General features: G+C 36.6%; 2 protein-coding genes and 1 pseudogene across 2 annotated transcripts; 1 reads left to right on the top strand and 2 right to left on the bottom strand.

Annotated features, from left to right (window-relative positions):
- Window positions 1-21,517: 21,517 nt before the first annotated feature.
- LOC111917711 (phytochrome C-like) lies at window positions 21,518-22,002 on the top strand (annotated as a pseudogene).
- A 5,371-nt stretch (window positions 22,003-27,373) lies between these two features.
- On the bottom strand, window positions 27,374-28,420 carry LOC111917762 (uncharacterized). The gene has a single exon (XM_023913417.2). The coding sequence runs from the start codon at window positions 28,418-28,420 to the stop codon at window positions 27,374-27,376; it is 1,047 nt and encodes a 348-aa protein (XP_023769185.2).
- A 24,038-nt stretch (window positions 28,421-52,458) lies between these two features.
- Window positions 52,459-53,343, bottom strand: LOC111917763 (protein ALP1-like). The gene has a single exon (XM_023913418.2). The coding sequence runs from the start codon at window positions 53,341-53,343 to the stop codon at window positions 52,459-52,461; it is 885 nt and encodes a 294-aa protein (XP_023769186.2).
- Between the last annotated feature and the right edge of the window lie 18,746 nt (window positions 53,344-72,089).

The raw sequence follows: 72,089 nt of genomic DNA, 5'->3' as shown, positions 1-72,089 counted from the left end.
TTGAGATGAATTTGACCGGTGATATGATATTGATATTCTTCCTCCTATTACTTTTCAATATTTGTTGCATTGGATAGATCATGAGACCATATTGATTATTCAAATAAATGATTGCATGTGGTTCTTGTCACCAAGTATTCTCGAATTACCGAAATTCCCTTTTTTAGAGTTAGACCAAAGAAGGCGAATTTGTTCGATAAGATTGTCGTTCGATCTTTCTTTTAGTTATTTTTTTAATGGACGTGTTCGGCACGGAGCGTTTGAAAGCTTCTAGCTTCTATCGTTTGACAAAACGCTCCGTTTTGAACAAAAGCCTCGTTCGACACTACAAGCTTTTAGCGTTTAGTTTAAACAAAACGCTTTAAATCCAAATGGTACTTCATGTAGCGTTTAACAAAACGCTACAAGCTACAAGCTACCCGCTACAAGTTACCCGCTACCAGCTAGTTTTGTCGAACGCGCCCAATATTTTTTTTATGGGAGCACAAAGATAACAAAATAACTAGATTGATTGGCTTCGCGACTTGATTAATATTGTTGCTTTCTTTATAATTTTCTATTTTTTTCTAGCAAGTTGATATTTCTATATTTCCAAAAAAAATAATATATATATAAATAATATTCGATTAGATTCATGTAATGATGACCATGGTTTTTAATCTTATATTCAGTAATCTAGTGATTTTGAAGGGAAATTTCATAATTTACTAGGTGTGAGACTCATGTATTACATGAGTTTATTTAAAAAAAATTAAATATAAAATTTTAATAATTTGAGAAGTTTGAATTTATAAGATAAATGAAAAAAAATTTAAATTATTAAAATTAATGAGACTTTAATACATTTAATATATTACATATATAAATCATTTCTAATAAATATCTTACATATATATTACCTTACATATTAAATGTGAAATTTTAATTTAATAAAATGAAAATTACAATAAAATGACAAGTGGAAAATAGAAAATTCAAAAATTCTAGAAAATGTCATGTGTCCAAATGAAGGAGAAAATGACATGTGGCAAAAAAAAACCTTCATTTATTAAAGAGGATATGAGTAAGTGGCTATGTATAGTAATATTTATTTTAAAATTTCCTAAAGACAATAGTCATGGAATATATTAAAAGGGTAAATAAAATCTAAATGAATATAATGTCCCGATTTTATTTTTGACAATAGCAAAAGTTTGGGAGTATCAAACATCATTTTCACATATCTTTGAGACGATGACTTGGAGACAAGAAGGATTTTTATGATCACTTTGTATCATCCATGTTGGTAAATATATAGAACTTTATTTGTGTATTTTATATTTTTAAACTATTATTTACATATAATATGTATTAATCAAATATTTGCATTTTTAGTTTTCTCATATGATTATTATTGCATGTTAAAAAAAACAGTTGAGATAGACAATATTTCTTCACAGAGTTATCACTTCTCTTTTGACTATTTTTTAGTTCACTGGGTTAAAATAATTTGTGGTATTTTATATAATTATTGATAATATATGAATTTGACGGGAAAGGAAGATAGTGATGGATATGGTTTTTTATTCGATATCTGCTATTGGCTTTTTCTTTGGTCGGGTTGGATTGGATTAAATCCACATTTAGCTTGATGTATAACTTTTTGTTATTATCTTAATAAAATCCGGTTTTTGATAAAAGAAATTTCGATAGGTTTTTTCTGTAAGCGTGTAACTGAAAATTATAAATTTATAATAATAATTTATTTAGTTTGTATTTTAACAATAGGTTTTTTTTTGTAAGCATGTAATTGAGAATTATAAAATCATAAAAAAATTTATTTGGTTTGCATTTTAAATGCGGTCTCAGTTTAGTTTTTCATATTAAATGAGAAAACTAACAAAATTACACAAATGGTCCTTATATTTAACAGAAAATTACAAAATGATCTTTTTCCAACGATAATGACCGATAACTTGCATTTTAAATCTAAAAAATAAGACAAAACTGCAAATTTAGTCATTGTGGTTTGCAAAAATCTTTGGATGAGGTCAAAAAGGTTTCCAACTTACACAGAAGGTCCAAAATCAAGGTTTTTTTTTTTTTTTTTGGGTTTTTAGTCCAAAAAAACTTGAAAAGACGATTATACCCTTTTAATTTTTTTTACAGTTATTCTAATACTATTTTGTCTTAAAAATAAAAAGAAAAGAAATATATTATCCCCCACCCACCCATACGTTCTCTCTCTCTCTCTCTCTCTCTCTCTCTCTCTCTCTCTCCCTTCACCAGTTATGCATCTCTAGCGTGGGAGGAAACCGGTGGAACTAGGAGACCACCAATCGCCACCATGACAGTACTCCTCCTCTTCCTAATCTGCTCACCGGTCTCAGCCAAACACCCCCTTTCATCATTACTGCTATTGCTCAAATCCACAGCCTACAACGAGAAGGGAAGCAGTCAAGTGGAGCACCGAAACTACCCCTTCCTCCGTGGCGATTGGTCGAGGAACACCACCCAAACACCCCTGACTCCTTCACTACCGACGATGAGAAAGGAAGCCACGACGGGCCTGTTGGAGACGTCGACTGCAGCCCCTCCTATTGAAGAAAAATCACCCAAATGCTTCCCATGCCCACTGCTGTCGATGGATAGAAGACAACAACCCCCAATGAGGTTTTGTTGTTGGTTGGTTTATGTTTGTTGGGTTTGTTGGTTGATTTATGTTTGCTTCGATGAGATTGAATCAATGAATAAATGTGTCTTAAATGAATCTGATTTCTCTGAAAGGGTTCTTGATCCAAATATTGAAAAAGGAATCCCGATTCATTTCTCCAAGAACAACATAAGACCAACATATGTTTCCAATTTCTTCCCTATTAAATTCAAGAACTGGAAAACTTTCATCTTCCAATGGTTGTGAGATGTGTGAGTCATACAGTTGCGAATTGTGTTTTGGCTAAGAGATATGTGGAGAGGGATTATTTTGATTTTATTGACAGTGATTCATTTGGGAGTGATTACAGTTTCTTCAGGTGTGCATCTGATGTCGTATTCCAATCTCCTGATAATCGTTGAGCACCATCGACGACCATCAACAACTTCAGATCCAAGATTTGACGATTATGGTGGTGGAGGACGATTCATCGCTAATCAAGCTATCTTCAAAGCAGGTGAAGGGTGAAGAAGAAGAAGATGGGAGAGAGAGTGAAAGAGAAAGGGAAGGGTTGGGTGGAGTGAAAGAGAGAGGGGAGGGTCGGATAGAGTGATAGGGTGGGATATGTTATTTTTTTTAATTAAAAAAGGTATTAAATAAATATATAAAATGCAAAAAAGAAAATAAAAGGGCATAATCGTCTTTTCAAGTTTTTTTGGACTAAAATCGCTGAAAGGTTTTGATTTTGGACATGTCATGCAAGTTAAAAACTTTTTGGACCCTATCCAAAGATTTTTGTAAACCACAAGGACTAAATCTACAGTTTTGTCAAAAACTAACCAACTATGTTTGTATCCGAAAAGGATTTTATGTGACCATTAGGGATGTTAAAAAATCTTACGGAGACCGAACTCGTGGGATCCAAATCTTGTTTGGAAGATATTTGTTAAAAATGTCGGGATGAGGGAGGTGTGGGAACAGGTTTAACCTCCATTTAATTTTGGGGCGGGGACGTGGGTGGGCAATCTTGTCCCGAATCCCCAATGGGGGTTCCGTTAATTATATTTATATAACTAATATATATATATATATATATATATATATATATATATATATATATATATATATATATATATATATATATATATATATATATATGATATCGTGCTTCCAAAATTCAACAAAAAAATCATATTTTTACGTTGTAAGTATAACGATTTTTAAATGTTACAAGTTTTTTAGATATAAATATATGCTATAAATAACTATATTTTACCCAAAAAAATCTTTTAGCGCAAAAAAAACTTCATTTAACCCAATAAAAAGACAACCCAAAATTAAAAGAGGCCGTGGATAATCCACAAATTTGGGAGAGAGAGTGGGGAGACTAGAGATTTCGGGGGTAAGGTGAGGGAAGAAGATAATTTCAGAGGTGAAGATAGAGGATGTAACCCCGTCCCTTTTGGTCCTATTAACATATGTACCAATCATTCTAACAATTCTTCAAAATTATAATAAAAAGGTTATATTAACGTCTCTACCAATCATATTAATAATTCCTCAAAATTACAATGATATTTTTTTGCCTACCAAAACGACTATTTGTGTAATTTTGTCTCGAAAAAAAAAGAACAATTCACCAAATAAAGTTTAGCTTTCATATTTTGTGAAAGTGATATCCTGGTGTGAAATTTGTTTAATCAATATATGAATGTGAACTGTAATAGTCTTCATACTAAACATTTCATTTCATTTGAAAGTCAAACATTCACAATTTTTTCAAAGTTTCGTGATTGTTGAATTGCATAAAATCATCACAGAATATCTATAAGAAATCAAATCGACACCGACTTGCAATAAAATTTTGAACTCTACACTCTTCATCTTTATTATTGTTTATAATCAAGAAAAATAATTGTTTAACTCATTTACTGCTACGTAATAACTTTGTTGAGTCTATTTTCAATATATGGATTTTGCTTTAGTACGTTATCTTTTTATTTATTGCAATTGCTTTTTGACCAATAATTTACATGTGAAATAAATTTGTCCTTATGGAATAATAAATACTCACAAACAGTAATACTACATATACTACATGTTTTATTTGTTTTCTTTTTAATTAAGTTTGATAAGAGTTTGGATTTAACTCACTCAACCTCAACTATTTGTATCATAATTAAATTCTTTTATTTTGGCACAGAATCTCTCATATGTTTTTTATCGGATCAAATTCAATCATATTTTGACTCATTTAGATATTGACAACCATAACTATCTATAAAGAGCTTGCTAAATTTATTGGTGAAAATTCTTTAGTTTTGAGTTATAGTATATTTTAATTTTAATATTTTGTTTTATGATATGAGGATCTGTAAATTTATTATTATTATTATTATTATTATTATTATTATTATTATTATTATTATTATTGTACCACAATAAAGGCTTTTTGGTAAATACCATTTCTTGATCATGCAACAGTGGATATCTGGTTTGGTCAAGATATGAATATCTTTTGCAGAAGATTGCATGGGGCCATCTTAAATATACTCGGACTAAATAGCCAAAATGGTCCCTAATCTAAGGCTATTTGCCTATTTTATATATGTATATTCAATTCTATATTATTTAACCCTAGATAAAAATTTCTTTTAGGTTTTTGTTATAATTTAGATAAATCTTTAAAAATATTTCTTATGGTTTAAAAAAAACCGAGTTTAGTCCTTAAATTTTTAAGTCATCAACGTTGGTCTATATGGTTTCAAAACTTTTAAATGATTATCCTTAACCCTTAATTCTGTTAGTTTTTTTGTTAAGACTAATAAGGTAAGGGTATATTTGTCTTTTTCATACTACACGACCCATTTTTGAACACTTTTCGATTTTATTCCCGGCTACTTCTCCACCTACGAAACCTACCTTCGTCAAATACATAAAAAAAGATGTGATGGAGTTGAATCGGCGTTAGTTATTGGGATCAAATTACATGGAGATCCTGCTCCAAGACCCCCTTGAGTTTCTTCATGTTCATCACTCCATTCTCGACTCCATTAGCTTGAACCGCATTAATCTTCATCGGGTTTTCATTGTAACACCCAAAATTTTCAAATAATTTTTCACATTTTAAAAACACACTTTCATTCATAATTGTTATAAAAATGTCATTGTATCACATAACAATCCAAAAAAACACATCCCAAGATCATAATATATAAAAGCTCCTCATGTGTGTACTGATCATGTCGGCGCCTTCTCGCGATCCTCACTAGTACCTGAAACACATAACACAACATTGTAAGCATAAATGTTTAGTGAGTTCCCCAAAATACCACACACAACACATATTAGCCACTCGAGGCTATAATTCTGCTTGACCCTCTGGTCAATGTGTCTCAGTGGGATCCTCCAGTCCCATAACTCTGTGGGCCCTCTGGCCCTAACTCTGTGGACCTTCCTGTCCTAACTCTGTAAACTCTATAACATACATAGCATAAACCACATAGAAATCACATCATGCAAAAACATACAAATACTCTGTCACATAACTCTAATTACCACTCTAGGTAAGGTATAGTGAGAAGACTCACCTCGGTTAACTCGGTAATCTCGAACTCTGTAAAAATCTGGTCTAGCCTCCGCCTAATCATATGAAATAAACACTCTTAATCAATACATCTCTCAAGGATAAACTATTCCCTATCTTAGTACTCTCAGAAGGGTAAAAGACCATTTTACCCCTCTTATGGCTCAAAGACCTTAAAGTTGACCAAACCCTAAAAGCCAACAAAAGTCAACTCTTCGGGTTACGTTGTGCGTACAAAACATGTACGCTGAGCGTACCCGACGTCCTCACAGAAACGGGGTACGCGACCCCATACGCTGTGCGTACTGGGATTACGCCCCGCGTAACTCCCAGTTTCAGACTCTTAAGCTCTTGAGGTCTTAAACAGTTAAGACACACGTCCAACTTCTAGAACTGACCATTTCTAAGCCTCTTAATCCATAAAGTTGGTGACTTTAAGCCTTTGCATGGCTGGACAAGTCACTAACACCCATAACATTCCATTTCCAACCTTATAAAGCTCATAACTCAAGCATGATCCCATAATAACGACCAAGTTGGGATTTTTATGGATCTATAACACAAATATCACTGAAATGGGACATATCTAGGTCCATGGAGTCCATTACACTCATAAAGTCTCCACCTTTGGGACTTTTAACCCTAGGAATGGTCCATGCAACATCAAACTAAAATAAAGAGGAAAGTTTTGAACTTTATACCTCTAGATGAAGCTCCTTCCTCTGAGGATCTCATATCCAAACTTGCACTTCAAGCTCTAACCTCCACAAGCTCCTCTCCTTATTCTTCATTAACACACCAAGGCACTTTTAGCTCAAAACACTCACACACACTTTGGGACGAAGGAAGGCTCTCTTAGGGTTTCACTCTCTCATATGGAGGCTGAGAAATGAGCCTTAGCATCCCTTATATAGTGCACAAGCCAAATATTAGGGTTTGCATTTGGACCCTCTAAGCCCAACGTAACCCTGGGTACGCCCAACGTACCCAGGCAAGTCTGCGTCCAAATTAAGCACATGAGTACACGCAGCGTACTCCCCAGTACGCCCCGCATACTCATTTGCCACAAAATTTACTCAAGGGCCAAAATTGACAACTTTGACAAAGGAGAAGGGCTAAATAGCCTTACCTGAATTTTGGGATGTTACAATTCTCCCCCACTAGAATCAGACTTCGCCCTCGAAGTCTCATGCCGAAAACAACTCTGGATGCTGCTCTTGCATCTTTGACTCCGTCTCCCAAGTCAGCTCGGACCCCCTCTGATGCTGCCACTAGACCTGAACCAGAGGCACCTCCTTGTTTCTCAGAACCTTGACCTTCCGGTCCAAGATCGCGATCGGTCTCTCAACATAATTCAACCCCGCGTCCACCTGGATATCCTCCAACGGCACCACTGCCGACTCCTCGGCTATACAATTCCTCAGTTGAGACATGTGGAAGGTATCATGAATCTGGCTCAACTCTGCAGGTAGCTCCAATCGATATGCTACCTTGCCCACCCTTGCGATCACCCTAAACAGTCCAATGTACCGGGGTCCCAACTTGCCCCTTTTCCTAAATCGGATCACTCCTTTCCAAGGAGACACTTTCAGGAGTACAAAATCTCCAACCTGAAACTCGAGCTCGGATCGACGCCTATCCGCATAACTCTTATGGCGACTCTAGGCCGTCAACAACCTCTGTCTAACCTGTTGTATCTGCTCTATCGTCTGAAGCATTATCTCAGTGATGCCCATCACTCGCTGCCCTACCTTTCCCCAACAGATGGGAGTCCGACACCTCCTCCCATACAACAACTCAAAGGGAGGCATACCAATGCTCGAATGGTGGCTGTTGTTATAGGAAAACTCAACCAAAGGCAAATACGTGTCCCAACTCCCTCCGAAATCCAATACACATGCCCGAAGCATGTCCTCGGGCGTCTGAATCGCCCGCTCACTCTATTCGTCCGTCTGTGGGTGGTAAGCGGTACTGAAATGCAGCCTAGTACCCAATTCCTCATGGAACTTCTTCAAGAACCTGGAAGTGAAACGCACATCTCGAACTGACACAATCGAGATCGGTACACCATGCCGCGATACCACCTCCCTCACATACACCTCTGCCAACCTCTCTGCGGAAGAGCTCTCACTGATAGTAAGAAAATGAGCGCTCTTTGTCAGCCGGTCGATGATCACCCAAATTGCATCGACGCCTCTCGTAGTCCTCGGCAATTTGATGATAAAATCCATGGAAATTTGTTCCCACTTCCACTGGGGAACCTCAAGTGGTTGCAACTTGCCATGTGGACACTTATGCTTGGCCTTAACCCTGCGACAGGTCAAGCACCTGTCTACAAACCACGCCACATCCCTCTTCATACAAGGCCACCAATAGTCTCTTTTCAGGTCCAAATACATCTTAGTGGCCCGGGATGGATCGAAAACCTCGACCTGTGCGCAACCTCCATCAAAATGGGACGTGCCCCGCCCTCAAATGGCACCCAAATCCGGCCCTGGAAGGTCATAAGTGTAACGCCCGTAGATCCGGGCTAATCAATTTAGAGATAATATGGGTCAAAAACAAATTTTCAACAAAAGATTATTTAGAATAAGTAATCTTAACAAAGTTGTAGAATATGTCTCAAGGTTTCCATACAAATAAAGAACGCCGAAATCCGAGTTATAACGAATAAGTTATGGCCCGTCGAAGTTTTTCGGCAAAACCGACACAGCACCGGGAGACGTAAATAGTGAATTTACGATAGATGAATTTTTAGCCTTAGTGATCTAAACCAAAGTTGTAGTATACGTTAAACAGAGAACATCCATAAAAAGAACACCCAAATCTGACTTCGTATGAGGAAGTTATGATTTTTCTAAGATTCGGCTTAGCAGTGCACGACCCGAAACTCGAATTTTAGTTCGAGCGGTTTTTGGCTTACGCGACCTAAATGAGAGTTGAAGATCTCATTAATAGGAACTCAACGGTAAAAAGATAGACGAAAACAGAGTCTGTATGAAGGAGTTATGAATTCTTCGCGCTCATTTAACAGTCTAAACACCTCCTACTGTTAAATATCGGTCGAGAATTAGCCAATGGAGTCTAAATGAAAGTTGTAGATCTTGATTTTATCTATGCGTTGAAAAAAAGAACGTCGAAAACAGAGCTCGTATGCGAGAGTTATGATTTTTCTAAGTTTGAAGGCTGATACGCGATAGCGGGTGACGTGGCACCACCAGAATTAGACACGTGGCACCCCCCAGAAGGCTGCCACATGCCCCAACTCGGCGAGTAGGTCCTCCTACTCGGCGAGTCCATCAGGAATTCAGCCTATAAATAGAGGTGTCGGGTTCCTGCATTTCCCACACCTTTCCTCACTTCTTTCTCTCTCTAAACTCTCTCTTTAAGCCTCCCTAACCCCCCAAAGTCTAGGGTAACTCCCTAGCATGAGGCGGAAGCCCCGGAGCGCCCGAAGGCTCCGAGAAAAGAGCCTTTCGGCTCGGGAACGCTGATCCAGTGAAGCCCGGTTTTGCGAAAAACTCGCTGTAAGTGAGCTACACCTACGCTATTTTTAATATAGCTTCTAATTAATTATAGTAATATTATTAGGACCTTAAAATAATTATTTGGGCTATTATTATGAGTTATATTGAGTGTTATTTAACGCTTATATAATAATAATAATAATAGTTAGACTATTAATTAGTCGCAGTTAACGTTAGACTAAACCCTAGTCATATCGATATTAGGTTTTGTCGAGAAAATTGTTTTAAGAGTAACGAAGTGTTGTCCGAGTGCCGACTCACCACCTTACCAGGTGAGTGCATAGTTACTTTCCTCTTACACATAGATATGAAGTATTTTATATAAATTACGTGCTATGTGTGCATATTATCTAAGTACTTGTTGTCTATGCTATATGAACAATTGTATACATGTTTTAAATGATTTAAACTATATATGTATTTTATATCTACGATAATGTTGGGGTAAAACATGGGTAGATGTAATAGATGGAATATGAGTTGGATGATGAGTTGAGAGGTGTTATAGATCATGAGGTGAGGGTGAGAGGTGGATGATGTGAGAAGCCTTTTCCCAAACGATGGCCCCGTCATTCAACAGAGTATGGATGACAACCATGGACTATTCTAGACAGTCCAGTGGAACACTAGCAGGCTCGCAACCTGTAGGTGTTGTGAACGATGTGTTCACCCGGTGTACTTTAAACCTAGGTGATCATGAAGACTTGATGCCTAAACACCGGTGATCATGCAGACTTGATGCCTAAACCCTTGTGATCATGCAGACTTAATGCCTAAACCCTGGTGATCGTGCAGACTTGATGCCTAAACCTTGGTTATCATGCAGGCTTGATACCTAAACCTTGGTTATCATGCAGACTTGATGCCTAAACCCTAGCAACTATGCAGACTTAGTGCCTAAGCCCTGGCGACTATGTAGACTTAGTTCCCGTTGTGTAAACCGTGACAACGATGGACTTCGTGCCGATTCCTTAGGATGATCCTTAGGAATAAATGAACGAGGAATAGCTGGTTCTTAGGGTAGATCCTTAAGAATAAAGAAGATAATGGGGATGGGTAATTGGGTTGATTGTTTAATTGTTTGATGATTAAACATAATAATTATATTATTGTGGGTTGAAAACCCTATGTACTCACCAGGTTTCCCAACTTGACCCACTCAGTTTATTTATATCACAGGTGTTGATATGAAGTCATATTACACTGAGAGATTAAAGAGATGTAGATCACTAGTGTAAATGAAAGTAAGTTATGTTTTTGCTTATGTTTCTGTATTGACGATTACATCCCAAATGTTTTAAAATGAATAAAAAAATACATTTCCTCGGAAATGCCTTGATAACGTATTTATCATGTTTTACTGGGAACAAATTCCGCAACATTTTTATTAAAAGAATTACTCTGATTTTTATAAAGCATAAACAAAATCGGTATTTTATGGCCGTGAAAATGGGGATGTCATAATAAGCCCCCGGCTATCGGCAATGAACTCAGATATCTGTCCGATCACCCGCTCTCGCTTGCGGTTCTCTGGTCTTATGGCCCCTACCTGGGCCTCCCGAATGGTGTCCAACACCAAGGTCATCATTGTCAACCTCAAACAAACATCTTGCAATGGGGCACTCTCTTCCCTACGACTCAAGGCATCTGCTACCATGTCAGCCTTGCACGGGTGGTACATGATCTCACACTCATAATCCTTTACCACGTCCAACCATCTCCTCTGACGCATGTTCAGGTTGGGCTGATCCATCAGATACTTCAAGCTCATGTGATCCGTGTATATGGTACACCGAACCCCATACAAATAGTGACGCTATCTCTTGAGGGCGAACACCACAACCCCCAACTCCAGATCATGAGTAGGATACCTCGTATCATGAGGCTTCAGCTGCCTCGATGCGTATGCTATCACATGCCCTCTCTGCATCATCACCGCACCCAGTCCCGATATCGACACGTCACAATATACCATAAAGTCCTCCATTCCCTCCGGAAGGGCCAACACTGGGGCTTCGCACAATCTCTGGCGAAGTGTCTCGAATGAGGCCTGCTGCTCCGGGCCCCAACTAAAAGCCACACCCTTCCGGGTCAGTCTGGTGAGAGGAACAGCAATCCTGGAGAAATCCTGGATGAATCTCCGGTAATAACCGGCCAACCCCAGGAAGCTCCGGATCTTTGAAGGGGATCTCAGCACCTCCCAACTCATCACCGCCTCAATTTTGGCTGGATCGACCAGTATCCCATTCTGGTTAACGAGGTGTCCTAGAAACTGGACCTCTCGTAACCAGAAATCGCACTTGGAGAATTTGGCGTAAAGCCTCTCCAATCTCATAACTCCGAGGATCTCTCTCAAATGCTCCTCATGCTGATCTTTGGATCTCGAATACACCAATATATCATCAATGAACACGATCATCGAATGATCCAACATCGGCTTGCACACCCTGTTCATGAGATCCATGAACGCCGCCGGTGCATTGGTGAGCCCGAAAGGCATCACCACGAACTCGTAATGCCCATAACGAGTCCTGAACGCTGTCTTCTGAATATCCCCATCATGTACCCTCATCTGATGATATCCAGACCTCAAATCAATCTTGGAGAACCAAGACGCTCCCTGCAACTGATCGAACAAATCGTCGATCCTCGGTAAGGGGTAACGGTTCTTGACCGTCAGCTTGTTCAACTCCCGGTAATCAATGCACATCCAGTGTGAACCATCCTTTTTCTTGACAAAAAGGATCGACGCTCCCCACGGAAAACTACTTGACCGTATAAACCCCTTTCTCAACAGCTCCTGAAGCTGCGAGGATAACTCTTGCATCTCTGGAGGTGTAAGGCGATAGGGCGCCTTGGCGATAGGCACTGCCCCCGGAACCAAATCGATACAGAACTCCACCTGCCTCTCAGGAAGAACACCCGACAACTCCTCGGGAAAACATCCGGGAACTCACGCACTATCGGGACCTCATCGACCGACCTCGGTCTCGCTCCACCAACTCTCGTATCCACAACATAAGCCACAAACCCACTACAGTCCTGCTGCAGACTCTGCCTCGCTCTAGCGGCTAAACAAAATGCTGACCCCGAACGGGTACCCTCGCCATAAACCGTAAGAACTCCCCCGCTAGGGTCTCGTATGGTCACCAGCTGTCGCTCGCAGTCGATAACCGCTCCAAATCTACTCAACCAGTCCATGCCCATGATGACACATACATCTTCCATAGCAATCGGGACGAAATCAATCGGAAACTCAACGCCGAAGATCTCGAGTACACATCCTCGAATCACATCAGTGGCATACACCACTCTCTCGTCAGCTATGGAAACTCGCAAAGGTCGACTCAACGCCTCCCGACAGATACTGATGTGCTGACTAAAAGCCAATGACACAAAAGACCGACTCACACCCGAGTCAAATAACACCAAAGCAGGTACATAATTCACAAGAAATGTACCTACGCATATCATAATATAAGCATAACACCATAACTCAAAATAAATAGATGAAAGAATACATACCAGCCACAACATCAGGCGCTGCGCGGACCTCCTCCGCTGTCAACTGGAAGGCTCTCCCGCAAGCCTTCGGCGCCTCGGCCTTCACCGGCTAACTCTCCGTAGCTCGTACAGCAGCAGGGGCAGATCCCTGAGAAGCTCCCTGAGCTGATCCTCGTAACTGCGGACACTCGGCCTTCCGGTGTCCAGTTTGGTTGCAGTGAAAACAGACTTGAAACCCCTTGGGGAAATCCTTGGCCATATGCCCCTCCTTGCCACACTTGTAGCAAGACCCTGCCCTACACATGTGACAACCCGATATTTCAACTCTATGTAATGACCTAAAAAGTCAAGTATTGTAACCACTTTTGACATAATGAAATTAACTTCGAAAATAAAATGTCCAAAAGTCTCTAATTAATTACCTACTATGTTAGATGTCATTAAACCGTGATCGTACGTAAAAAGAACGCCCAAATCTGACTTCGTATAAGGAAGTTATGATTTTTCCAAGTTCGGTTTAGCGACAAATAGCTAAAAACTCGAAACGGAGATCGATTTTGGCCGGAATGACCTAAATGAGAATCGAAGGTCTCGACAATGGTTTTTCAATGGTAAAAAGTCTGGCAAAAACAGACGTCGGATAATGAAGTTATGAATTTGTAACGAAATTTTCTTACCGCGACCTTTTAAAAATAAATAATAAAAATAATTTCAAAATTTGCCGACAGAGTCTAAACGAAAGTTGTAGAGCGTAGTCTCACCTACGCGTGGATATAAAGAACGTCGAAAACGGAGTTCTTATGAAGAAGATATGAATTTTTGAAGTTTATTAAATAATAAAAATATAAATTCAAATCAAATTTCGGTATTATCCGAAGGAGGAGTCACCGGGCCAATCCGAGTTACGCCCAGCGTACTCGAGGACTAGGCCTCGGATCGTCCACATTGCCCCCTATGCGAGGCTATGCCCAGTCCCATCCGAAGCTCCGAGGCAGTCGAGGAGGCGGTCACGCATGATGCACGCGTACGCCCAGCGTACCGAGGCAGTTCCAACCCCTATAAAAGGGATGTGAGGGTTCCGAAGAAATGGCTCAATTCCTCTCATCTTTCTTGCGTTTTTGCCTTGTTTTCCGTGCACGTGTTATCCCAAAGCCCCGGTTTCCTCGCTCATGTCCCGAAGGTCGTTTGTGCTCTCGAGATTCCCGAGAATCCCGAGAAAATCCGCTTTCTCGAGTCGAAGTTCTGCGCAGTTTTCATCTCGCCTTCTTCGATCTTTCAAGTGAGTTCATACCCCTATAATCCACACTTTTAAATGTTTTATAAATGCTTTTATAGGCTTTTTAAGGGGGGGGGGGGGGAATACAAGTAAAACACACGATTATTATCGTGTGTTATATAAAGATTCATTATACACTTTTTATCAATGGAATCATATGTGATTTATAACTATTATAGGGAAACTTTCGTATGCAAAATGTATCACGATAACATCTTGTCTTGGAAATGAAAAATGTTGTTATATATATATATATATATATATATATATATATATATATATATATATATATAAATCAAACACTCTGCTTATACTGTATGTATATGTGTCCATTTTTGGCACTACAAAAGTTATAGTTTTCATAACAAGTGAGCATTTCACTAAGGTTTACTATACAGTCGAGACACACTTTTAGAAAACTGTAATAGGTATAGTTTTACGAGAACATCATGAACTTTTTCGTACTAGAAACACTATTTCAAAGAGATACATTCATATACAAGAACAAACGAACATTTTCATACGTAAATCTGTTTTATACTAAGTTTTGTGAGACATTAAACTTCACGTACGTTCGAGTACACATTTCAAGTCTTGTATTATATACCAGAATCCCTTGGAGGGGGAGCATGGTGTTTGTGTATAGATCTATACGGGATTGACAACCCCGCGCCCTGACTGTTAGCTACAGTACACCATTTGGGGTGACAAACGTCAGAACATTCCAACGCCTGAAGAACGTTGTGTATAGGCATTTCTAATCAATAGCATGGTTATAAAACTCACATGGAGTATTAAAAACACGTTGATTTACGGGGTTTTTCCAAACGTGTTGGCAATTTTATATGTTCATAAATTAACTACTTTTGGCATGAAAAACCTTATTGTGATACAATTTTGGAACTTCTAAACCACTACCCACATACGGAAAAACATTAATTTTCTAGAAACAAACATTGGTCTTGATAGAAGGCTACATTTGTATTAGTAGAAAATATGGGATTCTCTAGGAACAAACAAACAAAAACAAAACATTTCATTTTAGTTCATACAAACATTGTCAGTTAATACTTATGAAACTCACCAGCTTAAAATGCTGATCTACTCTTTCAAAACTACTTGTATGTCCCAGGGATTCAGTAATTACAGGTAACAAACAGCTTTTGAAGAAGGGACGCTGCGGCGCCAGTTTAAATTCATATTTTGGCATCATATTGTAATTGGTTTTGAACATGTACCTTTTAACAATGTAAACTTTCAATTATATATATGATGGTTATATTGCTTTCTTTACTATGTATTCAATTGTTACGGTACTACATGAAGTCATCCCCCCCCCCCCGAACGTTTCCGCCGTTCCGGTTTGGGGGTGTGACAACACACCCCCTCATGACTCTTACCGCACTTGCCACAAGTGCGGCCCTTCTGGTTCCCTGATCTCGAATCGGCGGGCGTAGCCCGATTGGCAGCCGGCTGGGATTGTGCCGGTCGCCGATCCCTTCCCTGAGACTCCGTCTCCTCCCTGGCCTGAGTCTCTAGCTCAATCTCCCTCTTCCGTGCATTTTCCTGGAGCTCAGAAAATGTACGGTATGTCGAGTTCGCCACGAACTCGCGGATGTCTCTCCTCAAAATGCTCAAATATCTGCTCATGCGTGCCTGCTCAAAAGACACGTGCTCAGGGCAGAACATCGCCCTCTCATGAAACATCCTGGTGATCACTGTAACAGACTTAGTACCTTGCTTGAGGGTCAATAAATCCTGGTCCAAACGCTCCCTTTCCACCGAGGGAACGTACTCATCACGAAACATAGCGGTGAACCTCTCCCAGATCACCGCAGCAAGCTCTGCAGAAGAATAGTGCGATGTCGCAAACTTCCACCAGTCCTTCGCTCCCAAGCGAAGCGGGTTCAGCGCGAACTGGACTCTCAGATGCTCCGGACAAGAACAGGTATAGAAGCATCCCTCAATATCAGAAATCCATCTCATAGCAGCGATTGGATCCTGCGTCCCATCAAACTCTGGTGGCTTCGTGTTGCTGAACTCTCGGTACAACAACGAGTCACCCCCTGTGGCCTCGCAGCAGCAACAGCTGCGGTGGCCGCAGCAACAGCAACATCAGTGAGAGCGGTGTAACGCTCATCAAAAGTCTCGATCAGGGTGGTCTTGATAGACCCAAACATCTCTGGTATCTCAGCTCGGATGGCAGCAACCACCTCCTCGTGAATCAATCTGCGGATCTCCTCATCGCTAACACCGCTACTCTCAGGTGTGTGGCGTGTCCCAACCATGATGTCTCTCTGAAATACAACACAAGATATTAGAGACTCGCTCGATTATACACACACTCGATATCCCATTCCTACTCGATCCCTGGTACCCTAAGGATTCTTACTTGGGTTACGCATTGATCCGATGCCTTCGGTAGTACGGGCCTAATACTACCGTCCACACCGCATCAATATTCACCCCAAGTCCTCCTCCTCGGATCCCGAGTCCCAAGTACTCTACTCTCTCTATGTATAGTCTACTCTCTAGCAGATCTCTCATAAGCTCCTCGCTGCTATCTATTCACTCTCAAGCATCTCCTAGCAACAAATCCCCTTGGCTAAGGCATCACAAATCAGGCCACTCTAGTCCTAATAAGAATACCTAGCCTACTCTAACATGCATAACATATCATAACATATCTCTTAACTCATAATGTAAGGGTATTTTGGGGAATCACCGTTCGGGCGCTGGCTGATCGTACACACTGCTCTGCTCTGCTCTTTCAAAAACTTTTTACTCTTGGGGAAATTTTGTGAATTTTATTTTGAAAATCTCTCAAATCCTCAGTTTGAGTTCAGATATGCCCGAAGGTGCATCCGAATCCCTCAAACCAAGGCTCTGATACCAACTTGTAACACCCAAAAATTTCAAATAATTTTTCACATTTTAAAAACACACTTTCATTCATAATTGTTATAAAAATGTCATTGTATCACATAACAATCCAAAAAAACACATCCCAAGATCATAATATATAAAAGCTCCTCATGTGTGTACTGATCATGTCGGCGCCTTCTCGCGATCCTCACTAGTACCTGAAACACATAACACAACATTGTAAGCATAAATGTTTAGTGAGTTCCCCAAAATACCACACACAACACATATTAGCCACTCGAGGCTATAATTCTGCTTGACCCTCTGGTCAATGTGTCTCAGTGGGATCCTCCAGTCCCATAACTCTGTGGGCCCTCTGGCCCTAACTCTGTGGACCTTCCTGTCCTAACTCTGTAAACTCTATAACATACATAGCATAAACCACATAGAAATCACATCATGCAAAAACATACAAATACTCTGTCACATAACTCTAATTACCACTCTAGGTAAGGTATAGTGAGAAGACTCACCTCGGTTAACTTGGTAATCTCGAACTCTGTAAAAATCTGGTCTAGCCTCCGCCTAATCATATGAAATAAACACTCTTAATCAATACATCTCTCAAGGATAGACTATTCCCTCTCTTAGTACTATGAGAAGGGTAAAAGACCATTTTACCCCTCTCACGGCTCAAAGACCTTATAGTTGAACAAACCCTAAAAGTCAACTCTCCGGGTTATGTTACGCGTACCAAACATGTACACTGGGCGTACCCGACGTCCTCATAGAAACGGGGTATATGACCCCTTACGCTGCGCGTACTGGGATTACGCCCTGCGTAACTCCCAATTTCAGACTCTTAAGGTCTTAAGGTCTTAAACAGTTAAGACACACGTCTAACTTCTAGATCTGACCATTTCTAAGCCTCTTAATCCATAAAGTTGGTGTATTTAAGCCTTTGCATGGCTGGACAAGTCACTAACACCCATAACATTCCATTTCCAACCCTAGAAAGCTCATAACTCAAGCATGATCCCATAATAACGACCAAGTTGGGATTTTTATGGATCTATAACACAAATATCACTGAAATGGGACAGATCTAGGTCCATGGAGTTCATTACACTCATAAAGTCTCCGCCTTTGGGACTTTTAACCCTAGAAATGGTCCATTCAACATCAAACTAAAATAAAGAGGAAAGTTTTGAACTTTATACCTTTAGATGAAGCTCCTTCCTCTAAGGATCTCAGATCCAAACTTGCACTTCAAGCTCTAACCTCCACAAGCTCCTCTCCTTATTCTTCATTAACACACCAAGGCACTTTTAGCTCAAAACACACTCACACACACACTTTGGGACGAATGAAGGCTCTCTTAGGGTTTCACTATCTCATATGGAGGCTGAGAAATGAGCCTTAGCATCCCTTATATAGTGCACAAGCCAAATATTAGGGTTTGCATCTGGACCTTCTACGCCCAGCGTAACCCTGGGTACGCCCATTGTACCCAGGCGAGTCCGCGTCCAAATTAAGCGCATGAGTACGCGCAACATACTCCCCAGTACGCCCCGTGTACTCATTTGCCACAAAATTCACTCAAGGGACAAAATTGACAACTTTGACAAAGGAGAAGGGCTAAATAGCCTTACCTGAATTTCTGGATGTTACATTCATATTTACCATTCAATGGCGCCGTGAAGTCCAACACCACTTGCTTCAGGAAAAGAGTATGTAGCTACGGTTGCAATTTTTGATTTGGATTTGGTTTTGGTTGTAGTTTTACTCCAATTTTACTCTCTGTGATTTTTGTTGGACTCTGTAACAACCCGATATTTCAGGTCAATATAATGAATTAAAGTTAAATATTGTAACCTACTTTTGATAATAAAAATAGCGTAAAAAAATGAGATGTTCAAAAATCTCAATTCGAATGTACTAAGTGGTAGATATCGTAACAAAGTTTTCAAAAATATAGAGAACACTAAAATCCGAGTTATAGCGAAGAAGTTATAACCAATGGGAGATCCGCAACAAAACTTGTAAAACACTATTAAGTATAAAACGTGAAATTTCAATAAAATACTTTTTAGCCCTAGGTATCTAAATGAAAGTCGTAGATGTCATTAAACCGTAAACGTACATAAAAAGAACGTCCAAATCTGACTTCGTGTGAGGAAATTATGATTTTTCTAAGTTACAGATTCAACACTAGACAGCTAAAAACTCGAAATAGAGATTGAGAGACTTTTAGCCGACACAACCTAAACGAGAATCAAAGACCTCAACAATAGTGATGCAATGGTAAAAAAACAGACAAAATCGGACGTCAGATGAAGAAGTTATGGATTTTTAACGGACTTTTCCAGTTCCGACCTGTTAAAAATATAATATTAAAAATAAAGTCAAAATTATCTGACGGAGTCTAAATGAAATTTGTAGAGCATAATCTCACCTACGCGTGGATATAAAGAACATCAAAATCAGAACTTGTATGCAAGAGATGCATTTCTGAAGTTCGGGACAAAACCCTACACTGCCAGACTCACATGTGAGCCAGAAGTTCACGACGTGAGTTAGTGACTGATGTGTGCCAGATTCGGGCTATTAGACGTCGAGTCTACGGGAGGGATTAGATCAAAACTCACGACGTGAACCTCCCCAAGTTCACGACGTGAATCCCAAAAATGAACCCTATAAATAGAAACCGAGGGCTTTGGTTTTGGCTGCTCATTTCTACCCTGTCTCCCACTTATACTCTATGTTAAGCATCCCGAGACTAGCCCGACACCCCGGTTACGTATCCAAGCCCTGACAGAAGCCCAAAGTTCTGAAGTTCCCGAGAAACTTGCTTCTTTCCAGTCGAAGTGCTGCCCGAGTTAATCATCATCTTCTTCAAACTGTGATTCTTACCAAGTGAGTTCATACCCCTATGACCACACTTTCAAATGCTTTTAAATGCTTTTAAGCACTTTTAGGGGGGGGGGATACAAGTAAACACACGGTTAAACTCGTGTGAAAAACATCAATCTTTTGCTATACTTTTCATATTGTTGTTATAACTATCATACGAAAACATTGGCATGCAAACACATCTTACGACACCCCTTTACCCTCTCGGGATGAAATGTGTTTATTAATAATAACATGCTTTATTTATCTGTTTGCATAACATATCATGACAAGGGTAATCATTTTGGACATAAACATATACATTTCAAAATACATGACTTAATTGAGAATATGTGAGTCATTCGTTTTCATCGTACCTATCAAGGTATACAAGAAAGCCCTGTTTTATAACCAGAGTCTCTGTCCGGAGAACGTGATAAATGTGTATAGATCTATACGGGACTGATGATCCCACACCCTGACTGTTAGCTACAACCGGACTGGCAGGTTAAGGGTGACAAGTGTCATAACATTTCGACGTCTGAAGAGCATCGCTACAGGCAAATCCATCATAGTACGGTTATGAAAACTCACAGGATATACAATTACTATGGTATTATGTTTTTACAGGAAAAGTAATATTACTGTTATTTTTACGTGAAAATACAAGCTTCCTATAGTTTTGGTTACTAATAAAACTATACATCATCATTTTAAGTATGACATATTTACTTAAAAGTTTCAGTCTTGGGCATTTATGACTGCTTCTCACTTTTAGGAAAATATAGGTTTTTCCTGGTTCAATACATTCATTTCATACAAACAACGATTCATAACTCATTTTATAAGAAAATATCAAATTTTCTGGAAAACAAACATGAACTTTTGAATGTCATACTTTTACACAAATATCTACTTATGAACTCACCAACTTAATTGTTGACACTTTTTCTTTGAAATAACTTGTATTCTCAGGGAATCGCTAAACACCAGGTTAACATCTACTTTTAGGGACTAATGCTCTGGCGTTAGTAACATCTTCTGGAGCATCATATTGTATTTGAATTTTGAAACATGTAATACAACAATCATGTAAACTTTTCAAATATATATTATGGTGGTGTGTACTTTCTTTACTATTCAATTGTTATGGTACTGTACATGACATCCTCCGCCCCCGAATGTTTCCGCCGTTCAGGTTTGGGGGTGTGACAGAATCCATTTTTACTCAATCTATGAAGGTAGTTCAAACCAAGATTTTACCTCTGCCTTTGAGTCTTTTAGGGTCTACTTTGAGAGCTCTTCTTGGATTACATTCACAATACATGGCAAACATGGGGCCAATTGCATCTCTTGTGATGTATGTCATCATCAATGTTGGTGATTATGATGATGAAGAAGACGATGAGAATGAATCCAAAAGTGGGATAAATCAACAAAAAGAAGAAAATGGAAAAAGATTATGGGGTTTCGTTGTTTGTCATCATTCAATTGCTCGATTCATCCCATTCCCTTTGAGGTACGCACATGATTATTTGATTCAAGTTTTCGGTCTTCAAATAAAAAAAGAAGTCGAATTAGTTGCTCAATTACAAGAAAACACATCTTGAAAACACAAACTGTATTTTGTGATATGCTTCGAGAAGTACCAACTGAAATCATGACACAATCACCTAATGTAAAGGAGGACTGCTCCTTGAACAATTGGTTATGCTATTAGAACAATGGGTTCTAATAGTAGATCTAGATATCATTTTTCACACTTGTTTTCACATTTTTTTTCTGGTAAAGTCCGGTGGTGGAGGTTGGTGGCAGTCGCTATAGGAATTTTGATTTACAGTCACACTTTTTAAAGGGGGAGTGATTCGTACACAATAATTTTTTGCCAGACACAAAAATTGATGCATTATATAGTTGTACAATACAACATTTTAAAGCACCAATTGTTGTGTACAGAGAAAAATTGTTGTGTACAGATCAACTCCCTTTTTAAAGCCTAAAAAATGACCGTATCCTATAGTCACATTTTTTTTCGTTAAAGTATGACCGTATGTCGTGACACCCTAGGTATTTTATCGCCAAATTGACATTCAACATTTAAAACTGTAACTGTAGCATAAAAATGTGTGGCTATTTTGTATGGATTTAATCAAAGATTTTATCAAATATGTGGCCGTAAATACTTTTTAGACACAAATTTTCGTTAATTAAGTAGCGTTAGGTGTCTCTATTGCGACAAGAATTTATTTATTAGTGTGTTTTTTGCTATTTTTTTGTGATGCATATAAAACAAATAAATATGACTATAACATACCTTTTAGTCACATATAAAGTAAGAAAAATTTATTTTTAACCTTGGCTAGTTTGTATTTGTTGTGACTATTGCTTACCCTTTAGTTACATTAATTTATGTTAAAGCATGACATATTATCTCATTTAGTCACATAAAGAAAACCCATAAACAAAAAAATGTGACTTTTGTTTACCTTATAGCCACATTCATTTATGTTAAAGTGCGACATATGATATCATTTAGTCACATATAGAAAAAATTTAAAGAAAAAAATACGACCATTATTTGCTTTTTGTGATACATAATTGTTAAAACCGTCGCTAAATAATACTTATAACATCTGTTTTTCTAATTGGTGTCACAAATCGTTACCTTTTAGCTACATTAATTTATTTTAAATCGTGACATATAATATCATATAGTCACTTAATAAAAATCATTAAAAAAAGTGACCACTATTAGCTTTTAGTGATACATAAAAAATTAAATCGCAAGCATAAAATACATATAGTCACACATTGGCTTATCATGACAATTGTTTGCTTTTAGTCACAAATTTGTTATAAAATATGATCAAATAACAATATAAATTATAAAGTAAAGAAAGAAATAAGAGTAGAGAGAACATTTATTCCAATACTTGTGATGAAATCATCAAGTTTCTAATACATATGGCTCACTATTTATACTATCCAAATAAGATGAAAGATGAGCTATAATATGAATGCACATTATGATAGTGTATTATTACATTCATAAAACACATTGAAATGGTTGTTACTAATGCTAAATAATGATGGGGAGTTATGGGAGAAATGGAGAATCCAATGGTCATTCACAAACTAATATTTCATAATACTCCCCCTTGAATGACGATTGTATCATGCCTCGTTAAAACCTTAATAGGTAAAACCTCATGGGAAAAACCATTTATTAAGGAAAAAGAGTACATGATTAATAATAGATATTTGGAACAATTGCCTCGTTAAAAACCTTGCTAAGAAAACCCAGTGGGAAAAACATAGCTAAGGAAAAGAGTACAATATGTTTCCAACTCCCCCTGATCATCACATCACTTGACTTCCTTAAAGCGTCGCATTCCAATATTTCATACCATGTTTTCAAATTTGGATGTAGGGAGCGCTTTAGTGAACAAATCTGCCAAGTTGTTACTTGATTGAATTTTCTGGATGTTGATGCCACGCTCTTTTTGAAGATCATGAGTAAAAAAAAAACTTTGGTGATATATGTTTGGTTCTGTCTCCTTTGATAAACCCTTCCTTGAATTGGGCTATACAAGCCACATTATCTTCATATAGTATGGTTGGAACGTTCCTGTTAAAAGTTAGACCACAACTCTCACGAATGTGATGAGTTAAATTTCTTAACCAAATACATTCACGGCTTGCCTCATGAATTGCTATAATCTCTGCATGGTTAGAAGAAGAAGCAACTAAAGTTTTTTTAACAGAACGCCAAGAAATTGCGGTACCTCTACAAGTGAATAAATAACCTGTTTGGGATCGAGCTTTGTGTGGATCAGACAAATATCCAGCATCTGCATAACCAATTAACTCCGCATTTGATGAATTAGAATAATATAATCCCATATCCATTGTACCTCGAAGATATCAAAGAATGTGTTTGACTCCATTCCAATGTCTTCTTGTTGGGCAAAAACTATATCTTACTAATAAGTTTACAGCAAAAGATATATCAGGTCTCGTATTATTAGCAAGATACATTCGTGCACCAATAGCACTAAGATACGGTACTTCGGGACCAAGAAGTTTATAGCAAAAGATATATATGCCTTACTACCATCGGGGTACTCAATGGATGTGAGTTATCCATATAAAACATTTTAAGCACCTTTTCTAGATAACTAGATTGATGTACAAAAACTCCATTTTTGGTGTGCTCAATTTGAAGACCCAAACAAAATTTCGTTTTACCAAGATCTTTCATTTCAAAATTTTCTTTCAAACAAGAAGTGGCATTTTCCAATTCTCCAGGAGTTCCAATTATGTTCAAATCATCTACGTAAACAGCAATTATCACAAATTCTGATCCGGATCTTTTTATGAATACACATGGGCTTAATGGATCATTTTTATAGCCCTCTTTTAAAAGAAATGTACTTAAACAATTGAACCACATACGAACAGATTGTTTCAATCCATACAAATATTTATTTAATTTTACCGAATATACTTCACGAGAATTAGGAGTTTGTGCTTCTGGCACCTTAAACCCTTCTGGGATTTTCATATAAATATCATTCTCAAGTGAACCATATAAATAGGCGGTAACTACATCCATCAGACACATCTCCAATTTTTCTTGTGTTTCCAGACTTATTAGATAACGGAATGTAATTGCATCAACCACAGGAGAGTATGTTTCTTCATAATCAATTCCGGGCCTTTGGGTAAAACCTTGTGCAACAAGTCTTGCTTTATATCTCACGACTTCATTCTTCTCGTTTCTTTTGCGCACAAATACCCATTTGTGTCCTACTGGTCTTACTCCATTTGGTGTACGGACTACAGGTCCAAAAAATTTTCGTTGAGTAAGAGAATTAAGCTCTTTGTTGATTGCATCTTTCCATTTTAGCCAATCTTTTCTATTTCTACATTCATCTATAGATTTAGGTTCAAGATCCTCATTTTCTTCCATAATCTCGCATGCAACATGATATGAAAAATTATCGTCGACTTCTATCTTATTTCGGTTCCATCTTATTCCCGTCATGACATAATTTATTTAGATCTCTTCATTTTCATAATTTTCAGGTATCCCAGTTTCTTTTGTTATGTCATTGGGCTCTTCTAGAGCTTCATTAATCTTTTCAAAAGATTATGTTTTCTCTTTTGGACCATCAATTATATTTGCTCCCTTTTGTTTTCGAGGATTTTTATTTTTGGAACCGGTTGGTCTTCCACGCTTCAGGCCTGCCTTTGATTCATTTGTAGTTGTATTTTTTCCTTCTGGGATATCAATTCTAACTGGAGCATTTACAGCTGGTAAATGAGACTTTGTTACTCTCTTAGGGTCAGTAAATGCATCTGGCAATTGATTTGCTATATTTTGTAAATGAATTATCTTTTTCACTTCAAGTTCACATTGACTTGAACGAGGATCTAAAACTGAAAGTGATAATTCATTCCAAGAGATTTTATTCTCCAACTTCTTTATTTCTCTCCCTAATGTTGGAAAAACTGATTCATCAAAATGACAATCATCAAATCTAGCTGTAAATAAATCTCCAGTTGATGGTTCTAAATATTTTACTATAGATGGAGATTCGTATCCAACATAAATTCTCATTCTTCTTTGAGGACCCATTTTTGTGCGGTGAGGTGGAGAAATGGGTACATAAATTGCACATCCAAACGTCCTTAGATGGGAAATATTTGGTACATGGCCGCAAACCAATTAAATAGGGGAGAACTTATGATAACTAGTTGGCCTGATTCGTATAAGTGATGCCGCATGTAAAATTGCATGCCCCCATGTCGATGTAGGAAGTTTAAAATGCATTAGTAATGGTCTTGCAATTAATTGAAGGCGTTTGATTAACGACTCAACTAAACCATTTTGTGTATGAACATATGCAACAGGATGTTAAATAGTTATCCCAATCGACATGCAATAGTCATTAAAAGCTTGTGATGTAAATTCTCCAGCATTGTCAAGTCGAATTTTCTTAATTGGGTAATCGGGAAAATGTGGATTATTTGTGCTAGTAATCTTGCGAAAGCGAGATTACGGCTAGATAACAAGCACACGTGTGACCATCTAGTTGACGCGTCAATTAAGACCATAAAATATCTAAATGGTCCACATGGTGGATGAATTGGTCCACATATATCCCCTTGAATTCTTTCTAAAAAACTAGGACTTTGATACCCAACTTTATTCAATGATGGACGGGAAATTAATTTTCCTTGAGAACATGCAACACAAGACAATTCATTAGCTTGAAAAATCTTTTGGCTTTTCAAGGAATGTCCACTTGAACTTTAAATTATTTTGCGCATCATAACTGATCCGGGATGGCCCAACCGGTCATGCCAAACTTTGTAGATGTTATCATACCTTTTATTTTCAATAGCATGAGATTCAATCATTCTAATATTTGTATAATACAATCCGGAGGACAATACGGGTAATTTTTCCAAAAAACTTTTCTTACCCGATATCATTTTTGTAATATTGAGATACTCTTTATCACCATCATTGGTTGTTTCAACATGATATCCGTTGGACCGAATATCCTTAAAACTTAATAAATTTCTTGGTGATTTTGATGAAAATAATGCATCTCCGATTGTAATTATTGTCCCTTGTGGTAATATGATATTCGCTCTTCCGGAGCCTTCAATCATTTTTGCACTACCCGTTATTGTATTAACATTTGCTTCTCCAATTGATAAGTAAGCAAAATATTTTTCATTATTAAAAATGCTATGTGTTGTTGCACTGTCTGCAAGACATATATCTTCCTCATTTCTTTTGCGAATGTCCATATTTCTCTTCAAAATAAAAATATATAATAAAAATAATAAGAAATAAGAAATATTCAACTTAGAGAAATAAATTCATATATTATTATTTTGAGAAGAATCATCGAGATCTCTTCTCATGAAACGACTATGACATAAAGATCATAAAAGACATTAAACAAAACTACATATTATTCTTGACCATGACAATGACTCTAAACAAACATAATGCAAAAATAAAATGATACTAGAAAACCGACAATTTCATGATATGGCATATCCATCTCCTTTTATGGGAAAAATTGGGTACTTCCATCGCCATCCATAGCACCGTTTGTCCCTTCCGTGTAGGCAAGATAATCGGCGACATCCAAATGTCCCATTTCTAGTTGATCTTCGGAAAAATAATTTTGAACAAAATTTGTTTCCGCATTTTTTCCTTCTTTATATTTTAGAGAAGCTTGATAAAGATCAACAAAATGCTTTGGAGTGCGACATGTACGCGACCAATGACCGGTCATTCCACATCGGTGACAAACATTTTCAACTTTCTTTTTGCCTTGACCACTTTTATCATTAGGATGTGGGTTTTTGTTACTTTCCCACTTCTGGTGGTTACTTATATTATTATTATTGTTGGGAAGATTATTATGACGGCCTCCACCACGTCCACGACCTCGACCACGACCACAGTTAGACCCACGGTCGTTATTGTTAAATGATGCCGCATTCACTTCACGGAATGGACTAGAACCAGTTGGACGTGATTGGTGATTTTTCATTAAGAGCTCATTATTTTGTTCAGCCACAAGAAGACATGAGATTAATTCACAATATTTTTTAAAACCTTTCTCACGATATTGCTGCTGCAGGAGCATGTTAGTGACATGAAAAGTAGAGAAGGTTTTCTCTAGCATGTCTTCATCAGTTATAGTCTCACCACATAGTTTTAGTTGGGAAGTAATTTTGAACATGGTTGAATTATACTCACTCACAGATTTAAAATCTTGCAGCCGAAGGTGTAACCAATCAAAATGAGCTCTAGGAAGTGTCACCGTTTTTTGATGATCATACCTCTCTTTCAGATTATTCCAAAGATCAGCTGGATCTTTGACAGTGAGGTATTCAACTTTTAATCCTTCATCGAGATGGTGGCGAAGGAAAATCATCGCCTTAGCCTTTTCTTGGCTTGATGCTTCATTTAAAGGATTTACATCCTTTATGGTGTTTCCAACCCCCATAGCATCAAGGTGGATTTCAGCATCAAGGATCCATGATAAATAATTTTTTCCACTAATGTCAAGAGCCATAAACTCAAGTTTGCTAAGGTTTGCCATAGTGAAAGTACTAATCAAAATAAAGAGTTGTATATTTGAGGATTGTTAGTTAAGAAGTATCATAAAATTACTTGTGAGCATTATATAACTTGTGAGCACTATACATATGAACTTTGAAAAAAAAATTATATATATACCTGACAACGACAAGAACGACAAGAAGTTGGAACTCTATGGTAGAGCCTTGTGCTGATAACGTGTTATAAAATATGATCAAATAACAATATAAATTATAAAGTAAAGAAAGAAATAAGAGTAGAGAGAACATTTATTCCAATACTTGTGATGAAATCATCAAGTTCCTACTACATATGGCTCACTATTTATACTATCCAAATAAGATGAAAGATGAGCTATAATATGAATGCACATTATGATGGTGTATTATTACATTTATAAAATACATTGAAATGGTTGTTACTAATGCTAAATAATGATGGGGAGTTATGGGAGAAATGGAGAATCCAATGGTTATTCACAAACTAATATTTCATAACAAAATTAATTTTTTTTTAATTGCAATTTTTATTAATTTAGCCACCTATTATTATTATTATTATTATTATTATTATTATTATTATTATCACATGCACAATAAATTTAATAAAATGTAAAAAAAATAAATTATTATTAATAATAAAATAAAAGTAAGACAAAACTGAAATTTTGGTCCATGTGGTTTGCAAAAATTGTGGATAGTATCCAAAAAGTTTCCGACTTGCATTGAGAGTCTACAATCAAAAATTTTCCATAGTCTTAGTCCCAAAATTAAAAAAATTACCGTGGTTTTGGTCCTAGGAAAATCTTAAAAGACGATTTTGTCCTTTTAATTAATATTTTGTATGTATTTCCTTTAATAATGTAAAGTCCCAAAAATACCGAGTAAAATTTTCATTTTCAAATAAGTCAAAACCATTCATTCATTATCCCAAAAGACGATCAAAGCAAAAGTATTATCAAAACATCAGAGTAAAATCATAAACAATTATTGTGGAATAAATCCACAGGGGATGCACTGCGTTCAAGCCGGGTTCTTTCTTTTGAAACTGGAAGTACTTGAAAACGTTTAAACCAAAAAACCGTAAACACAAAGCTTAGTAAATTACCCAAAATACCACATACCATACATATCATTGGGCCTAGCCCTGGGGTATATTCCAACCCAACATACAATCAGGGGCCCAGCCCTAGGGTTTCTTTCAACCCGACCATATAATAATGGGCCAAACCTTGGGGTTTCTTTCAACTTAAGCATACAATCATGGGCCCAACCTTAGGGTTTCTTTCTACCCAAACATAAAACTATGAACCCAACTCTGAGGCCCCAGTCTTAGGGTATATTTCAAGCCAATCGTACATGCAAGAGTCACAAAGACAACTAGCGTTCTACATAACTGTGACAACCGTCAATTTCTGGTCAAGTCAAAGTCAACGGGTCAAACCGGTCAGCTCAACTAGTACTTGTATGTTAGGGTTTACTCTATGTTTAATAATGTAAAACTCTCTATCTTAATACAAAGTGTCACTCAAAAGTTTCATATGCTTAGAAATTCTAAACCCTAAGCAGGGTGAGTGAGGTAACGTGTAACAACGCAAATTTTTCAAACAAAATTTTCTTTTAAAAAAATAAAGTATTCCAATTCAAAACAAGACATAAATAATTTAAGTGTCATATAAAATACAAATTGTATAAATCCCAAGATCATAGAAGCATTCTTCAGTGTGTATCGATCACGCCGGCGCCTTCCCACGGTTCTCGCTAGTACCTGAAACGCATACATAACAACTGTAAGCATAAATGCTTAGTGAGTTCCCCAATATACAACTTACGCACATACGCCTTTCCAGGCCCTGACCTTCCGGTCATCAACACAACGCCTTCCGGCCCATGACATAATCGCCTTCCGGCCCCTGACATAATCGCCTTCCGGCCCATGACATACATAGCACATATAACAAACAGCTTACCACATATAGCATGCATATCACATATCATACCTGACCTTCCGGTCACACAGTCAAACCCTTCCGGGTACAGTATAGTGAGAAGACTCACCTCGCGAATGCTGAAAGCTAGCAAATCCTGAAATCACTCGTGCACAATCCGACGAGCTACAACCTCCCTATCACATCACATATCTCATTAACACTTATATCTTCTAAGTGTGACTATCCCTAAGAAGTCAGACTTAGGTCAACTCTGGTCAACGGTCAACGGTCAACTCGACCGGACTCGGCGAGTACCATGGCGACTCGGCGAGTCTAGACGTCCTCCAACTCTCTGGGATTCCCTATCTACTCGTCGAGTATCTTCCTTGACCCGACGAGTTACTCCTGGAAGAATCGCGGGGCCACCCCGACTCAACTCGCCGAGTCTGAAGAACAACTCGACGAGTCCCAGTTAATCTTCAAGCTACTCGCCGAGTCTGCTCATCGAACTCGGCGAGTCCATTCCATGCAACCGCTCAAACTGCATCCTAAGGTCAGAACTGCTTCGACCATTCCTAGGTCTGGCCTTCCTAGGATGATCCACCACGTGAAGCCCTCATTTCAGTGCTCATGATACACCATGTGATTCATAATTTACATTTTGACCTAAGGCATAAGGATTCCAATCCAAAACCTTCATCAATTCCCGAAATGCATAGACGTGGGACATTCTGGACCTCCAAGGGTCTCAATACAGGATTACACTCGTTTAGGGGACTAGGGTAACAGTCAATCTAATCACACAAGGGTTCCATAAACCCTAAATCCATAAATACATCGATATAGCAGAGCATACACGAATTCTTACCTGGATGATGTATTCTCTGTGTCCCCAAATCCTCAGAATGTGACCCCCTTGCTACTCCTTTAGCCAATCTCTTCTCTTCCTTGCACAATCACTCTTCTATAATCAACAATGGCCTATGATCCTTGCTCCAGATGCACCCAATCGATTTAGGGTTCTTCTCAGAAGGCTAAAATGAATAATGACGGCCAATAAGTCTCCTTTATACGTCCCAAACCTGAACGGTTAGGGTTTTCGCTAAACAGCGTAGACTCGCCGAGTCCATATCTGGACTCGTCGAGTCCAGTCGCGAACCCGCGACCAAGTCTGCGATCCTACTCGGCGAGTCTAGGCTCCAACTCGCCGAGTCCCCTCTTAAATCACCCCAAAAACATAATTTAATAATACCTGAGATTTCGGGCTGTTACAACTCTCCCCAACTAGGATTAGACTTCGCCCTCGAAGTCTCACTCTGCAAATAGTTCCGGATGCTGCTCCCGCATCTCACGTTCCGGCTCCCAAGTCATTTCCGATCCCTTACGGTGTTGCCACTGAACCAACACCAGAGGTACCTCCTTGTTCCTCAGAACCTTGATCTTCCGATCCCTGATGGCCACTGGTCTCTCAGCATAATTCAGGCTCGCATCCACCTGAATATCCTCCAATGGGACTACTGCCGACTCATCGGCTATGCATTTCCTCAATTGCGACACATGAAAAGTGTCGTGGATCTGTCCCAACTCCGCTGGCAACTCCAACCGATAGGCTACCCGACCTATCTTTGCAATCACACGAAATGGCCCAATATACCGGGGCCCCAACTTGCCCCTCTTCCTGAATCGAATCACTCCTTTCCAAGGAGAGACCTTCAGGAGAACGAAGTCGCCGACTTGAAACTCAAGCTCGGATCGGCGTCTGTCCGCATAACTCTTCTGTCGGCTCTGGGCGGTCAATAACCTCTGTCTAACTTGCTGAATCTGCTCTGTCGTCTGAAGCACGATTTCTGTGTTACCCATCACTCTCTGTCCCACCTCTCCCCAACAAATGGGGGTCCGACACCTCCTACCATACAACAGCTCGAAAGGTGGCATACCCATGCTCGAATGATGGCTGTTGTTGTAGGAAAACTCTGCTAAGGGCAAGTATGCATCCCAGCTACCCCCGAAGTCTAACACACACGCTCGAAGCATGTCCTCCAACGTCTGAATCGTCCGCTCGCTCTGACCGTCTGTCTGGGGATGGTATGCGGTACTAAAATGCAATTTAGTACCCAGCTCCTCATGGAATTTCTTCCAGAATCTGGAAGTGAAGCGCACATCATGGTCTGAAACAATCGAGATCGGCACTCCATGCCGAGATACTACTTCTCTCACATACATCTCCGCCAACTTCTCCGCTGAAGAACTCTCGCTGATGGCAAGGAAGTGTGCACTCTTCGTCAACCTATCCACAATCACCCAAATTGCGTCAACTCCCCTAGCAGTCCTCGGCAATTTGGTGATGAAATCCATAGTGATCTGATCCCACTTCCACTCGGGGATCTCCAATGGCTGTAACTTGCCATGCGGTCTCTGGTGCTCGGCCTTAACCCTACGGCAGGTCAAGCACCTCTCCACGAACCATGCCACGTCCCTCTTCATACAGGGCCACCAATACTCTTTCCTCAAATCCAAATACATCTTTGTAGCACCGGGATGGATCGAGAATTTCGACCTATGAGCCTCTTCCATCAAGGTAATACGCGTACCGCCCACGAACGGTACCCAGATCCGACCCTGAAACGTCATAAGCCCTCGCCCATCCTTAACGAACTCTGAAATTAACCCCACAACCCGCTCTTTCTTCTGCATTTCTGGCCGCACAGCCTCGTCCTGTGCCCCACGAATAGCATCCAATACTAGAGTCATCACAGTCAGTCTCAAACATACCCCTCGCAATGGAGTGCTCTCCGCCCTGCGGCTCAATGCATCGGCTACCGCATTAGCCTTGCCCGGGTGGTACAGGATCTCACAATCATAATCCTTGACTACATCCAACCACCTCCTCTGACGCATATTTAGGTTGGGCTGATTCATCAAATACTTCAAGCTTTTATGGTCCGTGTATATCGTACATCGAACTCCATACAGGTAGTGACGCCAAATCTTGAGAGCGAACACTACTGCCCCCAACTCTAAATCATGCGTGGGATATCTCGCCTCATGAGGCTTCAGCTGCCTCGATGCATACGCTATCACATGACCCCTCTGCATCAACACTGCACCCAGTCCCGAAATCGATGCGTCACAATATACTACAAAATCTTCCATCCCTTCCGGGAGAGCTAATACCGGGGCTTCGCACAACCTTTGGCGAAGTGTCTCAAAGGAGGTTTGCTGTTCGGGCCCCCATGAGAATGCAACACCCTTCCGGGTCAATCTGGTGAGCGGCACTGCGATCTTGGAGAAATCCTTAATGAATCTCCGATAATACCCTGCCAACCCAAGGAAACTCCTGATCTCAGAGGGTGACTTCGGCACCTCCCAACTCATCACCGCCTCAATCTTGGCCGGATCGACCAATATCCCTTTCTGATTAACCACATGTCCTAGAAATTGGACCTCCCGCAACCAGAAGTCACATTTGGAGAACTTTTCATAAAGCTTCTCCGACCTCAATATCTCAAGGACCTCCCTCAAATGCTCCTCATGCTGCTCTCTAGACCTCGAATACACCAGAATGTCGTCGATAAATACAATCACTGACCGATCCAACATCGGTCTGCATACCCTGTTCATGAGATCCATGAACACAGCCGGGGCATTGGTGAGCCCGAAAGGCATCACCACAAACTCATAATGCCCATATCGTGTCCTGAACGCTGTCTTCTGAACGTCCTCATCCCGCACTCTCACCTGATGGTACCCTGACGTCAGATCGATCTTGGAAAACCAAGATGCTCCCTGCAACTGATCGAATAAGTCATCGATTCTCGGTAACGGATAACGGTTCTTGACCGTCAACTTGTTCAACTCCCGGTAATCAATACACATCCGGTGTGAACCATCCTTCTTCTTGACGAACAGAATAGGTGCTCCCCACGGTGAACTGCTCGGTCGAATGAATCCCTTCCCCAGCAACTCCTGGAGCTGCGAGGACAACTCTTGCATCTCTGGAGGTGCAAGACGATAAGGCACCTTAGCAATAGGCGCGGCCCCCGGAACCAGGTCAATACCAAACTCTACTTGTCTCACAGGAGGTACTCCCGGCAGCTCCTCGGGAAAAACATCTGGAAACTCACGCACCACTGGGACCTCCTCCACTGACCTCGGTCTCTCGGAAACCTCCCGCGTATCCATCACATACGCTACGAAACCCTTACAGCCCTGCTGTAGACACTGCCTCGCCCTAGCGGCCGAACAAAAAGCAGATCCCGAACGGGTACCCTCGCCGTATACCGAAAGAACTCCCCCACTATGGTCTCGTATAGTCACCAGCTGACGCTCACAGTCGATGACAGCGCCGAATCGGCTCAACCAGTCCATGCCCACAATGACACAGACATCACCCATCGCAATAGGAATCAGGTCAATCGGAAACTCAACCCCGAAAATCTCTAGCACACATCCTCGAAGAACCTCCGTGGCATAAATCGATTTCTCGTCAGCTATAGAAACTCTCAAAGGTCGACTCAATGACTCACGATTAACGCTGATATGCTGACTAAAGGCTAAAGATACAAAGGACCTACTCGCACCCGAGTCAAATAACACTAAGGCAGGCACAGAGTTCACAAGGAAAGTACCTACGCATATAATAACATAAGCATAACATCTCGACATTAAAAATAAATACATGAATTACAACATACCTGCCACAACATCGGGCGCAGCGCGGACCTCCTCCGCAGTCAGCTGAAAGGCTCTCCCACGAGCCCTCGGGGCCTCGACCTTCACCGGTCGAGTCTCAGTAGTCCTGGCAGTAGGCGCAGATCCCTGACGAAGCTGAGGGCATTCGGCCTTCCGATGGCCGGTCTGGTTGCAATGAAAGCAAACCATAAACCCCTTGGGGCACTCCCTAGCAATGTGCCCCTCCTTGCCGCACTTGTAGCAAGCACCGGCTCGACACGCCCCATCGTGACCCTTGCCGCACTTTCCGCAAGTGCGGTTCTTCGAACCTCCCGTCCTCGAATCGGCGGACTTGATCCGCTTGGCTGTCGGCTGAGACTGAGCCGGCCGCCGGTCTGTCTGCTGAGACTCGGCCTCCTCCCTGGCCTGAGTCTCCAACTCGATCTCACGCTTCCTGGCATTCGCCTGAAGCTCAGTAAAAGTGTGGTAAGTGGAGTTTGACACAAACTCCCGGATCTCCCTCCTCAGAACACCCAAGTACCGGCTCATCCGAGCCTGCTCTGTGGCCACCAGCTCGGGGCAAAACATCGCCCTCTCATGAAACTTCCGCGTGATCGCCGCCACCGAGTCAGTACCCTGCTTGAGGGTTAAGAACTCCTGAACCAATCGTTCCCGCTCCACCGGGGGAACGTACTCATCCCTGAACATGGCAGTGAACCCCTCCCATGTCACTGCCGCAGTTTCTGCCAAAGTGAAGTTCGCCGTCACGAACTTCGACCAGTCCTTCGCTCCCAGACGGAGCTGGTTCAAAGCGAACCGTACCCTCAGGTGCTCCGGGCATGAACAAGTGTAGAAGCACCCCTCTATATCCGCAATCCACCTCATCGCAGCAATCGGATCCTGCGTCCCATCGAACTCCGGTGGCTTCGTGTTGCTGAACTCTCGGAACAGCAACGAATCACCCCCTTGTGGCCTAGCAGCGGCCACAGCTGCGGTAGCTGCAGCGGTTGCAGCCTCAGTCAATGCGGCGTACCGCTCATCAAACGTCTCCATCAGGGTGGTCTTAATAGACCCAAACATCTCCGGGATTTCAGCCCGGATCGCCGCTGCTACCTCCACGTGAATCATCTGACGAATCTCCTCGTCACTCACACTGCTCGAACTCGCTCCGTGGCGTGGTCTAACAATAATGTCTCTGAAATACAACATAAAACTATCAGAGACTCCATCGAGTGTAATCGAACTCGATAACGCAACCCTACTCAGTCTCCGATATCCAGGGATTCTTACTTGGGTCTCCCACTGACCCGGTGTCTTCGGTAGTACGGGCCCAATACTACCGACCACACCGCATCAGCATTCATCCCAAGTCTTCCTCCCCGAACCCCGGATAGTGAGTACTCTACTTCGGCTATGCACTATCTACTCGCACACTAGCAAAGCATCTCATACCGGCAAACTTCCCTAGACTAAGGCATCATAAATCAGGCCATTCTAGTCCTATCATGAATACCTAGTCTTCTAGCATGCATAACAATTCATATCATATAATATTGTAAGGTATTTTGGGGATCGTTACCGTTTGGGCGCTGACTGATCGTACACACTGCTTCTTTCTTGTTCACCACTAAATCATTCATAAAAGTTTATGCCTTTATTTGTAAAAGTTTTTCCCAAATCCTCGGTTTGAGTTCAGTTACGCCCGAAGGTGCACCCGAATCCCTCAAACCAAGGCTCTGATACCAATTGTAACAACGCAAATTTTTCAAAAAAATTTTTCTTTTAAAAAAATAAAGTATTCCAATTCAAAACAAGACATAAATAATTTAAGTGTCATATAAAATACAAATTGTATAAATCCCAAGATCATAGAAGCATTCTTCAGTGTGTATCGATCACGCCGGCGCCTTCCCACGGTTCTCGCTAGTACCTGAAACGCATACATAACAACTGTAAGCATAAATGCTTAGTGAGTTCCCCAATATACAACTTACGCACATACGCCTTTCCAGGCCCTGACCTTCCGGTCATCAACACAACGCCTTCCGGCCCATGACATAATCGCCTTCCGGCCCCTGACATAATCGCCTTCCGGCCCATGACATACATAGCACATATAACAAACAGCTTACCACATATAGCATGCATATCACATATCATACCTGACCTTCCGGTCACACAGTCAAACCCTTCCGGGTACAGTATAGTGAGAAGACTCACCTCGCGAATGCTGAAAGCTAGCAAATCCTGAAATCACTCGTGCACAATCCGACGAGCTACAACCTCCCTATCACATCACATATCTCATTAACACTTATATCTTCTAAGTGTGACTATCCCTAAGAAGTCAGACTTAGGTCAACTCTGGTCAACGGTCAACGGTCAACTCGACCGGACTCGGCGAGTACCATGGCGACTCGGCGAGTCTAGACGTCCTCCGACTCTCTGGGATTCCCTATCTACTCGTCGAGTATCTTCCTTGACCCGACAAGTTACTCCTGGAAGAATCGCGGGGCCACCCCGACTCAACTCGCCGAGTCTGAAGAACAACTCGACGAGTCCCAGTTAATCTTCAAGCTACTCGCCGAGTCTGCTCATCGAACTCGGCGAGTCCATGCCATGCAACCGCTCAAACTGCATCCTAAGGTCAGAACTGCTTCGACCATTCCTAGGTCTGGCCTTCCTAGGATGATCCACCACGTGAAGCCCTCATTTCAGTGCTCATGATACACCATGTGATTCATAATTTACATTTTGACCTAAGGCATAAGGATTCCAATCCAAAACCTTCATCAATTCCCGAAATGCATAGACATGGGACATTCTGGACCTCCAAGGGTCTCAATACAGGATTACACTCGTTTAGGGGACTAGGGTAACAGTCAATCTAATCACACAAGGGTTCCATAAACCCTAAATCCATAAATACATCGATATAGCAGAGCATACACGAATTCTTACCTGGATGATGTATTCTCTGTGTCCCCAAATCCTCAGAATGTGACCCCCTTGCTGCTCCTTTAGCCAATCTCTTCTCTTCCTTGCACAATCACTCTTCTATAATCAACAATGGCCTATGATCCTTGCTCCAGATGCACCCAATCGATTTAGGGTTCTTCTCAGAAGGCTAAAATGAATAATGACGGCCAATAAGTCTCCTTTATACGTCCCAAACCTGAACGGTTAGGGTTTTCGCTAAACAGCGTAGACTCGCCGAGTCCATATCTGGACTCGTCGAGTCCAGTCGCGAACCCGCGACCAAGTCTGCGATCCTACTCGGCAAGTCTAGGCTCCAACTCGCCGAGTCCCCTCTTAAATCACCCCAAAAACATAATTTAATAATACCTGAGATTTCGGGCTGTTACATAACGACTCTATAAAGCATTCTTACGTACTCTTCGGGGGCGTACAACACTCGTAACAAGGCGTAGTAGAGTTTATATATATATATATATATATATATATATACAAGGCTCTAAATGGCGTGAGGCGTGGCGTGGCAGCATGGCTAAGCCTCAAGCTTAACGAGCCGCGACGAGCCATGACGTTTTTCAAGGCATGACGTAAGGAGGCAATTTTGTATTAATTTAAAATTATATTACCACATAAATATAAATTTATATTAAATATAACTACTTTTTAGAAGTGTTAGATCAATAACTAATAACAAAAAGTTAACAAAAACCACAATACTTGTATCTCTGATTTGAAAAGACATAACAAAGAGCAAAAAACTGTGTCTCAAACGAAAAAACACGCGCCATAACACGCCATAACGCGCCATGGTGCGCCATATCACGCCTTGCTACGCGCCACGCCTAACAACAACGTTATGAAGCTTTTCGTAACGGCGAAGCAACGCCTCACTCCATGGCGTGCCTTTTAGAACACTGTATATATATATATATATATCTCCCAAATCTCTCTGAAATCTCTTACCAATCTCTCTCAAACCTCTTGGTATTAAAAATAACATGTTCCAACTTTTATATGAACATTCGTACCATCCCGAACCTTCCCATGGTCGAAAACAACTTAAATGGAAGAAGGAAATCAAAAAGAGGCCTGGAGGTTCGCAGGTTACTGTTCACCTGCGAACCCTCGAAGGTCCTCGCATCCCCTTAGCCCAAGTTCGTTTTTAGATGGAGGTTCGTTTCTAGCCGGGAGGTCCGCATCTGACCCTCTCACAAGCAAAACCGGGCACTTTCGCATGCTACCGACTAGGTTCGCATGCCACTCGACCACGTTCGCATGCTACTCGACAAGACTCGCATCCATTCCTCTCGCAGCGAAACCTCCTTTCGCATCCAGTACCAACTTTCGCACCGAAAGCTGCTGACTCTCGCATCTGGCTGAGGACTTTCGCAGGCAGGAACCGAGAACTTTCGCTGCGAGCCCAACCTTCGCAGCCTCCTTCCAAGGCTCGCATCCGAGCAGCAGCCTTCGCTGCGAACCTACTTTCGGATCTAACCCTCGCACCTTCGCATTTCCCTCCCGGTTTTTTACCACTTTGGCATTTTAAGCCCTTTTTTATGATTTTGATGTGAAATTTTCACCCAATTTGTATTTTTGACATATTAGAACCCTTAAACTTGTATTTTATCCTCATTTTGAAGATTTATTTAATATAAATCATATTTTTCTTAGGATAATATCAAGAGTGCGTAAATGTACTCTTTGACTCTTCCATAAAGTTAGGACACCAAGCCATCCTCACGTCAACTTTATGTCACTATACACATCTAGCTAGTCAATTCATTTAACTCCTTCAGCACTGTTCCCATCCAATCAAATTTTATAAACAAATCCAAGAGATTTGTTTCATTTCTCTTCCAAGATTTCACTCTTCCCTCCAAAGCAAACTTTTTTTCTTTCTTTCTCTCTCTCTCTCTCTCTCTCTCACCCAATTTCCCAGGAAGTTCTTGAGTTTTCCTCCATTCTTGGTAAGCATCTTCATTCAATTCCTAAATATTTTACACTTCTTCATACAAATCATGGATCATTTACACAAATATCGACATAATTGTTCTTAGGATCTTCAAATCTTCAAGCATCCTTCAAGTGTTCTTGACTTGAAACCCCCTTCCTCAACCTTCCACCTCAGGAAATCACTCAAGGTGAGTTCATACCCATATATTTTCATGTTTTCTTCAAGTTTTAAGGCGGGGAATACAAGTTACAACACCAAAACATATTCTAACTCAACCAACAGCTTTCAACAGAAAAGTTAGGGTCTATTCACGAACTATTTTGACCATCTTAAAATTAATATTTTTCAAAACTGCTCAATATGAAAATTGTTCAAGTTTATACCTTTCTAATGACTACTTGCACACGTTCATACGATTTTTCTACAATTTATGGCGATTTTTACAAAACTGCCTATCATTTCAGAAATGATTTTAGACCAGTCTGTGAAGATGGACATTTTCACACTGGTTAGAGACCACTAAAATTCATAATAAAAATTATGAACAAACTAGACAAAATTTTCTGAAGTCCCAGTGTTTACGGATTAAGTTTTCGACTTACAGTGTTTTTTTCTATGATTTTTTTTAAGAATAGTGACAGAAAAGTTAAAACTAGTATAATAGTTTATAAGTTCATTAACACTTTGTAACATGTTGAGCAAAGTGTATAGCAATAAATAGCTACATGTTGATTGTATTTCATGTTAGTTTACTTCCATGAAACAGAAATAGACATTTATATAAGGGTCTTTCATCATTACAAACACATATGATAAACTATAATAGGTATAGTTTATGGTACATTGACAATACAGACATACTAAGGAAGGTTTAATTCATACTACAAAAGGGGTTTTCATTCACACTACACGTAAACTCGTTGAACCAAATTTGTGAGACATTACTTCATTGTACTCTTTAGAGTACTAGTTAAAGTCCTGTATTGTAACCATAGTCTATTGTAGGTAGAGCGTGATACTTGTGTATAGATCTATATTAGGAGTGACAATCCCGCACCTAAGCTGCTTGCAACAGCTAGACCGACAAGTATGGGGTGACAACTGTCAAAACATTCCGACGCCCGAAGTATGTGGTAACAGGCTTACTATGTCAATTGCACGGTTATAATAACTCCTATAGGGAAACAACAACACATATACTTTACGGGAATTCTTACATTCATAAGGGTTTTATTTATTTAAAATTTCACTTACTATCATAAGTATGGAAAATACTTGTACATTTCGGTCTTAGAGTCTTAAGACTACAAATCATTTTATAAGGAAAATATTGGATTTTTCTTGAACATGCATTACATTTATAAAGAAAAGGATTTCAACTCTACATACAAAAGCTTATGCACTCACCAATTTAATTGCTGACACTCTTTCAAAATTACTTGTATTCTCAGGTAATCAATAAAAACAGGTAACTACCAGCTTTTGAGGATGGAACAGTACGACGTCAGACAAACCATTTTATCATTATATTGTAATCGATTTTGAAACATGTAACTCATGAAACCATGTAACTTTCTCGATTATATTTATGATGGTTGTATTTACTTTGATCACTATTATACACGTTGTTATGATACTATACATGAAGTCCTCCACCCCGGACGTTTCTGCTATCCTTGGTTTGGGGGTGTGGCAATAACACAATCCATTGGGCCTACATTGATCCCTTCGACCCACAAGTGCAGTAAGAAGACTCACCTGAACTACTCAACAGAAGCCCAACAGCTACTTCAACATCAGAACAGCCAACTCAAGCTTCCTAAAGCCAAACTGAAACCAACCCTTACTCAAATACTCAATTCCACCCAAGTTTGACCAAAAGTCAAACCGGTCAAAAAGTCAATGGTCAAAGCTAAGATCAAAATTGCCAACAACAGCCCTCCATGTCGTGGCCTTCCTTGGCCATCGTGGGCACTAAGTGCCAAAACAGTCATTGATTCCCCAGTCGCCACGTCGTGACAGCCAAAGGCCACACCATGGGGACTGGTCTGAACAACTCAAACGAGCTTAATTTATTTTCTTCTCATTTCAAGAGCTCCAAAGCTCAGATCTGATTCTTTCCAAAGTATTAATGATTAAATTTTCTAACTTTATCCATTAGGAATGTTCAAACCACCAAGATCTAGACTTTAAGTCTCAAAGGGACCCAAAAATGCATCTTTCTCAACTTAATCCATTAAGTCCAAGTCCCCCACTTCCAGATCTGAATCAACAAGATGTCAAGAGGGATAAAGTTTCTAACTTTATCCATACCAATGCTCCAATCATTCAAGATCTAAACTTTAATACACCAAAATGGCCTAAAGGACCAAGATAACTTGTATGGATAAAAGATCATAACGTTCCTAGTCCATGGGGTCCAAGAAACATTCCAAACTGATCAAAAGATGTTGGAGTCCACTTAACTCCAAGATCACTCATAAAATGGGCCAAAAGTGCCAAAAACCCCAGATGAAAAAGATCTAATGAACTAGATAACAAGATTGGAACTTTATACTTATAATGGTCCAGAAATGTAGTGCCTTTGATGGATCCAAACTTGAAGCTGATGGGTTTTGGCCATATGAACATTCCTATGTGCACATGCAAACCCTAATGCTTGGATCTAGGTTTCTCTAATTAAACATGCATTGAATCCAAGACTTCTAATGGCTAATAGAGTATAAGAACAATACAAAATCAAAGTTAGAAGTATACCTTGAAACACTTGTTTGATCTTCTTGTTCTTGGAGCTTTAGAGTCACAAATGTCACTCCTCTAATGGATTACAAACACCAACTAGCAAGAGGATGATTTGAGAGAGAGGAAAGGGAAGAAATCGGCCAGGGTTTCTTTGCTTTAGTAGAGGTACCAATTTCCCTTGCCCTAGGGGTCTATTTATACTTGTAAGGCTCCTAGGGTTTCACCCTTAAACCCTAGTTGGATAATCTTTACTCAAAGCAATCCAAATCCTTTCCATGATAAGCACTTGGACGATTTGTGGCTTATCCCAAGCCCTAGAAATCGTCCAACCCTATCCAAGAAGGATTTATAGCCCAAAGTGTAACTATCAAACAATTGACAGTTTATACCCTCTTATTTAATTAATCTCTTTAAGTCACCAAATTAATTCTAATTAATTTATGACTTATATTAATCAAATAACAATATTATTATTCCTTATATTATTCTCATAATATATTAATAATATTTATTCTCTCATAATAAATCATCCTGTCAAGTTGCTATGGTGAAGGCAACCCAAAAGGACCATGCACAATCGGGTCAAATACTTGCCTAATATAGTTGCAGCCTTAGACACTATTCCAACAGAAGCATCATTCCTTGAAACTAAAATAACATTCATTATCTTCTTATTTCATCAAAATAACATGAAAACATCCCAAAAAGGAGAGAAGAGAGAGGAGAAGCTCAAATCTTGAAGGTGGAGGCTAGGGTTTCTCCCAAGAGGTTCTAGAGATGATATAGGCTGATAAAATTCCTAAAAATGTGAAACATTAAGCTTAAATACGTTGAAAACCGTAAAAAATTATGGGCTTGGGCCTGACTGATCTCCACGTCGTGACCACGACTTTCACCCAAAATCATATCATCTTCAAACTATCATAACTTATTTGTTTCAACTCCATTTTCGAAAATATTTATATCCACGGAAAGGTATTGAAGAGCCCCACACTTCTATCTAGTTAATTTTAGCTTAACACTTGTCGAACTAAAAACCATTATCCATGCACAAAGCCTAATATATAACTTTTCCCATTTTACCCCTTAGCTCCAAAACACAAACCAAGGCGTTAGATCACCTAACCAACATTATAAACATCCAATAGGGTCTAAACCCAATTCCCTTGAAGCCTAAGGCCTTTACTTGATCCATTTATTGCCCGTAATCTGGAAAGAATAAACTTCTCAGAATATGATGTTACAACTCTCCCCCTCTTAAACTGGATTTCGTCCTCGAAATCCACTTTGGTTAGAATCTATGAAAACAACGCCAACATATTCCATAAGCTCCCACTAACCACTTCAAAATACAAGCATCTTTACATGAAACTCGAGAGATCACTCAAAAGCCCACAATTTCCAACAAACAACCCAGTATTCTTGAAAATACTCAACTGCAACCACTATCATTCTCTTCCCAACTGTAAGATGAAACATCCAATGAGAGCCACTCAATCCGGGAAGTCTCAATATTGAAATTGCAACTAAATTCATCAATAAGCTCCCAAAATCGGGACCCATCAGTCTAAACTTCATAAACCATAATCTATGGCTAATGATCATCCATTCGTCGTACCTATCTCTAGTCCTTGATTGGGAACACCACCAAACCATGCAGAATAAAAACTCAAAACATATCGGTCGTGAATTTCAAAAAATCTCATATGGGACACACACCTGACTTATTGACAAATCATCACCATCCTATTGATCCCGAGCATATGTTGGTCCATCCAAGAGTCTGACATTGCATCCAAATCCCTCATCAACGCAGGTGTACAATGTAACCCTCGCAAAGTCAAGCTAGTCAATTTAGAGACAATAAGTGTTAAATATGACTTTTTCATGAAGTATTATTAAGAGTAAATAATCTTAACCAATTTATAGTATATGTCACAAGGGTTCCGTACATATAAAGAACGCCGAAATCCGAGTTATAACGAAGAAGTTTTAACCCGTCGAAGTTTCAAGGTAAATCTGACACGACACCGCGTAACGTAAAAAGTGAATTTTTGATAAATTACTATTTAGCCTTAGCGATCTAAATGAAATTCGTTGTATACATTAAACCGAGAACGTGCATAAAAAGAACGTCCAAAGCTGACTTTATATGAGGAAGTTATGATTTTTCTAAGATTTAGCATAACAGTGCACAACCCGAAATTTGAATTTTAGATCGATCGAGTTTTAACAGACACAACCTAAATGAGAATTGAATATCCCATTAATAGGAGCTCTACGATAAAAAGACAGTCGAAAACAGAGTCCGTATGTAGAAGTTATGAATTTTACACGGTCGTTAACAATGTAATCTTCTCATACTGTTAAATTTAAAATTGGTCAAGAGTTAGCCGATGGAGTCAAAAGGATAACTGTAGATCTTGTCAATACCTACACATGGATATAAATAATGTCGAAAACGGAGCTCGTATGTGAAAGTTAAAAGTCGGAAGGGTGCTGCTGCTGCGAAAAGGGTGACATGACTTAATATGGACCATTGCTTTCTCCCCACGCCTTGCCACCAGATGGTGACATGTGACACCAACTCGACGATTTGGAGGCTCAAACTCGACGAGCTTGGCCATTTTCCAGCCTATAAATAGGATGCGAGTGCACCCTATTTTCCTCACACCTTAACCTTTTTCTCTCTTTCTCTCTCTAAACCTCTCCCAAAACCCTAGTAACTTCTAATTGCTAGAGGAAAGCTCTAGAGCGCTAGAAATCCCTGAGAAGAAGAGCTTTCAGCTCAGAAGTTCTGCCCCCATAGAGCCCGGTTCCTCGCTAAACCCCCTGTAAGTTGAGTTATGCTTACCGAACTTTAAGTATAACTTATGTTTAAGTTTATTATCGTTATTATGAACCTATAAACAAAATTTATCAGTGATTCCAAGTCGTTATACTGATTGATCTACTTACGGGGATGATGTCTAGGTTGTGATTTAGTGAGGTGTTTAAAGTGGGATTTCCAAACAGTATACTTCGTATACCAAACGGACCCTACCTCCGATATAATCCTAACTGGTTGTTCCTTACTCAATAGATCATGAAAGTAGACTTTGATTTAATGATGAATCTAGACTTATCGATAGTAATGTTAGATTACGTCAAAGGAAAAGTGAGTGCATAGTTACTTTAACAAGTGAGTGCATATTTATTTTCATCTTACACATAGATATGAAGTATTTAATATAAATTACGTGCTATGTGTGCATATTATTTGTGTTCCTGATATGTATGCTGGATGAACGATTTATAAATGTTTTAAATGATTTAAACTGTATATGTATTTTATATCTATGAATATGTTGGGTAGATGAAATAGTTGATGTGTGATGAAATAAAATGATGAGACGCCTCGATGTTTACGATGATCCATTCATCTAAGTGATTATCTTGTTATCACATCCAAACATTACTCATAAATAAATACCATATCTAACATGAAATCTACAAATTTGCTACAAGATGTTGTTTTCTGGTTTTTTAAAAATTATTTTTTGGGTTAAAAATAGTTATTTATAACTTAATTTTATATGTTAAAAACAAAAATGTTATCACATATCAAAAACGTTATACTAACTACTTAAAAACATGATTTTTGTTGAATTTTAAAAGCTCACAATCATTATTATTATTTATTATATTTATATAATTAATATATAAATATATATAATATATTAATGGGCCCCTATGGGGGTTCGGAATGGGACTGCCCACACATCACCATCATCGAAATTAAAACGGGAGGTTAAACTTACCTCTGGACCTCACCATGCCTCCGATTTTTTTTTAACAATTATCTTCCATATATGATCGGGCCCCACAAGTTTGGAGTCCCACGAGATTTTTTTGAAATCCCTAATTTCATTAGGCATTATGCAAGAATTTGCTCAACTATATGTGAAAGTATGCAATTTGCAGAGTTCTAAACAGCCATACCAGAAGAAACGATTATTCAAAAAAAATGGAGTTTGGGATACATGAAATAAATCGGATCGCTCATATGCCAACAATTTACTAGTTCCTATTGCACATATTCTTGGGATTTCAACAGAAAGATCTAAATTAAAGAGGGCATCTGAAGATTTCAAGTATGAAATAGAAAATGCATGTTGGGGAAGGTGGGTGAGTGTGGGATTTAGGCTTCAATATCATTAATAAAATCGTCTACATCCATTTCATCGAGGCCCTCAATCTCAATGCAATGGCCCATTACTTTTACATTAAAACATTAGGCGTTAGATCTCTTTTATATATTAGAGGCCCTCGATGCGGTTTCCTCCAAACTTAGGGGTGACAAATCGTGCTATCGTTTTGTGTTTTTGTCTAACACGACACGACACGACAAAGTTTTTTGTAACACGAACACGACACGACACGACGTCGTGTTTTTTTTTAACTAACACGAAAACGAACGAAGTAAAAAACGACAAACACGACACGACACGATAAATATAACATATACTAAAAACTAGTTTATTTAATGAATAATTTCTCAAATATAACACGGTAAACACGACAAACACGATAAAAATTTGCTAAATCGTGTCAATTTCGTGTCGAATTTCGAACACGAACACGACACGACATCGTGTTTTTTATAGCTAACACGAACACGACACGAACACGAATTCAAATTTTAGTTTTGTCCCAATTTCGTTTTGCGTCGTGTATTTTTGTCGTGTCGTGTCATAAATTGCCACCCCTATCCAAACTAGAGGTTCACAAAATTCGGTCCTAAGTCGGTCCTTTTTTTTTCTGGATCAGTCTTTTTAGACCGGTCCTAATCGGCTCTCAATCGGTCATTTTTCGGTCCTGTCCTTTTTTGGAACGATTTTTTTTCGGACCGGTTTCGCTCTAAACTAGTTCGATACCGGTCCTTTTTGGTTTGAATTTGGATTTTTTTTCGGGTTTGATTTTGGATTTTTTTTCGGGTTTGGTTTCGGTTCGGTCTTTTTTCGGATCGGTTTCGCTCTAATCTTCAAGCTTTGTAGTGTAAATTTAGAGACATTTTAAGAAAGAGATAGCATTTGAGGTGAGAAAATGGTTGGATATGAATGATTATTTATAATGTAAAAACATATATAGCCGTTATCAAAGGATTATGGTTGTTTGTTTATCTAGCCATTATGAATTTGTGATGTTATTGCCAAATACAAGTCAGTGGAAAGTACGAAATATCATTTATAATTTGTAGCCTTCAAGTAATTTAGGGGGTGTTTGGATAGGAAAAAAAGGTGCTTATTGCTTATTCCCACAATAAGCTAATTTAAGTGTTTGGATAAAATCCAACTTATTAAGCTAAATAAATTAATTTTAATAAGCATCCCTCCCCCATGCTTATTGGTTATTCCCACCACAAATAAGCTATAAACAATAAGCTAAAAAGCTAATCCAAACAATAATATATAAAAAACCAAAGGGAACTTGTCCCACATTGGTTGTGTAAAGAAAAAAAGCAAAGTTTTGAGCATTATAAATTGGGAAGGAAGGATTGCTTTCTAAAGACACACAACAAGTGAAACAAAAGAATTGCTTAGTTGGAGCCTTGGAGGCCTGTTGCTTAAATGGGCTACAAAAAATATTAGGCTTTTCATTTATCACTTTTTGAAGCGTAGGACCGGTTGGACTGGCTTTGGTCCAAAGATTGGATTGGTTCATTTTAGGACCGGTTCATTGTGGGATTGGTTTTAAGACTAGTTTAGGACTACCACGTATTCATTTTTAAGGACAGATATAGGCTTTCAGTTTAGACTGTTAATGGACTGACTGGTCTAGGACTAGTTAAGGACCTGTTTATTTCATATACTTTTTTTTGGATTGGTTTAGACCGGTTCTTTTGTCCACCTCTACTCCAAACATCCAGCTAGCTCGTAAAACTACGGACCGGTTCTACGTGATCCGGTTTCTTTTCAATTTTGGTAAACCGGTTTTAGGCAAGACCAATTTAGTCGGGGCGTCTTTGCCATCGTTTTTTTATAAGAATGGGGTAATACAAGAGAGGAAAAAGAATATTTGGAGTGGAAGAAATGATTGAAAACGGTGAGGTATTTGTCGGCAAAGAAACAAATCATAGGCGTTAGAATCGGTCAAGACATGTTTAAGACTGAATCAAGACTGATACTAGACCAACTTTGGACTGTATTCAGACCCGAGTAAAGATCGTTCGATGGCAGAACATAAGGACTCATGGAGCCCGTTGTTCTAGAGTATGATACCATCCCTCAAACAACAATTTTAGTAACTTGCTTTCTTTTTTGCTTCGATAGTATGTATTGTATTGATTTTTTTTTTCATTAAAAAGAGAAAGCAAAATTAAAATAAAAAAGTATATACATACCCAACCCTAGTATCATATATATGATTACAAATAAAAAATAAAATTCTTTCTAGCCCAACGGTATCTGGTGATGCTCTCCCTCTTTGAGGTTGAGGGTTCAAGTCCCGTCGTGGACATAAGTGTAGGGATGAGCATAACGATCGGGGAACCAGCCGGAACTGGAACCCGGTGGAACTGGTCGGACCGGCACCGGGATGATATTCTTGTGAATTTTTGGAACTGGAACAGGTAAAACCGGCGGTCCGGTTCATTTCTTATTTTCCACCAAGTTCGGTTCTCGGGCCAGTTTCAGCCGGGTCGGTTCCTTTGCTCATCCCTACATAGGTGGATTTAAGGTGTAGTTTAGGAATATGTTAGATTTGCCGTTTAAAAAATAAAATTCTTAGACATTCAACATTTTTATAACGTTTTTTTAGTAACCATTGAAACCTATGTGAAAGGTGTATTTGGTTTTTTTTATTAGATCATTTAATATATAATGAGGGGTTAATACATGTTTATATATATATATATATATATATATATATATATATATATATATATTTATCTTTTACCTCTTATTTTCTAATTATATTTTATTGGGAAAATGACTTGTTAAGGTAATTAACTTTTCGGTATGTTCACATCCGGGTAATTATCTTTTTTTTTGTACGCATCTAGGTAACAAACTTGTTCGAAATGTTCATATATAACTAATATGACTTGGTATAGCAGGTTAAATCCTAGATATGAACGCTTTCAACAAGTTCGTTACCTTATGTGTACAAAAAAATAATACTTACCCAATTATGAACAAAAGGAAAAGTAAAAATAAATTACACAAATGGTCCTTATGGTTTGCGAGAATTTGTATTTTTGGTCCCTAACTTATTTTTTTAACTCGAATGGTCCCTACTGTTTATTTTTGTTACGCGTTTGGTCCCTGTCTTAGCTAAAAAGACTATTGTGCCCTTATTAATTTATTTTTAATTAATTTTCCTATTTATGTATTTATTTTTTATATATTTAAAAAAATTAATAGACCTCACATATCTGTATATCCTCACCATAAACCTCAAACCACATTTGAGAAATTTAATTTGGATGGTCCCTACTGTTTATTTTTGTTGTGCTTTTGGTCTCTGTCTTACCTAAAAAAAATATTGTGCCCTTATTAATTTATTGTTTAATTAATTTTCTTATTTATGCATTTATTTTTTTATATATTTAAAAAAATTAATAGACCCCACATATATGAATCTCATCACCGTAAACCTGAAACCACATTTGAGAAATTTAATTTGAGTCTTACAAGTCACCATCCTATCTCTCATCCTCCTCAACTTCTATTTCTTTTCCATCTTTAGTAACATCGACGTCTTCATCATCCTTCTTTTTTTGGTACTTCAACTCTTGCGAACCAACACCATAACCTACTGTCTCTTCATCTTTAGTGGGTTGTGGTGTTGATTCGACGGAGTTGAAAGACCGAAAAAAGAAGGGATGATGAAGACGTCGATATCACTAAAGATGGAAAATAAATAGAAGTTGAGGAAGATGAGAGATGGGATGGTGAGGAGATACAAATATGTAGGGTCTACTAATTAAAAAAAATAGTAGGGATCATTCGAGTTAAAAAAAATAAATTAATTAAAAAATAAACAGTAGGGATCATCCGAGAAAATACAAATATGTGGGGTCTTTTATTTTTTGTTAAATATGTAAAAATAAATACATAAATAAGAAAATTAATAAAATAAATAAATTAATAAGGGCACAATAGTTTTTTTAGGTAAGACATGGACCAAACACGCAACAAAAATAAACAGTAGGGACCATCCAAGTTAAAAAAATAAGTTATGGACCAAAAACACAAATTCCCCCAAACCACAGGGACTATTAGTGTAATTTACTTTTACTTTTGGTTTTGTTTATATTTGGATAACTATTTTTTTTTTTTACATATTTAGGTAACGAACTTGTTGAAAACGTTCACATCCATGATTTAACCTGCTATAACAGGTCATAATGGTCATATGTAAACACTTCCAACAAGTTTGTTACCTAGATGTGTATAAAAAAAGATAGTTACCCAGATATCAACATACCGAAAAGTTAATTAATTACCTTAATAAATTATTTTCCATATTTTATTTACCCTGTATATTAGTTTTAAATATTTATTTATTTATTTACTAGTTAATTACTTTTATCATATATTTAATGAATAATGATTATATAATATTTTTATAATTATGAAATTAATTTTTCTTTTTTGTATTTTATGTTTATAAAATAAAATTTTGGTATATTTTATTTTTATTTTGGTTTGTCTTTGTTATTCTATGTCTATAAAATATGACGAAATATGACGTTTATTTAAAAAATGACTAATTAAATGAAAGAGTTTTTATAAAACATTTTAAATAGACAATGATAGATTATTTAAACATATAAAAAAAAAACTATTTGAAATGGTTAACCATGGCGACTTTCCCATATAGTCGACAGGCTGGACATTGGATATCAAGCTGGACCTTCAACAAGGTGGTTTGGTTGGCTGTCTGCCCGGATACGTGGCTGGAGTCGTTATCTTCCTAGCGTGCTTGAATTGGGAGGCATGCTATCACATTAGTATTAGGACATATTAGTGACAGATTACTGACATGTGGTGACATATCAGTGACAATGTTTTTGATTAATTCTATAATAATTGTCCACTTATCATTGATTTTTACTTATATAAAAGAATTATATCTATTGGCTAATTTTTATTTTTTTCACACTTCAAAATCAACGACCGACCATGTTTAGGATCTCGATATCTAACATAAACATCTTTAATTTAATTTAGCGTTATCAATTTATATTTACGGATTGTATCCGTTTTATTGGTGATCGTGTTCGCTTTTTATCACATTTCAATTTAGAAGATCTACTTGTCCATGTTTTCTTTGGTGCACGTCAACTACGTGATACCATTCATTTTGTATGCATGGCAGTGGTATTCCTCCCGTAATTCAAAATGTATACGGTCCATGCATGCATTCTACAAGAAACATCATTAGATGTGGACAATTAGATGTAACATCATTTTGGTGCCACATCACATGCCACATCATCAATAGTGTTATAACACAAAGTGGGGAAATGATTAATATGTTGTATCTTGTTATGACACCAACTTTTATTTTTTCCATTTTAAAATTTTTTTTTGAATTTTTTTTTAGTTTAGACAGATCTTTTTTAAATATAACATAATAAATAAAACATAATGTTTAAAAATTATAAATAACATATAATAATTTTTAAAGATTAAAATTAACATAGAGATTAAATTACACATAACATCCAAATTAAAAAAAAATAATAATAATAACATCAAAATTAAAAAAAAATACAACGCTATTCGTTATCGTTATTGTTATCATAGAAGATATAATCCGCCACGTCTTTTCGAAGTTGTTTGTGTTTATTTGCGTCCTGAATGTCAACAACGCGATGCAAATAATCCGCTGTTCCTGGTTGAAACTGAACGTGTCTGAGCTCCGTTGGGATATAGTGTGCAATATTTCGCCCTTTATCTTCTACTACCATGTTATGCATTATGATAAATGCATACATGATATATCGTAGAGTTTCTAAATCCAATGGTCGTGCTGCATGTTCGACTATATGCCACTTCGCCTTCAGCACTCCAAAAGCACGTTCCACATCCTTACGTGCTCCTTTTTGTCTTCTTTTAAAAAATATGTCTCGTTCTTCAATCGGGTGGCGGAATGCCTTCATGAATGTGGAATACTGAGGATATATTCCATCTGTAAGGTAATACCCATATTTGTATTCGTTTCCATTCACCGTGAAAGGAACATCCAGGGTCTTTCCATTCAAAAGATCGTCGAATATTGGCGACTGATCAAGAACGTTGATGTCGTTGTTGGAACCCGCAACCCCAAAAAATGTATGCCAAATCCATAAATCTTGAGAAGCAACAGCCTCTAAAACCAACGAAGGTGATCCGTGATGACAACTTGCGTATTTCCCTTTCCATGCTACCGAATATTTTTTCCATTTCCAGTGTGTGCAATCAATGCTTCCGATCATTCCGGGAAACCCATGGCGTTCTTCATGCGCCGCATACAATTCTTGCAAATCATGCAATGAGGATTTCCGCAAATACACGTCTCCAAATGTTTCAACAACACCCCTTGACAATGTATACAAAGTCTCCCTTGCGGTTCTTTCGGACATTCTCATATAGTTGTCCATGGTGTCGGGTGACTCCCCCATAGCCATCAAACGAATGGCTGCAACACATTTCTGCAATGTTGTAAACCCTCGTCTACCTCTAGCATCATATCTTAATTGAAAAAATTTATATCTAAACATAAATTAACTACAGTTTAAAAATATATTGCATATGTTGTAAAATTAAAGAAACATATAATACATTTTTATTTATTTTGTATAAAAGTATAGTAAAGAAGCGACACCGGCTTTCCAAGGCGTTGACGATTCATAAGAACACATCCCTACTCAAACGAAATCTTCTTTTGAAGTCCTTCGCCCCGTATACACAATTATCCGCAAAGTAATCGCGATATAGATGTTCGTGTCCTTCCTCGTGATTTCTGTTTAACATCGCACATATTGTTAGTAGCGGGGATGAGTCTGGTTGTAGTAGGCCAGTAGTGTAATAATGATACATCATCCTGAAGAAAATATCGTCATCTGAATCAGCGGACGAGTCGAAAAGGGTCCATATTTTTTTTTGAAGATAATTGAAACTATGTAGAGAGGAGAAGAGAAATTGTGTGAAATTTTTTATAAAATGGTAGGTATTTATAGGGTAAATGATTTTTTTAATAGTTAATTTTTTTTATACCGTTGCCATTTAAACGTTTGAAAACGTTTAAATTTTGTGTGTTTCATCTGGTCGTGACGACAACGAGATTCAACATCGACGAGCAAAAACAAGTAGGGGGGCGGTGTTCCCCTGTCATGACGCCGTTGAGTTTGGGTTGAGTTTGAGCTTGTGAAGGTATGTTAAGAGTAAATGGAAAAAAACATATAACCGGTATAACTAAAGGTCTTGTTAACGCCATACATGATCACTTTGTATGGTTGGAAAACTGGTTTTAACCGACTTTCAAAAATGTTTTTTTTCCCTATTTTTGAGCATGAATTTCGAACCATAAATATAATCAAAATGAAGAAACAATTATATGTTCGTGCAGTGGAGTGGCGGAGCCTCTAAGGGGCTAGGGGGGGCATGGCCCCCCTGGTTTTTGACTTAGTAATGCGGTATGTTCATGTAACAAACACAAAAACAAATTATAAAACCAACCTTATGGCGCTTCTAAGATTTTTGAGTTATTGTTTACACTTAACTAATTAAAAAAATTACCAATCGTATATTATTTGGAGACAAACAAATCATTAAACAAAAATAACCAATTTACCAACACACCAAAAAAAAATCAAAGCTAATCCTATTTTGTTAGGATACCAATTATTTAGGAAATTATATAACAAAACCAAAACCTATTTTGATTTACATTACACCTTCTTGACTCAATATTTGAGAAGATACGAAACCCTAAAAAATATTTTTCTTCCGTTGGAAAAAGAGCTATCGAGGCTCACCGGAAAATAAATCCGCCACTGGAGTTCTCACATCTGCCGTTCACCAACTGCTGCCGGAGTTCTTGTCGTTTTCCGCACCCGTGACCACTTCCGATTGGCGCCTTCCATGCAATCTTACTCCTCAGCCGGAAAAAATAACTTGTACATTTTCTTTCTATTTCTTTCTCTCTATATCTCTTCTAATAGTTACTAGTTAAAAGTAACGAGAGTTAATGATTTTGAAGATAACAATGTGAAAAGCTTAAAGTAGCTGTCAACTTTTTGCTAATTTATTATTTATTAATTTACTCATAACTATTATCTAATTAAAATATGTTACTTTTTTTTTTGAAAGTTGAGAACATCCGACAAAGTTGAATTAGCAGTTTATAATGATTTTGCTCCATAGAAATGTGTTTATTAACTGTTATTTATCTTAATACTGGCTAGTTGTTAGTTTATATATTGATATGTTAATTGTTCGTATGAAAATTAAAATCTCTTTAAAACAAGCTCACTACAATAACATAATTAGTTGTTTGAAAAATATATTTGTCAATTATCATTTTATTTTATTGTTTGTTAATTGCTAATTAACTTTGATATGTAATGAATATTAACATGAAAAAAAACTATTGACGAAATTGTAAAAGACAATATCAAGTTTCACTCAAGAGCGGACCATTGCTTTTTTAGATGTAGAAAATACCAACTTATACATAGAAACGATCACAAAATGCTCATTTATATGACCTTTAAAAAACTTTGGTTCCGGCCCCCCTAGTTTCAGTGTTTGTGTTCCGCCCCTGTGTTCGTGTTCTCCATGATACCTTTGTTTTGATATATCACATGTCTAAAATGGATTAAAGACGAATGCTAAATTATATGTTAAATCGAGGTGTTTAGAAGAAATTAAACAAGTGGATTAATTGGGTTTTTGCTTTATCTCACATGGGTGAAAAAATGAAAAGAAAATGGTTTTATAACTACAAACGCTTTTTTGCCTTGTAGGTTTCATGGCACAAAAACTCTTTATTGTTTGTCCAAAGGATGCAAATGTTAGTCAAATTGGCTTTGAGTTAGTGAACTTGCGTGCATGCGCAGGTAAGAATTCACCGACTAGAAAAGTTCAACTATCTTTTTGTAATTATTTTCTTTTTAATTAATAGTTACATACCTATATTAAAGACTACTAATCACATATTTTGGTTTTGATTTCGTAATTAATTACTCTTTAAGTTTTTATCACTTACGAGTTTGGGCCCTATATAAATAGAGCCCTTTGGTCACCGATAAGAAACACCTAATGAAATGATCACCTCTTCCTTAAATATGATTCTACTTCTTTTTCCATCTTTTGCTACAATCAAAGTATTTTCTGGCCAAATAAAGGTTCAGACGATCTTCGAGAATCGTTTTTCGTTGTTATATCGTAGAACTTACACTTACATTTTACAAATTTGGTTTAAGGGTACTATGTTAAACATATGTCTTAATAATAATTTATTGTTTTCTTTTTTCGTACAATTTTTCTGTTATATTTTCCCAACAACATCATGTGTTAATTGGAAAGATTTTAAGAATATAATTAAAAAACTAATATAACGTTTTATAATAAAAGCAAGGGAAATAGAAAAACAAGGCAAATAAGATTTCAAGTTATAGCAAATAACGACGACATATAGATCCATGTAAGAGTAAATGGTTAATGTAAATAAAGATTAAATAATTTAACTTTAACATGTGATAAGAAATAATAAAGCAGGGGCGGTTCAACCGGTTTCGGGGTTCTAAGCGAACCGAAAAATTAGGGCTCTTTGGCCTTTACTATCCAAGCCTGATTCCAAATTCCAACTTGACACATTGAATAATTAAAAAAATTAAGCCTTATTAACCCTAATATATAATCTAATAATTATATATTCAGATAATGGAAGGTCCAAAAGGAAAACTGATTTACACATAACAATATCAAAGTGTGTAGTTGATATATTTCAAAAATCACAATCTAAACATGTAGACACTTAAAAACCATGTAGATTTAGTAATGCAACAAACATAATGCACTTTCAGAAGTTGATATTAACTTAGTATTATGATATTTATTCAATAATTTATGCAAATAACTAATGAGATAACTCCAGAGTTCATATAATTATCAGATATTCTGATAATGAAAGGTCCAGAAGGAAAATTAATATGCATATAACATATCAAACATAAGTCAATAAGTGATAAGCCTAATAGACTAATTTGTCTAATAAAAAAAGAAGAAAAAAATGGAGTTATTAGTTATGGAGAATCAACGGAAGAAGTCAAGAACAACATACCGTTTCAGCTTTTTAGGATTCAGAAGTAAACTCTTGACACTTAGCAGCCTTTCAGTTTTAACTTTTGATTTTTGAACAAAAAAGAATCGATTAGAGTCACGAAGAACAAAATCGAGAATCAATTAAGGAAGATTGGAAGAAGAACATAGAACAGATTGGTAATGGTTTTTTGCAGTTCTACTGAGAATGAAGAATCATCAATTAAAGAATGAAAAGGAATCAAGGAACTCATGAAGATCGGAAGAAGAACAACCACAAGTCTCTTGGCTGATGAAATTTGTGGCGTGGGTAAATGGAGAATCGACATTCCCTAATCGAGATTTGGGTTATGGGGCCCCTTAAAAGTGGGGGCCCTAAATAAAGTTTGCCTAATTATGTAAATTAATAAACTTAATTTAATTCATTATTTTTTATTTGTTACTATTAGATTTAATTAAGACTTAAATGTACTTATTGAATTGTATGCCAATGAAAACATTTATCTTTTAGAAAATCCCGAAATAGCCATTTATTCTGCAAAACCTTTTATGATATGGGAGAAATTATGCGTGATATTCAAAACAACGTTATTGGAAATTAACGTATCAGGGTAATTACCTTTCTTACATATCTAAATAACAAACTTGTTGGAAGTGTTCACATATGATCATTATGATCGGCTATAACAAGTTATAACTTGTTATAATGATCATATGTGAACACTTGCAACAATTTGTTATTTAGATGTGTACAAAAAAACATTACCTAACTGTGAACAAAACGAAAATGTAATTACTTTGATAAGTCAATTTCATTTTTTATTAAAACGGTCGTTCATAATGTTTGTAATATTAGTAGATTCAGTTAAATTTTCTTAAGTATTTATGACCATTTAAATTGGCCACCACATGTTGGGAGCCTTTTTGGTAGGATAATTATCAAATAACTCTCCATATATAAGACAAAAACAATGCTATCGGTATAGATAAAAGTTACTTCTATTTTTTATATTTCAAATTCTTGTAATACATAGAGTAAACTTCATTAAAGATGGTGTTTTTTTTTTCATGTTATTGGTCTCCATCTCTCTATACTTTTAGTTTCTAGTAAATTTTAATTTTTATATTTAATATTTTAAATAATAAAATTCTATAAAATGAATATGTATTTTTCCTCTGTCAAATCTTTAGTGTTTTTTTTACCTAATTAGTATATTTTAAATAGATATTTATCAACATAATGTGGTTTTAAAAATATTTACAATTTAAGTTATATTTTATATTAAATCAAAATTAGAATGTAAAATAAAAAAGAAGGAAAATTAAATTATCAGAATAATTACCTTTTCGTTTTGTTTATATTTGGGTAACTTTTTTTATACATCTAGGTAACGAATTTGTTGGAGGTGTTCACATATGTCTATTAAGACATGTTGTAACTTGTTACAGGCTATCATAATGGTCATATGTATATACTTCCAACAATTTCATTACGATGTGTAAATTTTTTTTTACCAAAATATGAACAAAATACAAATATAATTACCATGTTTTTATTTATCTAGCCGACTTTAAGTTTTTTTAGGATCTAGTGACTTTCAAAATTTCTTTACCGTTGGAAACTTTAGTAATAATAAATTTATTTTAAAAATAGATATTTATTATTGTTCTTTTTCAATATTTATTTATTATTATTTTTTATTTTTTTTGTAAGGCACATGTTATTACGCCCTTCTTCGCAATATATCTTTTTATTTTTCTCTTTCCCCTAATTTGTTTCGTTTTCCATTCATTTGTAAGCTCCATTTTTCTAAATCATTTTTTTATACTGAAAAATTATATTTTTGTAAATATACGTGGGAAGATTGGTATGCATAGTCGTATCAGCCTTCTATATTTTTCTACCAATAAATACAATGATATTTACCTTTTATAAATATAATAGTAAAATTCAACTTAAAATATATATATATATATATATATATATATATATATATATATATATATATATATATATATATATATATATATATATATATATATATATATATATATACATTAAAAGACAACGTTGATGGTAGATTTTATCGAAGTTTCCAACTTTATCTTTTCTAAAGTGATAGTTTTTTTTCAATAAATTTTAAAATACATTGTAAAATGATATTTCAATATTTTCTAAAAGTGATAGTTTTTATCCCTATATTTTTATACTTTGTAAAGTGATAGTTTTTTCGGTTATAAATATTTGTAAAATAACATTTTCTACACTTATATTTTCTAAAGTTACAATTTTCACTCTTATATTTTCAAAATATTTTGAAAAATAATATCTACCCACACATCTACTTTTTAAAATATCGTTTTTACCATCTTCATTTTGAACTTTTAAAAATATTATTTTTATCTCGTCTAGTTTTTAAACTTTTATGTTTATCTCATAGTATATATAATATGATATTTCTTAATAATTTTTGTTCATTAACTTTAAAAAAACTATTTTTATGTACTTATTTTAATGTATATGTTGGTATAAATTCAAGGTGATTAATGTTTCGACGTAAATTTATAGCTTATGTTCGTTATTTAAAAAAAAAACTCAATTGGTTTTTATGTACACATCGGTGTAAATTCGAGTTTTTCTATGTTTCGATGTTATTTTTTTTTATATTTTCGTGTTTATTTTTATGTACGTTCTTATATATGAGTTGTGTCATATATAATACCATTTTGATTATTTAAAATTCCATTCGTTACCTTAAAAAATATTGCTTACTTTTTTTTTTATATACGTGTCGGTATAAATTTTAGTTTATTTATGTTTTGATGTAAATTTTGTGTAAATTTTCATGCTTATTTTAATATACGTTTCAGACGTATAAGATCGACCACATATAATACATTTTATCAATACATTAATATATTTTATCAGTTGTACCAACCTTGTATATTTATCTACCAATAAATACAACAATATTTTATGTGCTTATTTTTATGTATGTGTCGGTATAAATTTGAGGTAGTTAATGTTTTGACGTACATTTAGAACTTTTGTTAGTTAAGTTAAAAAAAACTTACTAGCTTTTTTATATGTACGTGTACGTATAAACTCAAGTTTTTCTACTTTCGATATAAACGTTTTTACATTTTCATTCTTATTTTTATATACGTTTTCTACGTATAACTCGGGTCACATATATAATACTTTTTTTTTATTTGGACTTATGTTCTTTAACTTAAAAAAAAATCTCAATTACTTATTTTTATGTATGTTTCTGTATAAATTCGAGTCTCTTTACATTTTGATGTAAATTTTATGTATGTTTTCATGTTTATTTTTATTTCTCACGTATGACTTTGGTCACATATAATTCGTTTTTATATGACTGTATACATTGAAGTTAGTCAGTGATACCGACCTTATGTATTTATCTACCAATAATTTAGTACCAAACCTTTCTCAATGTAATCATAAAAATTGAACAAACAAACTAGATTGACGGCAACACCCAATGGGCAAGTTACTAGTTATTTATTAATGTGTTGGATTTTTCTATTTGGTTGTACCTGTATTTGTATGACACTAACCATTTTTTATGGTACAATAAGTAATTATGAAATTATTTATTTACAAAAATAGTTAAAAGTAACATTAATTCTATAATTATATTTAATTTTATTAGTGGGGTAACATTAAAACTCATTGAATAATATTGCTTAAAGTTGTAATTTTATATATCAGTCGTGAGAATTATAATTTTAATAGTTAATGTTGATAACAAAATAAATATCAACAACATATTTGTTAGAATTATCACTCGGTAATTTTAACATACGAAACATGCATATATTTGTCTAGTAGATTTATATGAGCATTCACAATCCATTGAACTTTATAAAGTTCAATGGATTGTCGTATCATTGTCATATTATCCATTAAATACATATTCAACTTACTTTTAACACTCACAATCCATTAATTAAATACATATTCAATCCTAATCATAATTTTATTTTTTCAATTGAACCCCATTTGAAGAGTTGAATGATCAACTCTTACATTCAGCTCCACTCCATTTCATCACCCACACTCAATTAAATACGCATTCAAACCTAGTCACCACCTTATTCATTTTTAATATTATTTGCATTGTGGACTCCATATATATATATATATATATATATATATATATATATATATATATATATATATATATATACTTTATAAAAGCTACTGAATGGATGTAGAACTTTAGTTTAGGCCATCCACATCAATGCAATGTCACTAATCTTTCAATTGTGACACATCAGCTTTGCAATGACTACTCACATCAGTGCAATAACACTCATCTTTCAAAAGTGGTCCCCACTGCCACATCAACAATTACTTTATATATATATATATATATATATATATTAAATATTAATATTTACTTAATAATAAATAAACATAAATTCATTTGCAAGGCCTTTGCAATAAATAAACATATATATTAAATAGTTTCATAATATATATATATATATATATATATATATATATATATATATATATATATATATATATATAGCCGTGTAAGTTTATGGCCTCTCAATTTTGATTATAAATATTTAGTTTAATTAAAAGCTATGGTTTATTACTAGATATAATTGATTGAAAAGAATTATTTATATGGATGATGGACCCAAATAGTGAAGTGGCATTGCAAGTGACCTTGCAACAGTTGAAAGAAGAAAGCTTATGTGGCTGCCACAAAGGTTTTGAAAGGAGAATTGAAAGGGCATTTGCAAGCCGATGCAGATGCTCTTAGACATGTTATCTGTATAGCTTTAGTTTAGACATGTTATTCGTATTGACATTAGTTGCATATATACTGATGCCATTTCAAGATCTTAGTATATCTTTTGATTTTTTTAAGAATAATCATCCCCATCAATCCAATTCCATCAAACACATTATGCCCAAGACCCTAATAATCTCATTAGGGTTTGGGTGCTGAAGCAATTTACACAATTTAGGGTTTAAATGTTTGATATTTCACTAAAAATAACTAGTTTATTGAGAAAGATCTTTATGCTCAAGAATCATTATAGAATGATATTGCTAATGACATATGATCGTATAGGGTGACACCTTATAGCAAGTTACTACTAATTGATTATTTATTAGCATAATTTTGATTATTAATAAATATCAAAACTTGTATTTAATTGGAAAAAACATTATTTTATCAAAATAATATTTTACAAATATAATGAGAATTATTGTTTCTAAGAAATAATAATAGAGGACAAAACTAGTCATAAATTATATAATATGAATTTATAAGTTCTGTATAAATGTTTGGTCACTTTGAGTAATTATATACTTGTCATATAACTATCTAGTTGAAGTAATAAAATAAATAAATATCTAGTTTTGACTAGTTTGTCAAAACCATGGACACCATCAAGGATGGGATACTTTCTTGTTTGACTTATACTTATACATATGATGTTGCTTGAAAATCTTGGTTTTCATTTAATGAAAGCATGTCCTTGAATTAAGACATGTAAGTATATAAAGGAGAGTAAGGGACCAATTTGGAGTAGTTTTTCTTACTTTTTTTGGTGCTAGATAAATGCCTCTTATTTGCTTCTCCTTTAAAGGTATATTTCGTATATACATTCAAAGCTTAAGAACAACTAATATACAAGTGAAGACTAGCATCTATGGTGGTTTACTCTTGCTTGGTGCATACATTATAGAGAACTTCTACTTTGGAGTTTCATGAAACACTTCATCAACTTCCAATCTCCTATGAGAATCAAAGTCTTCAAAGGTTGTAAACTTTTTCTTTATATGGTTGATAAAATGGTTTCAATTTATTCAAATATAAAATATCTTCCATTGTTAATTACATTAGGTTTGAAACTACAATTAGACTATTTTTTTTTTGATAAAACCCAACAATTGGTACCGGAGCTATTTTTGTAACCTTGGTTAGATTATTTGATAATTTGTTATTATCTTTGTTTTTGAAAAACATGGATGGTTATATTTTTGTAAGAAAATCCACATATATTTTCTATGATAACTTTAAAATTGTAATTCTTTAGTGACAAAAGTTTACATGCATTTTTGTCACCAAAATTTGTCTTAGAAAAACAAAGTGTTCATATATATATATATATATATATATATATATATATATATGTGTGTGTGTGTGTGTGTGTATATATATATATATATATATATATATATATATATGATGTGTATAAACTAGCCATGGTTCTCTTGTGTTGTTGTATGTGTTGATTTGATGAAATGGTTGTATTATTTATTTATTCATATGATATCTAATAACTAAATAGATAGTTTTCATTTTGTTTATTTTTATAAGTAATAGATTAGTTTTAGAAATGGTTTATTGTTATAAAAGTGTAACAAGATGAAGATGAAGACCATTTTGGAAGATCAAATGTCAACCCGTGATATTATAAAAGTTTATATAACTTTTATAAATTTGTGATGTTTTGCTACTTCGAGTTTTCAAAGAAACTGGGAGGTCAATATACAACAAGTTGAAGGTTTGGCCCTTTTGTCCCATAGGAATGGAGTTGACATCTTTTGTGATGGCTCATAAAAATGTCAGTTATCTAACGTCTCATTTTCACAACCAAAAATTTTCATTTTATTAAATTAAAGCTTCCCAATTATAAATCCATTATGAAGAAACCATTTATCCCAATTACATTTATTAGAAATAAGAGTAATATTAAAGCGCGAAATCTTCGTTGCTGCTGACGGATGTGTACAGTCACGCCTTCGCCTTACCATGATGACCGATGATACCTGAAACAATAAACAACTGGGTAAGCACAAATTTTAGTGAGTTTCCCCCAAAATACCCCATACGATAAAAATACAAGCATGCATAACGACCCACAATCATCATATTGGAATGCCCATGCCCAATCACTCCATAGACTGGAATGCCAACATACAACGGGTCCAATCAATCATCGGGCTGGAATACCCAGGGTTTGTTGGCCTACCGCCTCAACCCAACCACTCTTCCTGAGCCTCCGTTCCTAAGGCTTACAGCCGGCTCACACCAGGTATCTTGGCCTACAACACAAAGTAGGACCGCCTTAACTCACTACCACCATATGTCGACATATAAACAATCAAGGAACAAGGAATAGAAAAGAAAGCCTAGATCAAGAGTTCTCAAGCTATCCTACATAACTACATATAGCCCCTAGGGCACTCTAGTAGATGATGACAAGCAAGTACAAGTAACATATAGATCTACAGATCACTATCGCATAGCAATATCTTATATACCAGGATACATATCTAACATATCATTACATCATAGCAACATCGTATATACCAGGATACAAATCTATCAGATCACTACAATAGAACAACATTATATATACCAGGATATAGATGTAACACATCACTACAATACAACAACACACTATATACCAGGATATAGATCTAACCGATCACTACAATACATCAATATCCTATATACCAGGATACATATCCAACCGGTTACTACAGTACAACAACATACTAAATATCAACAATCCAAGGAATGTACAACCATATATACTAAGAGGTGAGATAGACACCCAGACATGTGATCTTACTCTAGAGCCACAACCAAACAAGGAACAGGAAAGAAAGCCTAGATCAAGAGTCCTCCGACTATCCTACCATACTATATACAGTCCCTAAGGCATCCCTCTATTAAAAGATAAGCAAAACTAGTGGGCCGACATTGGTGCCTTCGACCTACGGGTATAATGAGGCAAAACTCACCTGAAATGACGAAACCCGAAAAATTGAGACACATTTTTCCTTTTTGCACTGCGTTCTCCCACGAATCCGCTAATCACCAAAACCAAGTAAAACCTTAATCAAAAGTCCAAAACTCTCAAGTTTGACCGGTCAAAGGTCAATGGTCAATGAAAGTCAACAAATTCAAAGTCCAAGGCAGCTACGTACGCCCAACGTATGCAACCTGACCTTATTTCTCCATCAAGTACTTTATCACTTAAGACATTTTGTCCAAAGCATAGATCTAGACTTAAAACATCGACTTCAGTCACAAAGTTTCCACCTTTATGACTTTCCATGGCTAGAAAAGGTCCAAAAGCCAAAAACCTAACTTATTAATCCATTAAGACATCATAACTCTTGTATGGAAGGGATATAAGTGATGGGTTTTAGTCATAAGAACATCCTATGTGCTCATACAAACCCTAATGCTTGGATCTAGGTTTCTCTATTGTACATGCAAGTTATCCAAGACTATAAACCCTAATTCTAGCATACAAGTAATCATATTAACATAAGAATAGGTTTAAGATGTTACCTTGATTGTTATGTAGTAATAACAATCCCAAATCTCCTTGTATTGACTTTAGAAAGCCTAGAGTCACAAATGTCACTCCTCTAATGGTTCACAAACACCATAAGCAAGAGGATGAAGAGGAGAGAGGAAGGAGGCTGCCCAAAACATGTTCTAACCCTAGAAGAAACTTCACCACGTTTTTGGGTCATAAGGGTCATATATATAGTGAGGCTATTAGGGTTATATAACAAGGAAACCCTAATTTGGATGATTAAGCCCTAAGCAACCTATAGACTCCTTTAATTAAGGCCTTGGACAATTTCCATATGGGTTTCCCCATAGAATTCGTCCACTCCTTAATACAAGGCAATCCATGGCCCAAATTGCAATTATCTTATAATTACAATTCCAGTCCCTTAAGTTTAATTAATCTCTTTTAGTCACAAAACTAATTACCAATTAATTATTGACTAATATTAATTAAACAATATGATTTCTCCTTTAATATATTATTCTCATAATATATTAATAAATCATATTTAATCCTTTCTCTCCATAATTCATCCTATCAAGTTGCTTTGGTGAAGGCAACCCAAAAGGACTATGCACCATCGGGTCAAGTACATACCATAATAGTTATGGACTTAGACACTAATCCAACAGTCTCCCACTTGGATAAGTCTAATAACTATTATGCGTATGACTTCAGATCCTGATCTGCAATCGTAGCTTTCCAAAGCCGCTGTCAACTCTGATCCTATCAGATACACATGTCCTTTAGATAAGGGATCATATATTCCTCCATTCTAGATATCATATGAGATATGATTTCAAATCATTCTCTTTGTACTATCTCTCGAATTCCGATTTATGACGACTGACTAATTGAACAAATCAAATTAGCCCTAGCCCGGCCGAGCATTTACGTTTGTCATCACTAAATCATCGAGGGGCCCAAAGATATCGCTTTTATCCTACTTTGGATAAAAGGAACAGATAAACTTTGATACAATGCTTGCTTGCACTTACTCACCAAATCACACACAACAATATGTTTTATAACACCAAGTTACTAGTGCGTTTACATATTATCAATGTGCAACCGATTTGCAAGATACAACTCACACATCTCGGTTTCAAGAATATAAGATGTTATCGTCTCACCAATCACTCGTGATACAACTTCATGGAGTGATCCAAGTGAGCGTGGGTCTAATCCAATGCTCAAATCATATTCATAAGCACTCATGAACGTTGCAGCAAACATTTGCTTATGTCTAATGCTCTTTAGACAATCCACACACCAATTCACGACAGTCTTCATTCATACCTACTTCCAACATATGAATGACTGTGGCCCGTTCGAATAATTTGACTGTTCTTAACCAATTAAATTATTCAGGAAGACAAAACATGCAAAGTGAAACACAAGAATAATACTAATCCCATATGGCCTCAAACCTTTGAGTATAAATAAAACACCTTTTATTTATCACCATATCGATTACTCATTATTTGTCATTTCGGGTAATCAACTTCTTACTTGAATTATTACACTTGTCCCATGCTCCTAGCATGCACACAATGTTTACCTATGGTTCTTACTTTGTGAAATATACCAAATTGAGCACATTTCCAATCATTCTCATTTCACAACTCCAAATCCTTTTTTCATAAGTGAAAGAATATCAAATTCTTGCTACTTATAGAATATGCTAGATTCTAACATTTTATACAATGATCCTTTCGTAATATCACTGCACCAAAGTCACAAAGACTATTGCCAATGAGATTACAAAGTCCTCTATCGGAGATTGTTACAATACAATTCCTTAGATATGATGTCTCTCACTCAAAGTACATTCCTTTGAACATCCTTTTGCATAAACGTTTCTAATCTAGTCATAGATTTTCAATATTCAATTCCCAATATGGACATATTTCCATAATTTCCATATGACAACTTATTCTTAAAAGAATCTTATCTATTCATAATAATGTCGATATGGTCCATCCAATATGGAAACATTTCTATATTTTCCAATACTATACTTCCAACTACTCACAAGCAACCAATCCTAAACGAACTTTGGATTGTCCTTTGATAGTTGTTTAATTATCTTAGTCAAAACCGATTCTTGTCCTTTTTCCCTCTAAATGCGCTAGACATTTGGAAAATTTTACAATGGTCAAATATTATAGCCTATGCAATCGATCCTATACCCGAAGCGTATGGGCCACAATGCATAATGTCTTACATAAAGATTTGATACTTTATCAATCTTCCGCCATAATATTTCATTTGCTATGTTCTCAAAATTCGAATTGTGGAGAGGAATGCCGTAATCATAATCGAAATTTTAAGAACACACTATGTACCTTTGACTAAATTTATTAACATTTCTCAACCTAAGCCTTTAGATTTGAAATGAAGCATAATATTCTCTCCCTTAATTATAGCAAAACAACTTTACAACCCTTACGACTTTGCAAGGTATAACTCTTGTTTTCTATAATTAATATTGCCAATTTGCAATACGTGCCTTAATAATCATATGATTAATAATCATACAATCATAACATTTATGCTCCCACTATCATGATGATTATTATAAACATGACACTTATGCTCCCACTAGCTTCGACATGTATTCATAAACATCTTAACTTTCATAAAACAATACCTATTGAATTTCTTAAGTTCATGTTTCTAATACTTAGTGCTTTGATAATCTTTTATCAAGGCTTCTTGAACTTATACACCTTTGCCTTAGATAGTTCATATGTGTGTCTAAACAATTAAGACTAATTGCCAAACCTCACAATTCAAATCATGGAAAGGGATACCGTAACCATGATCGAATTCGAGAATGCAATTTTACAATCACTATCTTCTTAAAATCTTTCTTAGTGAAAGCATTTCCTCACAATCATTTTCATGAAGGAGGAAATATTATGACACTTAGATTTAAACGGTGTATGTGTTCCTATCCATGTGAATTTGTTAAAACCAAAGTTTACGACAAATTCAAACTCATATGGATCGAACTTTCTTAATCTCGATTTCTTGCCTTATGGTAGCACAGCTGACCACCATGTCTTCCAAGTAGTTAAGCAGCTCACCCTTTCCTATCAATGTACTTTCCATTGATCAAGGTCCTTGCCTTTTATGCATTTAAATGAGAACTCATAGAACTCACATGCATAATTAACTCAATTGGAATGGCACAGAAACAAAATAGTGTCAACACGATAGGTTGTAAACCTCAACTCGTGTGCTAGTGATGATCGATAAGGGTTATTTGATTTGTTCTTGAAACCTTTCAAGACCATTAAGACTCCCACTTACTCCTTGACATATAGGATTCTCTTGTCAATAACCATTTCTTGACAAACAAATATTCAAGAGTTAGCGTAGTTTTTATCAAAACACTTCATAAATTGGTCCTAGTTGGTCTTTGTCTTATCCAAGACATCACAACTTTCCACATTTGATGAATGTTATAAACCTTCTTAATACTTATCACTCAATGTCACAATCTTAGCTCTAAGACTTGTTTTGGAATGAAGTATGATTGACTTCTTGATTTAAACATTTCCTCAATTCTTGATTCCTCTTCTTAGACATACAATTGTACTAAGACTCACTTAGAGGATCAATTGAGATATGGTTCTTAATCATTAAGACCTATCATAAAACATAAAAGGTACTCTCCCATCTTCTTAGAATGGAGAAACTTTTATCTTTCTGCCTACTTGATTCTTCTTATTCGTTCTGCTATTGATTTAAACTTTTTCAATCAATTCAGAATCACACTTAATCTTATAAGTATAATCATATTTACTAAACCTTTAGTAAATCATGACGAATGTCTTTATTACTCTTGTGGTGGACTTGATCAACACACAACTTTGTGTACTCGATCTCTTAGTCCTTCACTTGACACTTTGTCAATGAATTAGTCTAATTTCCAAATGTGAAATTTCTCATTCATCGTGCAACCAAGTTGCATGATTCCAAGTTTCTGTCCAATTGAAACTTGGGCGATGAGAAACTCTCCCTATTTGGTAAATTATTGACATTTCCACAAACAACATAATTAAGAATCAAATCCATTATTGCTAATATTAGAAACCTTCAAACATCAATTTTCATGCATGCCATTGCAAGGATAATATAAAATCAAAATTTATTTTATTGCGGAAAAATTTGCCCTTACAATGCAATTCATTGAAAAACTATGCTAATACATCTTTCTTAGCAATCTTATTCTAACTCTAAGTAGTAGCTCAAGAATCTAATCTTCGAGAAATGCGATCGAAATCCATTCCTTCACGGTTAGATTCTGCTCACTTCTTCCCTTAAGTTTCCTTTCTTTTCTTTGATCCTACAAAACATCAATTGTAATCTTATCACATTATGTATTAAGAATCTAGAATAGAAGCTTAAAAGAGTTAGTTAATGGGTTTTACCTATATTAGAGCCATACGTTTCGACTCTCCCATCTCTTAGATCTCTTAGGTAAATGGAGCAGCTTCGTCTCCAATGCCCTTTCTCTTGGCAATAAAATCAAATTGACTCTTTTGTAACATGACATGGAACTACTTCAGACATTGCCTTTCTCTTATGATCAAACTTTTCGATCATAGCATGTCTTTCGTTGCCATTGTCTATATCCATAGAGGTCTTGAAGGCAGATTCACCAATTCACTTTGCTTTTCTATTGTGCCAAACCATTGCTGATTCAGCAGCAATAAGCATATATGTGAGATCTATAAGGGTCACGTCGCGGTTCATCATATAGTACTCTCTTACGAACTCACTATATGAGTTAGGAAGTGATTGAAGAACCCAATCAACAACCATTTCCTCACAGACAACGGATCCCAACATTCTTAACCTATCAATGTGTGTCTTCATCCCTAAGACGTGTGCACACACCGACTTTCCTTCTTTATGTTTACTTGCCAAAAGGGCTTGAGTGATCTTGAAATTTTCAAGCCTTTGAACTTGTGGGTTAGGGAGAATAATTGTAGGAGGTGGAGGAAGTGAAGCATGATTTATTGTTCCTCGATCGAATCGTGGAATATCATCTTGATGTGGAAAGCTTGTCCCACGGGATTTGGGAAGACCATAGTTGTCGAACTTTGACATCTACAAAACGGGAGAAAACGAATTCAAGTTAGTTGATTGATTGAGTCCTTAGTAAATCACCCAAATGAGATACTAAGGCTAGGACCCAACACAATATTCTACAACTCGGGAGAGGGATGCCGTAACCCAAATTGCAGAACATTTGAAGGTAAGTGAATGACGATTCACTAATTTCCACCATGAAAAACGAAAAAGAAATTTAAGTTTTAAATCTATGAAAACTCCTAGATCCTATGAGATTCATTGAACATTTCAATGGCATGTTTGAATCTCGATATGCCCCTCTTGTTTGTGACTGGGATGCCGAGGATCACAAAGCGGGTGTGAATAACCATGCAAACTTACATGGTGCCCTCACATGTTACAGTCACCTATTCGATGTGCCGGTAAACCACACACGCTCCACCGAACTATGACAAACATTGAGTCACCCTTTGCTACCTTTGCTTAGACCCATTTAGTGTGCCGGTTAACCACACACGCTCTACTAACGTCTTCGTAAGGGCACAAAGTGTAATTTCATGGAATTGCATCAATTCACTTTTGCTTAAGTAACTAAGATTGGGAATTTTATGAAAACATTTAGTTACTTTTATACTTCATTATACTTATAATGGAAGTTTTTTTTTGTCCCATCCTACCCGTTCGGCTAACGACCCTCCACTAGTCAAGAGTGCGGTGGGTAAGAGTGGATACCCATTCAATCGCCATTTTATAGGCAATTTCCTTAAACACCCCTTATAGACTAGCTTCGTGAATGAGGCCTACTAACGGTAAGACTGACTTTTACTCATACATATATATAATGTTAGACTTTTAATGTTATATATATAGTATAGGGTGTATTTTATACTTTTAAAATACTAGGTGGTCTAATTTAACAATTATACTTTTAATTCAATTAAATTGTAAACCTAAACTTTATGGATTTATTAAACCTCTTTTAATTATACACCTTAATTAATTAATAAAACCATAAGGGTGTGATATGAAATTTTCAAAACAATACTAGGGTTTTAGAATTTAACATTCCTAAATTAAACTTTTAATCAACTTTTAAATTCCAAAATTTGAGGGCAAGTTTTGAAACATTTCAAAACATTAGGGTTTAGAATTTAAATACGCATCAAAATTAAACTATTAATCAAAATTTAAATTCCAAAACTTGAGGGCAAGTTTTGAAACCTTTTTCAAAACATTAGGGTTTCAACTATTTAAATTTCAAAACAACAAAACTTTTGAGGTCAAATTTAAACTATAAAACCTAAAGGGGAAAATATGAAACATTTCATAACACAAGGATAAAATAACAAATAATCTAAATTAACATTTAATCACATAATTATCCATATTTGATTTATTTAATGATTTCTTGCAAAACAATTTACCAATTTAATTAAAATAATTAATCAATTATCACATAAAGAAAAAAATATTTTATTAATCGATAAATATCTTCAATTAGATCAAGAATATAGTCCTATATATCATAAAATCGGATTTATATTGATCTAATATGATAAAGGCAAGTATCTCAAAGATAAACAAGAAGAAATCTCGGTTTTCCCTCCTTCTGACGAGCCGACTCGCCGAGTCAGGCATG

This window comes from Lactuca sativa, chromosome 4 (assembly GCF_002870075.4).
Source record: "Lactuca sativa cultivar Salinas chromosome 4, Lsat_Salinas_v11, whole genome shotgun sequence".
NCBI classification, from domain to species: Eukaryota; Viridiplantae; Streptophyta; class Magnoliopsida; order Asterales; family Asteraceae; genus Lactuca; species Lactuca sativa.
Note: the sequence above shows the minus strand (reverse complement) of the source record. Positions and strands in the feature narration are given on the sequence as shown.

Excerpts from the sequence above, each read along its gene's own strand:
- LOC111917762 (XM_023913417.2), bottom strand. The coding sequence starts at position 28,420 with ATGGCAAACCTTAGCAAACTTGAGTTTATGGCTCTTGACATTAGTGGA.
- LOC111917763 (XM_023913418.2), bottom strand. The coding sequence starts at position 53,343 with ATGGGGGAGTCACCCGACACCATGGACAACTATATGAGAATGTCCGAA.